At 38.3% G+C, this 72089-nt stretch overlaps 1 protein-coding gene across 1 annotated transcript; it reads left to right on the top strand.

Moving 5' to 3' along the window:
• The first annotated feature begins 32422 nt into the window (after nt 1-32422).
• LOC140835757 (uncharacterized) lies at nt 32423-51996 on the top strand. The gene is made up of 2 exons (XM_073201164.1): nt 32423-32870; nt 51848-51996. Exons 1-2 carry the CDS (start codon nt 32423-32425, stop codon nt 51994-51996), a joined length of 597 nt encoding a protein of 198 aa, XP_073057265.1.
• The last annotated feature ends 20093 nt before the right edge of the window (nt 51997-72089 follow it).

The following is a 72089-nucleotide window of genomic DNA, read 5'->3' as shown; positions in this document are numbered from 1 at the left end:
GGGTGCACTGGGCGAGCTTGAGCACTCGGGCGAGTTGGCGGAGGGCGAGGCGAGATTGGCGAGGGTGGCGGGGCGAGCATGCGCTGTCATGGGCGAGGGTGTGCGATGGGTGAGATTGTGTCGATGGGCGAGCGGCTGTGCCAGGGGCCGTGCGAGCTTGTGTCGATAGTCGAGCGTTTCGGCAGAGGCCGGCGAGCTTGTGTCGGTGGGCGAGATTGTGTCGATGGGCGAGTGTGTCGGCAGGGGCCCGGTGAGCGTGTCGGCAGTGACCGGGCGAGCGGCTGTGCGAGCACTCGGAAGAGCTTGCGGCATGGGCGAGGCGAGCTTGGGCGAGCTTGCGGCAGGGGCGCTGGGCGAGCATGGCTCAGGTGTTGGGCGAGTGTGGCGGAGGCGCACGGGCGTTGGGCGAGGACGAGATAAAGGTGTGGTGCGGGTACGAGAGGGCTAGGTGATTGGGCGAGGGCGTGAGGGCTAGGTGGTTGGGCGAGGGTGATGTGAGTGTATGTCGGAGCGTGCGGTTACCAAGCGATGGAGAGCTGGTGAATGAATTGCAATAGAAATTTTGTATGGGAGAATTGAGAATGAAATTAGGAAGACCACAGCAGGGAGGAAGCCCAGATCAAATTTTTCCCCGCACAGCAGGATATTGATTTGATTTGTTTCCAAAGTTTTGGAGACTGACGAGCGGCAAGAAGAAAATGCACAACTCACAACTCACGCCCCGTAAACCTGCGATTCAGTCGACTCGGGAGAGGGAGACTGGTGATACCCCATGGATGGGCCCATTAACCCTGGCCCATCCCCAGCCCGAATGGAAGACCGGCCCATCAAAGGTTCAGATATTCTCCTATAAATATCAAGTTTAAGTGTTCAGATGTTTCATTCAATATATTGTTTTCAGCAGTACCCTTAGCTGCACCCCTCATATATCCTCAGTCACTGACTTGAGCGTCGGTGGGGCTACGACAGGACACCCTCCTGGCCCCCTTCTAACGGTCTTCTTCGTGATTTCAGGCCGAGGACAATTTCAAAACCCTGCGTCTGTACTAGTGACACTTACCGGAATCGGACCCTAAATTTCCCGTGAGTATCAGACTGGTGATACCCCATTGATGGCCCCGTTACCCCTGGCCCATCCCCAGCCCGAATGGAAGACCGGCCCATCAAAGGGTCAGGTATTCTCCTATAAATATCAGGTTTAAGTGTTCAGTTGATTCATTCAATATATTGTTTTCAGCAGTACCCTAAACTGCTCCTCCCATATATCCTCAGTCACTGACTTGAGCGTCGGAGGGGCTACGGCAGGACACCCTCCTGGCCCCTTCTAACGGTCTTCTTCGTGATTTCAGGCTCAGGACAATTTCAAAACCCTGCATCTGTACTAGTGACACTTACCGGAATCGGACCCTAAATTTACTGTGAGTATCACCTATATAATAGAGACATAAGAACGAGTCCATAAAAGTTGAAAAAAGTCGAGCATATTTCCTTCCTTTTAATGTCGCACGAGGGTGGTTGAATGGCAGTGGCTTCACTATCCGCGGTCTTAAATTTTCATCTAAGCGCTCTGGGGTGGTAAAATATTACCACCCTAGCACGAGCTCTTATGTTCTGGCGCTGAATTTTCCTCTTTGTGCTTGCCACCCTATCTTGTCCTGCACTATTTTTCTTTTTCAATTTTCATACATTCATGTTAAGGGGTCGAACATGACCTCCCTAGCATGACTTCTTCTGTCACACTTCATCAAATCTCATCAATTTCGATCTTTTTCACCTGCAATTCAACAACACACATGATAAGTTTTCGTAGGCATAACTTAACAACGAAATGAAGAAAACGTGAACTGACACACAAACTCATGCCAAAATTAGGCTAAATCAACACAATAAAAGGTGTAAATATCCCCCGTGCCCTACCTACTACCTGAACTTTTTGCGCAGCAGCCGCGAGCTACCCAACCTCGGCTGGGCTGTGCACTGTCCTTTCCGAGAATAATTTTATTATTTAAAATCTACAAGTCAATATTGCTCACTACCCGCTACTCGTTGTCCGAAACTATTTCGGGCAACACCGATTTTTTTTCTCTGTTTTATGAAAAATTCTTTGGTGCTGCAATTTCTAGAAAATTTTTGCGTCGTTAGAAACGAAGATCTCAACATGATTTAAATAATAGGCAATATGAATCATACGAATAAGAACTTAGGCTCTTATACCACCGTTGGTGTATCGTTTATTCGCACCCAAGGAGTGAAAGTTTAATTTTTTTGTAATTTGACAATCAAATCACGTTTGGGCATTGTATTTGTTCTAAATCCACAAATAGGGTGTTTATTGAAAACCCACCTTTACCATTTAATGCTTGGATCCAACAATTTTGGATTTTAAGTGGAGACAACACTTGTTGTCATCTTCATGAATAATCAATTGGATCACTCTATTCTTAAACCGTCCTACTAAGTCCACAATTTAAATTTATGTTCCTCATTTAGATTGCACTAGAAATTTAAACGAGATTTGCATTGAGATCAAATTCCGCAAGACGACGAAGTTCCGACGTTCCTACGACAACAACGGTGATGACTTGATAAGTCAACGGTGGTGCATGGTTTTAGAGTAGAGGTCACGGCCGAATCTTGTTTCTCAATATTAGTGGCTGATTTTTGGTATGAGTAAGGATAGAGAAAGAGTCTAGGTTTTGTCAAATCTTGATTTTGATGTGTTATGTGTAATCAACTTTTATTACATATATTTAACTCATCTCCCATGTGTACAAGGATACTTATAGAACTAGGATATTTTCCCTTGTCAAAACTCTCATGCAATCTTACAACTTTTTGACAAGATTTGATGGGATGAGATAAACATTAGTTATCCATGAGTTTCTAGACCCTTGTTTCTAGACCCTTATAGAATTCTAATTGGTTGATTTGACTAATTAGAAAATCTACTAATTAATGTTCGACTATGAAACTTTAAATTTATCAATAAAACAATCCATTATTGTTGTTTCATCGTAATCCCGTAGAAGACCAGACATTGTTGACGTGACCAACTTTCCACTTATTCAATTTTTGAGCTACCAATTTAGGCAGTTGCACTCTCCTCAGAAATTTAACAGTCACGCTAGATCGCAAAACTTTCAAATATGGAATCAACTTATAAACACTTTTGTAAGCAATATGTTTGATCTCCATCAAACTATAATCATCAAATTCAACTCCTTGAATTTGATAATCTCAACTGAAACACATAAAACATATTATATCATCCTCAATAGTTAAGGGATACAACTAGATGTGGGTTCACAAATCATGTGATTCGAGATAGCATTTGTATTTTATATGAGCTTACCCTTATTAGCTACATTTTTTGCATCAACTCCGTTTGTGCATCAAATCCTTGATCACAAAAATGTCATAACTCAGTTCTAGTTGCCCCCATAGAAACATGATAAGATCGTCTAGTAGCATTGTCCCATGATTATCTAAATATCATGGATAGTGTCTGCAATAATCCGTAGGTTATGGTTAACATACAATACAGTCCCTTCAACTCATATATCATGATCGAATCTGCAACCATTGGTATATCAAGAGTTACATATGAATTCGATAATGATGTGATGTATCTTAATCACAGTGGCGTCATGTATCCAACTAAGGAAACACTTTTCTACAAAGCACAACTTATACTCTATTCAGAGATTCCTTGCATCTAACGTCCAAAATCCAACCTACGTAAACCACATGCATGCAAATAATTTAAATTTCATATTTAATTTACTTAATTGATTCTAAATTCTTGCATGATGCATATTATATGATCAAAGATATGATTGCATTTTTATAAGAACTGTAGATTTAGTCCGAATATTTGATAATAAGTTGGGGAAAGGATACCGGGGACGAACAAGACAAAATAAATATTTCAAGGCTTCTAAATATGATTAAAAATGATTAATTTTTTCTAAAATTGATAGAGTTCTGATAGGATCGGTTGAAAGGTTGAAATGTGTTTAGAAGTGGGGGTTGAATAAACACACACGATTTTTATAATCTTTTTGAATGAAGTGTCAGTTCTGTGACAAACTGATACTAATAATCTCGTCAGTCGATAACAATCAGTTTAACTGAATACAGTTGCGGAAATAAGCTGACTGAAACATAAAATAAATGGCTGGAGTAATAACACGAAGATTTATGAATGTTCAGAGATTAAATAACTCCTACGTCACCCCTTCTATCACAAGGATATGATATGCACTAAAAGACTTTGATCGATACAAAACTTGTACATGCCCACTTCAGTTTGGACTCAACACTGCCAAGACTGAAACTCTTATTTTACTTAAATATAACTCAGTTCTTCGACTGAACTTAGCACAACTGATCTAGTTAAGATAAAAAATAAACTATACAATGATTTGTGCTTCTAAGCTCGGAAAGTACCATCAAATGCTACGAATGATTCCAATAAGTGTGAGCTTTTTGATTCTCAAAAGAAAGTAATAACTTCAGCAGGGTAACGAGAATCTTGAGAGGATAGATAGATCGTGTTGATTCAAGAGTTGTTTCTCAACTGCTCTTCTCACCTATTTATAGGCTTCTCTTCAACGGTAACATTAAATAATATTTGAATCTTTATATCTGTTGATTGCCATGACGTTATTCTTTTGACATTCGTACACTGTAAACTCTGAAATGCGGTGTTCCACTACGAGTTGTAGTCTGCTTTGTACTGTTGTCGGTTGAATGTCCTTTTCAACTGATAATGTGTACGGCTGAGAGATCAGCTGATAAAAGATGCTGGTAAGCTCTCAACTGAATATATCAACTGATTAGTCATTTGACTTTGTAAATTCAGTTCGGCTGGTTTCAGTTGCCTTTAATAACCTGCACTTTAATCTTCAGTTAGGCTACTGTCAATTTGTGATTAGTTAGTCCAATAAATTTAATCTCTTAGTTTGTTAAACCACCGAAATTAAGTTTCCAACAATTTCCCCCTTTTTGGTGTTTAAAAAACTTGTAAAGTATGAACTGGTCAACTGAACTAAAATAATTTTCGATTTCATTGCAGATAAAATAATTCTTCTAATGTACATATTTGTACAGAGAATAAAGAATCAGGAACTAATCTAAGTACAGATTCGCAAAGAATAAAGAATAAAGAATCTTCAAATCTTCAACCATTAACTGAAGTTAGTCGATCTTCATACATTCTTCTTCTTTCCTTTGTCTTCTTCTGTCTCTATACTAATTTCTCCCTTTTTGTCAATCACATCCACTTTCCTTGTTAATATACGGACATCTGTTGCAATACCTGATACGACATTCATCACAATGTTCTGCAGCATATCAATCCTTTTAGTGACTGTTTCTTCCAGAAAGTCAAATCGTCTGTCGACTAAAGCTTGAGTTTGTAAATGAGATGCAGTCGAAAATTTATCTTTCTTGATTTCTTCCGTCTGGAGATAGAGAGCAGTCACACTCTTATTGAGTTGATTCAGTCTGTCCGTTGTAAACTCATAGTTCAAGTTGAGCTTCAAGGTGTATACAAGCTGAGTAGATTGTATTGCAGAAATAACACTCATCATATTGGCAAGGTTGGACTGGACGGTTTGAAGTTCTTCCAATAGGGCATCAGTATCTGAAATTCCAGGAGACATGGCTCCGGAAGTTTATGGAATCTGTTCCCTTTCATGTTGAGTAAATACAACCATCGCACCGTCAGTTGGTTCTGTTTCATGCACTACTATTTTTGAAATACCTAGTTATAGGTTCCTGGGTAAGAGACGAGACAGTTGGAAGAACGGAAGTAGAAGGTGGTTCTTCAGTTGGTTCAACAACTGGTTCTTCAGTTGGTTGGAGAACTGGCTCTTCATATGGTTGAGAAACTGCCTGTACAGTTTGTTCTAAAAATGACTATTCGCCACAACTTCTAACTGAACTGGATCTTCAGTTTGATAAAAAATAGGCTCCTCTGCCTGTTCTTCCAAATTGACAGCTTGAACAGCTGGTTCTTCAGTCATGACCACATCTTCGACTGATCTTGAATTGTCCAGCTGAATATCGGAGGTTACTGATTTGATGACCTCATTGAGATTTGTCAGTGAAAATTCAGCTTCAGTGTATGGCATTGGATCAGCAGTTGAAGATTGAGGTGCTGAAGATGAAGATGGTTGAACAACAGATGAGGGAGGTTCAGTTGCTTTTTGAGTAACTTCAGCAACTGTTTCCTTTGATGACTCTTGAACTGACTGTTCAGCTAGCTCTTCTTCAGATGATGAGTCTCAGGGAGCCGCTGGAATGATCAGTTCTTGATCCATTTCCCAGTTCTTGATTTCCATATGCAATGCAAGAAGATCCGAGTCCAGCTGGTTGTGCACGGCTGTATCATTGAATGCAGTTGGACTTGTTGGATCAAAATTCATTCGCAATTAAACAACTATCTTTTGAAGCTTCTTGGCTCTCAGCTGATTGAAGAAATAATTCTTGCGCTCTAGAGCCTGAACAACTGTTGAAGCCTTGACTACCCTCATAACAACAGCCTCCAGATCAACAAATTTCTTCAGTTTAGATTTCTTTTGAAGATGTTTGACGAAGACTTCAGTTCTGAACTTCACCCATTTATTGTACGCCTTGATCTTATTTGCTGCAAATTCATGGATCTGTTGTCAGATGAGATCGATGTGCATTTGGATCGCATTAGTTGGCCTGGGATCTTCTTGCATATTTCCTTTGCCCTTAGGATCACTTAGGACATGAGGAATGCCTAGCCCCGAGGTAGTTGCATCAATAATCTCTCTGATCACTATTCCCTTATGCCTGGCAGTAGGTAGGGAAGTGTATCCAGAAATACTGATCAGTGGAGCCTTAACTCCAGCAAGCTTCTTTTTGTCACCAGATTCAGTGACCTTCTTTTTGGGTAGAATGACAGATAAGTGGCAACTGATCCTCAGTTGAGGGTTCAGTTGGAATAGCCTTCAGTGGGATAGCCTTGATAGGCTGTTCATGTAACACCCTAGATTTGACGATTGTCCTCACGGTACCAAGACGGGTCTTTCCAGCGTGCTTATGTCCTTACTCACACGAACCTTGAGAAACTTCCCAGGAGGTCACCCATCCCAAAATTGCCCCAAGTCAAGCACACTTAACTTTAGAGTTCTTATGTGATGAGCTACTGAAAAGAAGATACACCTTCATGATATGAGTAGTACCAATCAAATTTTTTAAGCCCTCTTCAACTGTACAGTCCATTACATTGAATAGTCTCGAAATCCCCGTCCTTCCGGTGTAAGAACGGTTCATTCATGTTCCCTCCACCTAGAAGCCTGCCAGGAGCCGCTCATTGTCCGTGCCATCTCATGGCACCGGCGATCACCCCCCGCCCTCTTCGGCCCAGGGCCTCACATGCCCATCAGCTTCCGCTTGGTTCGTCCCCAAACCACACCGTACTCGGAGAGGTCGGCTCTGATACCACTTGTAATGCCCCAGATTCGATGACTGTCCTCACGGTACAAAGACGGGTGTTTCCAGCGTGCTTATGTCCTCACCCACACGCACCCTGAGAAACTTCCAGGAGGTCACCCATCCCAAAATTGCCCCAAGTCAAGCACACTTAACTTTAGAGTTCTTATGTGATAAGCTATCGAAAAGAAGATGCACCTTCGTGATATGAGTAGTACCAATCAAATCTTTTAAGCCCTCTACAACTGTACAGTCCATTACATTGAACAGTCTCAGAATCCCTCTCCTTCCGGTGTAAGAACGATTCATTCATGTTCCCTCCACCTAGAAGCCTGCCATGAATCTCTCATTGTCCGTGCCACCTCATGGCACCGGCGATCACCCCCGCCCTGTTCGGCCCCGGGCCTCACAGTTGATCTCCTGACTGCATCAGTCGATCAATTGGGATGGTTCCAACTGCAGCAGCATGCTTAGTCTTCAAAGTTCGTGGCTTCTTCACAACTTTGGGAGAAGGAGTCCTCTCATAATCATTTTAACTGACAATCAGTTTGCTCTTGATTGTATTCTTTTGAGTCTTCTTCAGTGCTTTCTTGACTGATTTGGGAGCTCCTTCAATCCCAATTTCCTTCTTCACTTGAATGAATTGCTCAGGTGACATGTCCAGTTTCTGATTAGGTGGCTGGACAGTCTTGGTATTGAAAATCTTCATCATTGATGACTTTTCCGAATCATCAGTCACCATTCCTTTTACTTTCAGCACGTGGCTGAGCTGCACTACAAAGCTCTTTGACTGCTTGGAAGACTGAAACATATTCCTTAGAATATTGAAGATAATATTTCTCCAGTTCATCTTCTTTTCAGCCATGATTGCAGTCATAGCTTGAACTTCAAAAGAGTGAGGGCAGCAAATGAATCTGCCTTAGCCAAGAGGCCTTGGCTACAATATCAACCAGCAGTTGTACTTTTGGCTTCAATTCCTTCTTAGGATCAGAAACTTTGATCTTCTGACCCGCAGCAGAGAGGGTAATTTGCATCTCCTCAACATCGGATTCCTTCACTTCAGAAAGGTTAGCTAGCCCATCAACAGGTAGTTGGAAAAGATTGCAGAAGAATTCCTCCTCAATGATCAGCAACTGACCATTTACAGTCAACGCTATACCGCCTTCTTGGGTGACATAGCCGGTGGCGTAGAGTTCTTGAACTTCTTTGACAAAGATTTCTTGGGAGGATAATCCCAGAAATTGCTTCAAGCTGGCTTGTTCCAGTTTCAAAAAGACATTCTTGACTCCATCGTCCTTTACAGTCAAAATTGGGTCGAAGTTGATTGCCATAGCATTCATGATGTGAGTTGGGATCTGATTTGCCATTTGATTAAGGAAAATCTGCGAAAAAGAGTATGATTTGGGTAGAATTTTGCTCTAAATGCTTGAATATGCGAGTAAGAAAAATTGAATTGGAATGGTATAGTACTGATGTAGGTGACTCTTCAAATTTTTGGACACTTGTCAGTCGAGGAAAATTTGAATTATAAACGTGTGTACGTATGGTAAAAACATGTGTAAAATATTAATAGATTACGTGGGTCCACGTTCCAAAATACTTTCAATGAAAGACAGCATTTAATGCTTTGACAAACAGTCACATCATTGAATATAGAATATTAATCGAATTATCAATTAACATATTTGAAACGATCAGTTAGATTAGCAGCTGAATGACCAGTTGAGAACTCAGTCAGTTCAGTTGAAGACTAATTGACTATTGTCTTCTCAGTTAACTTTTCAAATTGACATTCCCCCTTAATAAATTCATATAATATAGAGAAAGGGTAATAAAAACTCAGTCTGCGTGAGCCAAAAGGCGGTTCAGTCGACTTGAGTCTCTTCATCTTCTTCAATATTAAATTAGACATGTCTATAAGTAAAATGAAAACTATGTTAGATAACAACAGTTCAATATTTCAAGTGTGTCTGGTTTGTCTAGTGAGTCTTGTTCGATCATTTCATATGCCTGCAGCAGCAATCATCACATATTGACACAACGAGCACGAGAACTGGAAGACATGAAGAAAGACATCGAAGAATTCTTCTGGGTGAAGGTGATGTCTTCTTGGATTAAAGTCCAAGAACTTCAGTCTATACGGAGACATGGCTCAGTTCCCACTACTCAACAAAGACCTGTAGCAAGAAAGTATTTCAGGCGTTTTAACGTCCGTCACATTTCACAGCTTGTCACTGATGAAGTTCTGTGGCATGTGATGCTGTGGAAAGAATGGCATCAACTTGAGAAGTTCTCTAATTTTGAATTTGTCAGAGAACTGCATAGCCAAGAACTTGTAAATTGGTTAAATGATTGGCAAGAAGCTGTAGGAAGAGAACTGAATAATGTTGTATGGTTTCGATTCTATGCTTAATGAAATCCTGTTTTGCATCATTGTTGTCTCTTTACTTTCTGCAAAAACTTCACTCTCATCAATTGATAAATAATTAACTAGCTGAATATAATAACTGATAAATTAATAACTGACATCAGTTGACAGACAGTAAACAAACTGAATATCATAACTGATAAATGACTAACTGACGTCAGTTGACAAACAGTTAATGGACTGAACATATAATTGATGAATAACTAACTGACATTAGTTGAGAAACATTTAAATAATAACTGATAAACCGAACAAACAACAACTGACAAAGCAGCAATAGAACTGATTAATATAAATCAATTAAGCCAAGTATATTAGGAAAGTGAGAAAACTTAGTCTCTGCCAATGGCTTGGTAAAGATGTCAGCAGCTTGTTGTTCAGTTGACACATATTCCAGTCTAATAGCTTTCTTCAGAGCATGATCTTTGATGAAGTGATGTCTGACATCAATGTGCTTGGTCCTTCAGTGAAGAACTAGATTATAAGTTATTGCAATCGTGCTCGTATTGTCACAAAAAATGGGATATTCTTTAGCATCAACTCAATAATCTTTCAGTTGTTGCTGAATCCAGAGCTGTTGGGCACAACAACTTCCAGCAGCAAGGTATTCTGCTTCAATTGTGGAAGTAGCTATGGATGTTTGATTCTTGCTGAACCAAGAGATCAGTCTGTCTCCTAGAAACTGACATGATCCACTGGTGCTTTTACGATCTAGCTTACATCCTGCATAATCTGCATTTAAATATCCAACTAAATTGAAAGAAGAGTCTTTAGCGTACCATAATCCCACATTTTGGGTGCCTTTTAAATATTTTAAAATTCTTTTGGCAACAGTAAAATGCGATTGCTTAGGATTTGCTTAAAATCTAGCACACATGCAAACAACAAACACAATATCAGGACAACTAGCAGTTAGGTACAATAATGAACCTATTAAACCTCTGTATAGTTACATCTCAACTGATATTCCCCCTTGATCATTGTGCAGTTTAACTGATGAATTCATGAGAGTGCTTGCAGCTGAACATGTTTCCATGCCAAATTTCTTGAGCAATTCCTTCGTGTATTTGGTCTGACTGATAAAAACACCAGCTTCAAGTTGTTTCACTTGCAGACCGAGGAAAAATGCCAGTTCACCCATCATGCTCATCTCGAATTTGTCCTGCATTAACTTGGCAAATTTCTCACATAATTTGGGGTTAGTTGACCCAAATATATTATCATCAACATAAATTTGCACAAGTAATTTGAACAAAGTCCTGTCAACTGATCCAACAGTAAAATCATGATCAGTTAAGAATTTTGAAAGTGTCTCATACCAAGCTCTTGGAGCTTGTTTAAGACCATATAAAGCTTTGTTCAAATAATAGACATGATCAGGAAAAGAGTGATTGATAAAACCTGGAGGTTGTTCAACATAAACTTCTTCTTGCAACTGACCATTCAAAAATGAACTTTTTACATCCATTTGGTAGACCTTAATGTTCTTGAATGATCCATAGGCAATGAACATTCTGATAGCTTCCATTCTTGCCATTGGTGCATACATTTTATCATAGTCAATTCCTCTTCTTGCCTATATCTTTGTGCTTCCAATCTTGCTTTGTTGCGTGCAACTGAACCATCTTCGTTCAGTTTTTTCTGAATACCCATTTTGTACCTATAATTTTTTTACAAACTGGTCTTGGAACTAAGTCCAAAAAATTGTTATGGATAAACTGATTTAGCTCATCTTGCATTGCATTTATCCAGTTAGGATCAGCAAGGGCCTTATCAGTTTTCTTTGGTTCCAGTTGTGAGACAAAATCAGAATGAATGAACAAATTAAGCATTGATTTATTGTTCTTACTGGGTCAGATGGATTACCTATCACCAATTCTAGAGGATGTGATTTCTTCCATCTGAGTTCAGTGTTTGCTGTTTCCATATCAGCAACTGCTTCTATTGGCAACTAAATGTTTTCAGTTTCAGTTGGAGCTGTATAAGTTGGTAACTGAATATCATTTGTTTACTCCACCAACTGATTTTCAGGAGTTGGTTCATGTTCAACTGTTTGATCTAGTATCTCTAGTTCAGGTGTTTGAAGGATATTTTTGCTGATATGATTTTCTTCTTCATTATCATCCTCCAAACTGATCTCTGTAAATCGATCAACTAACTCAACTGGATCAGTTGGCTTATCAGTTAGTACAGTTTCATAAAAAAAACATGTATAGATTCTTCAACATTTAAAGAATTTTTATTGAAAACTCTATATGCTTTGCTAACTGAAGAATATCCAAGAAATATTCCCTCTGCAGATTTAGCATCAAAGGCTTTTAAATTATTTTTACCATTGTCAAGAATAAAACATTTGTAGCCAAATATCTTGAAATAAGAAAACACACTTTTTCTTCCATGTCAGATATCATATGGTGTTTTCACATGATTCTTATAAATCATTGATCTGTTCTGAGTGTAACATGCAGTGTTTACTGCTTTCTGCCCAAAACCTTTGAGAAATACGAGAATCAGCAAGCATTGTTCTAGCAGGTTCTTTAGGGGTCCGATTTCTTCTCTCAGCTACACCATTTTGCTGAGGTGTTCTAGCTGTTGAGAGCTCATGCTTGATTCCAACATTTTCTAAAAAAAGTTGAAAGATTTTGATTGATGAATTCAGGTCCCTCTGTCAGACCTAATTCGATCAATCCTAACTGATTTTTCACTTAAAAGTCTTTTAAGAGCTTGATCAGTTGTGCAACAGTTTGGTATTTTCATTTGAGAAAAATGACCCAAGTAAATTTTGAAAAATCATCCACCCACTAAGGTGTATTTCATTCCCCCTAAACTCATGACTGGTATTGGACCAAAGAGATCCATATGCAGCAGTTCTAAGCATCGAGAAGATGATTTACAACCTCTGTTCTTGAATGAAGATCTTACTTGTTTTCCAAACTGACATGCTGAACAAATTTTTCCGTTTGAAAAATCTATTTTGGGAAAACCAGTTATAAGATTATGGTTACTCAGATAGGCAATAGATTTAAAGTTTTAGTGGTTCAATCTCTTATGCCACAACCAGTTTTTAGAAGATTTGGAAGCAATAAAACAAACTGGTGCATAAGGTTGTTTAGTTCAACTGACTTTGTAAGTATTACCACAACGATTTCAAGTTAGGATGACCTAATCAGTTGAGTATCTAAACTGAACACGTGTGTCTGTCAAACTGAACTGAGAGATTATTGTTGCATAACTAACTGATGCTTATCAAGTTATACTTCAAATTCTCCAATAGCAAAACATCTTTAATTGTAAAATTAACATGGATAAGCTTACCCTTACCCACAGTTTTACCTTTGGAGTTGTTTCCAAAACTGATGTATATTTGATCAGTTGAGATAGCAAATTTGTATCTCCTGTCATATGTCGCGAATATCCACTGTCTAGATACGAAGTTGATTCCTTGCTTGTTCCTGTTACCCTCAATCACAAACATTATATAATTTTAGTACCCATATTTATTTGGGTCCTAAACTAATTAGTCCTTTAGGAACCCGGACTTGAATCAGTCTAACTGATTTCTCATTTATTGTTTTCCAAATGATTTTTCTAGAATTTTTGGCAAAATGTGTGTGATGTGAAGATGAAACAATATGATTTGTATCCTTTTTCAACTTGCTATTCTTTTGATATTGTTTCTGAACTGGCTTACAGTTGTAGTAATTGTAATAGCCATTCCTTGAGTACTGATTTTTGTGACTGGACCGTTTAGGTGACAAGTTTATGGATCAGTTGAATCTCAGAGCTATATCCAATACCATACCATTTGCCTTTGTTTTTACTTTCAATCATTTGAACAGTTGGTTTTCTAGGTTCTAAAAACTCATTTACCATGGTTGATTTTACAAAGGTAGTGTACTTTCCTTTGTTTTCATACAACCTTGGCTTTGTATCACTTGCAGAATTTTCATCAAGACTGTTTAAACCTAAACTAGTTTTATCATCAACTAATTTTTAAGAATTCTGCATTTCAGTCAATGCAACTGAAGACTTGTTCCAAGCTTGAATCAGTTCAGTATGTTTTGAAATCTCTGTTTTTAACTGACATATCAAAGCCTGATTTTCGATCATTTCAGTTTTTTGTTGTGCAATCTCCTTTTTAGACTCAACAGTTCAACTGACTCATCAGTTTCTGTTTTGTTGTCATTGGGATCTGTTTGCTCAGTTCTGACCTTCTGAAATGATCGAGCAAGTTTGTGATACTCATTTACCATGTCATGCAAGGTGGTAATGAGTTCCTCACGAGTGAAATCAGTGGAGCTGAAGTCAAATACCTGTTCACATGCTGACTCCAGTTCAGCATCATCTGCCATTAAGCACTTGACTTCCTCTACATCATCACTTGAACTGATTGGGCTTTCTGGTTCTGACTCATCATTGTCAGTTTCAGCCCACTTAGATTTTCTACCTTCAGCCAAGAGCACTTCATGCTTCTTTTTGAATGATTTCTTGTCATCCTTGGTCCTTCTTTTGTGCTCATAGGGCTTCTTTCTCTTAACAGTTGATACTCGACTGTCCTTCTTTGGCTTAGAACAGTCTGCTATGAAATGACCAGATTTGCCACAATTGTAGCAAACATATGATTCTTCTTTGGATTGGTTCTTCTGATATTGCTTCTGGAAGTTTCATTGATTCCTCATCATGAACCATCCGAATTTCTTGACAAAAAATGACATAGCATCATTGCTCAGTTGATCAGCAGATTTGTCAACTAAACCAGTTGGTTCTAGTCTGACAGCAGTTAAAGCAGTTGTGGCAGTTGGTGCAGAAAGATATCCTTCTCTGGTTTGTAGTTGAAACTCGTAAGCCTTTAGATCAGCAAACAAGTCGTGAAGTTCGACCTTGTTAAGGTCCTTTGACTCTCTCATTGCCATGGTCTTGGCATCCCATTCTTTGGGAAGACCTCTTACCATCTTTAGTGCCACTTCTTTGTTGGAATATACTTTGCCAAGTGCATTCAGCTCATTGACAATACCACTGATCCTTTCATCATAATCATGCATGGATTCACCAGCTTTCATCTTGATGTTATCAAACTTTTGAACAACAACTGATAGCTTATTCTCTTTTGTTTGTTTGTTTCCTTCACATAACTGGATCAGTTTTTCCGAAATTTCTTTTCCAGTTTTGCACATCTTGATTTGGCTGAAAGTGAATTTATCCAGCGTTTTGTATAAGATATCCTTAGCCACATTGTCTAGGTTGGCTTTCCTTTTGTCCTCAGTTGTCCATTCTTCTCTGGGCTTTTCTATGCGATGAGGTGCCCCGTCAGTAATGGGAACTGCAGTGTTTGCTTTTAGAATCTTCATGGGACCCTCATTGATGGCATACCACATGTCGTCATCTTGTGCAGCTAAATAAGCATGCATTATGATTTTCCAGTCGCCAAAATATTCTCTGGAAAACATCGGTATTTTGTTGAATGAAGATATGTTGATCAGTTTGTAAATAAAAATATTCAGAGACAAGATTCAACTGCTCTGATACCACTTGATAGGATCGGTTGAAAGGATGAAATGTGTTTAGAAGTAGGGTTGAATAAACACACATGATTTTTATAATATTTTCAAATGAAGTGTCAGTTCTGTGACAAACTGATACTAGGAATCTTGTCTGTTGATAACAATCAGTTTAACTGAATACAATTGCAGAAATAAAATAACTGAAAGATAGAATAAATGACTTAAGTAATAACACGAAGATATATGGATGTTCGGAGATTGAATAAATCCTACGTCACCCATTCTATCACATGGATAGGATATGCACTAAAAGACTTTGATCGATACAAAACTTGTACAGACCCACTTCAGTTTGGACTTAACACTGCCAAGACTGAAACTCGTAGTTTACTTAAATATCACTCAGTTCTTCGACTAAACTTAGCACAACTGATCTAGTTAAGATCAAAATGAACAATACAATGATTTGTGCTTTTAAGCTCGAAAAGTAGACTCAAATGCTACAAATGATTCTGATAAGTGTGAGCTTTTTGATTCTCAAAAGAAAGTTATAATTTCAGCAGGGTAACGACAAGCTTGAGAGGATAGATAGATCGTGTTGATTCAAGAGTTGTTTCTCAACTGCTCTTCTCACCAATTTATAGGCTTCTCTTCAACGGTAACATTAAATAATATTTGAATCTTTATATCCGTTGATTGCCACGTCGTTATTCTTCTGACATTCGTACATTGTAAACTCTGAAATGCAACGTTCCACTACGAGTTGCAGTCTGCTTTGTACTGTTGTCGGTTGAATGTCCTTTTCAACTGATGACGTGTACAGCTGAGAGATCAGCTGATATGAAGACGATGGTAAGCTCTCAACTGAATATATCTACTGATCCATTTCCAACTGATTAGTCAATTGACTCTGTAAATTCAGTTCGGCTAGTTTTTAGTTGCCTTTAGTAACCTACAAATTAATCTTCAGTTAGGCAACTATCAGTTCGTGATCAGTTAGTCCAATAAATTAAATCTCTTAGTTTATTAAACCACCAAAATTAAGTTTCCAACAAGTTCAAATTATTTTACGAGACGAGCACGATTTTATTTGAGAAGTCGGTTTTTGGCAAAAGAGGGAATTTAAAATATCATATGCAATATTTTTTAAAACTAATTTTTATAAACTTTTACTTTTCAATTAAATAGGTGTTATTGGGCCTAATTTACCTAGGATGAGTAGGCCCAATTGCCCCTAAACTTAAAAGTCCAAAACCCAAGCCTATTATCATGCAAATTAAAATCTATAAAACAGAAAACCTAGGTCTTTTTGTACACCTAGCAGCCGAAAAAAACACAATCAAATTCAAAAATTTCAAGGGAAGAAAACAAGGAGTCTTCGTCGCCCGTTGGTTGTTCCTCGGGGCCCACGTGATCGCATATTTGAGCGTTTTAAAACGCAAAGGCATGTATCTAAATCCCTTTGACGCATCATTCAAACAATATTATGCATGTTTGAATTATTTTGCATGAAAAATATTTACGTTCGATGGGTTTAACGATATAACGATTATTTTCAAAGTTCTAATGTTTTTACACTTGTTTCTTTAACGCTATGATTCCTCAGGACACGCAGCCAATAGGAAGTGTTTAAGGGACGGGAAAAGAGTCATTAAGGGATAAAAATACATGCTGGAGTCGAGCTTGGCTAAGGTTGGATAAGAACCTAGGGTTTCTTACGTGTACTAGGTGATCAAGGCCTCGGCTTGGTGCTTGGCTGCATGCTGCTCGGACAGGGTTGGTCTAGCGCTCGGTGATGGACCTGAATAAGAGTTAGGAAGAGTCCTATCATGGCTAGGACTATAGGTTATTGTAGGGAAAGGGTCCACAACCGCATGGACTCTTCCCCATGCACGATTAGGAATATTGCGGCTAGGGTAGCTCGCGTCTCGGTCAGGGCAGTTCAGGGTTGGTCTAGTAGGGCCTAGGGAGGATGGCTAGGGGTCGGGTCTGGGCTTGGTGCAGCCGTGGTCGATTGTGGCTCGGTATGTTGAGGGCCGCGACGTAGGAAAAAAACGAGATGTGCACAACTTGGATTTAGGGATAGGGGTTAGTGCATTGGGCTAGACTAGGTCTGGAAGTGTCCAAGAGGGTCTGGTCACAGGTTGGCTCTAGGTGGCTCAGGTGTGGTTCGAGGAAAACGTGAGATGGCTCTAGAGGAACAAGCTAGGGTTCGAATTACGGAGTGTAACGGGTAAGGGTTCGAACCATGGTCCACAGGGGTCAGTTCATGGTTCACAAGGGTCTTTTAAGTATAAAAAGTTTATTTTTAAAATTTGGGAAGAAAATATTAAAGTTTGAATTAATTCAGGAATTAAATTCAGGAATTAATAAATAGGAAATTAAATCGAAACACTATAATTTTCTAGTATTAAAAACATTAAAAATTAAATTTAAGCTTAAATAATTATTTGAGGTTGTCAAAAGTAAATGAAAGTAAGAAAAAGTCAAAAATAAGAAATTTTACGGCCAGGAACAAAACAATCATTTTACACCTGGGTAGTAATGAAAAAGGTTGGCAGCGTCCCTAAGGGTCATAACGCATGTTAAATGATATATTATGATGATTTTGATGAAAATATGATATTTATGATTTATGGTAAAGCTATGAAAATTCTACTGTTAAAATGCTATTTTTGGAAAATCATGATTTCTTATGATTTAAACAGGGAAAAGGAAAAATATTTTGAAGGATGTGAATTGATTGTGACAAAGAGGATATGATATATGATTTTTGGAAATATCATGAGGGAGAAGGCATTAGAGGGAGCCCATTTATGGGACAAGGCCCCAGAGGGAGCCCAATGATCGTATTTTCATTTTACGTCGGTGCCTAGTGCCCGTCTCCATGCACAATGGTGAGATAAGACTGATCAGTGGACCAGAAGATAAAAGGTTAGTCACTTTCAAGTATCAAACATCACCCAGAATGATAAATGATTGAAAGTTTTATGATTTTTCGATCTTACGATTTGATGATTTACGATTTATTTATGCTTCAAATTTATTTTAAATAAAAGTATGATTTTCAATGCATGTGCTTGTATATGTATTACTTGATATTCATATTTAAAATGTGCTGAGTGATAGACTCACTATGTTTTTGAATGCTGCAGGTGATGATGTTATTGAGGGAGGAGCTGACATTTGAGTGGATCGAGTCCGGCAGTACACTCCCGAGAGCCTTTATTTTTCCGCATTAGCATGATAGTTAAAAGATTTAAAGATTTTTTTAATGATTTATTAGAGAATTTTATGCTTTATTTTGATGTTATTCGATCTTTTGTTAAAAGTCGACGTAGGAATTTTGGTATTTGACTATTTAGGGATTTCATGCACTTGAGATTTTAAATGTCATATTATTTTGATTTATGAAAATGTTAAGTGATTATTAATTTTTGAAATAATATTTTTTTTTAAAAAATTAATAGGAATTTAAAGATAAAAAGTAGAGGATGTTTCAGTTGGTATAAGAGCCATGTTCTCAAAAGGTTGTGTTACTACAACTTCGAAAAGCTCAGGAAGTCACGCCTCGAGTATGTGAGTTTTTATTGCTTTATATTTTATATGCTAAAATTATTTAAATGCTTTTACGATACATGATATAGAGGTTAGTTTCATGTTTCATTTAAAATGTTAAATGCATGTTGGTTACATAGTTGGGATGACTTGTACAGAGTTGCCTCCTAGACGAGTTATTCGTAGTGGTATTGATGCTGGACGTGAGGAGGAGATTCCACCGCCTCTTCCTAATCACGATGCCAGTGCTCGTGTACTAGCGGGCATGGTGAAGTTACTAAAGCAGCATGTTGTAAATGTTGTGAGGGTTCGACCGGAGGCAATCTATGAGCGTTTTAGGAGGATGAACCCCGAGGATTTCTCTGGCACTACGGATCCATTCGTTGGTGAGTGATGGATTCGATTTTGGAGGTTATTTTTCGTTCATTGACTTGGGAGGACTTCAAGATGGTATTCTACGATAAATATTTCACTTCTGATGTCTGTTCTAGGCTTAAGAGGATGAATCTCCGCCAGGGGGATTTATTTGTTGCTGAGTTTGTACAGAAGTTTGATAGGAGCTGTCATTTTATGCCCTTGATTGCGAATGATGCGACGAAGAAATTAAGACACTTCCTTGATGGATTGAGGCCCACGATCCGTCGCGATGTGATGCTCACTAATCCTCTCGATTACACTACTGTTTTTGCCAAAGCTTTTTGACCTGAGCAGTCACTGAAGGATATTGATTGGGAGATGCAGCATAAGAGGAATCATGCCCAACAAGCTAGTCAGCATAAAAATAAGCCTTATGCGGGACCACCAAAGCAGCCAGGACAGCCGAAAGCATAAGGACAACCACCTAAAGAGAATGTCTTGAAGACTACTGAGAAGCCACTGTGCAAGGAGTGTGATCACCACAATTATGGAAAGTGCATGTGGGGCGGGGCACTTACAAGTGATTCAAGTACGGAGCAATGGGGCATAAGGCTGGTGATTGCCCAAATCTCAAGCAACCCACGACTGGAAGGTCTTACGTGATGCAAGCGGAGCCGGACACGACACTTATAGCAGGTACTCCAACTATTCAAGCATTATAATAAGCATGAATGCTAGAATTGAATGGTGATGCATGGAACTTGATGACTTAGAATTGCATGTTCAAATTCTAAGGTTTAAGGAATTGCATTATTGCGAATACTAAATTATATGGATCAAATCTTAGAACATTGAAAATTAAAGGGGCTAATTAGCAATTTAGAAAAACTAAGGAGCTAGATTGCAATTTTTGAAAAATATTGAGGAAAGATTCGGAGTACTTAGAAATTCATATGGATTAATCGCAAAATTCAAAAATCTAAGGGGTCATTTAGCAATTTATGAAAGCTTAAAGGATTAATTGGCAATTTCAAAATTCCCATAACTAAATTGCATTTTTTGAATTTTAAGAGGGCCAATTCGTAATTTTCGAAATTTAAGGGGCTGAAATGCTAATGTAGGAAATTAGAGGGGCCTAGATGATATGAAAATCCTAATTTGTATGGCCTTAATCGAGAACAATACAAATATTACCAGGACGAATATTGCTAGAGAGAATAGCTAGTTACGCTTTACTAGACTCTGGATCTACGCACTCATTCATATATGATCTTTCGTAAAGAAATTGGGAATCTTACCAGTAGGCGTGGAGTCGGTATTCAAAGTTATAATGCTTTCTTGCAAACATATGGTCAATACAAGTATGATTAAGGGCATGGAGCTCAAATTACAAAAGAATATCATGCGAACCTCATTTTTTATCAATGCCCGAGTTGGACATTATTTTTGGCATGGATTGGATTACACTAAATGGGGCCACTATTGATTTTCGGCAGAGGTCAGTATCTATTAGACCACTGGATGGGAAAGCATTTGTCTTCGAGGCGGCGCAAAACAATCAAATGCTTTCATGCGTACGTAAGAAGAAGCTTATTCAAAAGGGTTGTCAAAGTTTCCTTGTTAGTATTGTATCTACACCCTACACTGACAGTTGATCTATCGAGGATGTGGAGGTTGTCAAGGAGTTTTCGGACGTGTTCCCTGACGACTTTTTTGGTATCCCACCCTAGCGAGAGGTGGAATTCTCTATTGAGTTGATGCTCGGTACATTGTTGATCTCTAAGGCACCATATCGATTAGCACCTGTTGAAATGAAGGAATTAAAAGATCAAATTCAATAGCTATTAGACAAAAGATTTATTCGCCCTAGTTTTTCACTATGGGGCGCGCCATTGTTATTTGTAAAAATGAAGGATGGAACTATGAGGTTGTGCATCCACTATAGGGATCTAAATCGAGTGACAATGAAGAATAAGTATCCACTGCCTCGAATCGAGGAATTATTTGGTCAATTGCAAGGACATTCGGTATTCTCAAAGATAGATCTTAGGTTTGGATATCACTTATTGAGGGTCAAGGAGTCGGATGTACACGAGACGACGTTTAGAACACGATATGGGCATTATGAGTTTCTAGTGATGCCTTTCGGATTGACTAATGCTCCAACGATCTTCATGGATCTCATGAATTGTGTATTTCAGTCGTGTCTCAATCAGTTCATAATTGTTTTCATCGATGATATCTTGATCGATTTCAAGAACCGTGAGGAGAATGATCAGCACTTGAGGACGACCTTGCAAGTTTTACGAGACTGGAAATTATATGCACAGTTCAGCAAGTGCGAGTTCCGGTTAAACCACATCATGTCAAAATATGGAGTAGAGGTCGACGCATCTAAGGTTGAGTCAGTAAAGTAGTGGCCTACACCTAAAATTGTGAAGAAAATACGCAGTTTCTTGGGTTTAGTCGGCTACTACCGCAAGTTCATCGAGGGTTTTTCAACCATTGCAATACCCTTGACGTCATTGACGAAGAAAAATATGAAATTTGTATGGGGACTGGAGTGTCAAAATAGCTTTTATCCGTTGACGCAAGCACTCACTACATCACCAGTATTAGCTATGCCGACAGAGCAAGGGGAATGTGTGGTATTTACTAATGCCTCAAAACTTGGATTGAGCGTCGTCCTCATGCAAAATGACCGAGTTATAGCATATGCATCTAGACAACTGAAAATACATGAAAAGAATTATCAGACTCATGATCTAGAGCTTGCAGTAGTCGTATTTGCGTTGAAAATTTGGAGGCACTACTTGTATGCTGAGAAATGAAAGATCTTTACGGATAATAAAACTCTAAATATTTCTTCTCCCAAAAGGACTTGAATATGAGGCAAAGACGGTGGCTAGAGCTTGTTAAGGATTGCGACTGTGACATTTGCTACCATCCCGGCAAAGCTAATGTAGTTGCTTATGCTTTGAGTAGAAAGGGACAGTCTTGGCACATTTGTCAATACAGAAGCCTCTACAAGTGGAAATTCAGAGCTTCGATCTTGATGTTTATGCTAGGGGAGAGGCACCTAATCTCGCTACATTGACAGTACTTTACACTTTACAAGATAGAATTCAATTCGGGCAGTCAGATGATGAGCAATTGCAGAAATAGAGACAGCGAGATCATGTTATATTCACTCGAGAATGGCATGGTTAAGTATCGTGGTCGACTATGGGTTCCTAGTGGTGATTCACTTAGAGTTTACATAATGACTGAAGCTCGGTGTACTCCTTATTCTGTTTATCCCGGAAGTACCAGGATGAAGAAGGACTTGCAACTTTTATATTGGTAGCCGGGAATGAAATGAGACATTTTGCGCTTTGTATCTGAATGCTTGACATGTCAACAAGTGAAGGCAGAACATCAAAGACTGGCGGGAATTCTTTGACAACTCCCCATTCTCGAGTGAAAGTGGGAGAACCTTACTTTGGATTTCGTGTAGGTTTACCAAAGATGGTGAAAGGACTTAATGCCATTTGGATGATAGTTGACTGTGTTACTAAATCAACACACTTTGTACTAGTGAAGACGATTTTTCCATGACGCAGTATGTAGAGCTATACATTCTAGATAGTTAGATTGCATGGTATTTATAACGGCCCGAAAATTCGTGTTTGCAAATTTACGGAAAAATTTAAAATTTTCTTTTTAAAATAATCAAAATTGCCTCATTCACAAAATCAACTGATAAATCAAGTTTAAATGTTCAAAATAGCAGCGGAAGAAATTATTACTCACCAAAATAATAAGTTAAAGTATCCAACAACTGATAAAATGTTTGAGCATAAAAAAAAATAAAAAAGGGCAAGTGCTGTAAATGAGGTTCCCGGGTTCCACTACTGCCAACCCAAGCTAGCTCACTGGCCCCCGCCCTCGGCCCCGACATCATCAGTACCTACAACAATCAAGTCTAGTGAGTCTAAAGACTCAACATGCATATATCGTAAATAACAAGTAAATAAATAGTAAAATTGCATGCAAGTGAAAATATCATGTCATGAGGCATATCGTAAAAATGTCGTGTCATGATTAATTATAATACATGCATCACTGAACTGGGAAATCATAAATGAAAATGGTTGCTCCTTGGAGCCCTGTCATGAAATAACTTGTAATAATTTTCTGGTGAGATTATGGTCTACGCAAGTGGTCCATGCACTGTACTGAACTGACCGGTAACTGGCGACCGGACCGGTAACTGGCGACCGGATTTAATAATGTACGTCTGATCAGACTACTGCCACAGTATACTGGGTGAAACAACTGAACTGACCGGTAACTGGCGACCAGACCGGTAACTGGCGACCGGATTTAATAATGCTCCCATAACCAGTAACTGGCGACCGGGTTTAATCATGATAGTAAAGTGACCACAAGAAAGATCGCATAAATCTCAAAAAAATGAATATTTTTGCACGTAATATAATTAATTCACATAATTAAATATCCTGTAATAATTTTACTGATTGGATTGGATCGCTTCCAGGCTCGGTGCAACCTAAATATGCCATGAAAAAAATGCAATACTTTTACTTGACCAAACTATGCAATTAAATCCGAAAAACTGAGACAATTGCGCCTAACGACTTCGTATTTAATCATGACTCCGTGCCACCCAAACCAACACCGAACCATCAAGTATTCATGATTAAAATACGCCTAAAATGATGAAATAATGCTCCTCAAATAGTGAGGGACGAAATCTAGGTGAATGGAGGCCAAAACATAAAACGCTCTTTCGAGAGTCAATTTGGCACATCGCACCATAAATTCTCGTATGACTCAAAAATGATCCGAATCACGAACGGCCAAAAACATGGCCTTCCTAACTTGATGAGGCACCGTCCAGTCCAAGGCCATAGGCTAAAAGCCTACCAAAAACTCAAACGAGCTACTGAACCGTCACCGCAAGTTGTTGTCCAGAAATACAGCAGCTGTGCTTTGGTTTCTTGCGTCGATTGCGAGGCCAATGGCCATTGAGGCTTAAACCACCGACCAAAACCCCTTAGCAACATCCCAAGGAATGATTTGAACCATGGCTAAGGGCCCTAGGCCAACCAAAATCCGTACCACACCAGAAACAATTCAAAAACTCCTACCCGGGAACACCTTGCATGCGTGTGTGGTGTTGTGATTTGTTTTCTGTCTCGTGTCGTTCCAGTGGCCATTTTATTGACCATGGAATGATCTAGACATCTAAGGGTATGGTATGAACCGTGGATAAGGGCCATAGGCCAACCAATATCCACACCATTCCACCATTTTCGAAACACCCATGCTATCAAAAGGAGAGTGCCGAAGGGTGCAGAGGTTGTTCTTGTTGTTTTATTTAAAAACCGATTCATCATGGACCAAGCCTCCAAAAGGGCGACTTAGTCACGTCTTAGACATGCTAGGGAAGTATTCTAACCATGGCTATAGGCCTTTTGGGCAGCCATGATCAGACACTTTTCCCTTTGACAGCAAACAGAATTTTTCGAAACACAAATGGACACAAATGGGAAGTTACTGTCATCTTCTCGACTTCCAGCGTACATGGGGTTAAATGAATGGACCATCATGGTCCTAATGCATCCTAGTACATGTCTAGATGTCGCCTTGGGAGCCTGGAATCGAACCAATACCTGAAACCATGAAAACAAAAGAAACCGTGAAGCTTGTCATGGAACCGAAAAATCTGCATGTTTTATTTTCTGAAAATTGTTGGTGTGTTTCGGTTTTTGCATGAAAATGATGATCATGAAATGTAAAAATAATGATAATAGGACTTGATTGAAGATTCAAGGAAGAATATATGCATGTCTGGTTTCGTTTGAAAGAAAAACGAAAGAGTGAGACGATCCGGCACGGAGGAGGTGGAGTTCTTTTGCTACCTTGTTTGCTACTGATTTTCTCTCTTGTTTTAAGCTATGAAACCCACGGTTCTTACACTCCAAATTGGCTATGAATTCGGTGGTGAGGGATGGAGAATGATGGTTAGGAGAGTGAGGGGAAGATCCACTAATAAAGGGATTCAAATGGCAAGACTAAGTCTACTTCTCATTTGAATTTTGAAATTGTTGATCAAGTCTTCTTGGGGAGGAAAGCATGACCGATTTCTACGTGTTATACAAGGCTTGGATATGATCTAATATTCATTAAATGGTGCTCCAAAAATAAAAGGATTATCCTACTTATTAAATAACAAAGGAAGGGTCAAAGGTGTTGAGTTAGCAAGGAATAATCTAGCAACTAAGGGGGCTGAAAATACACAATAAAATTGAAGGGGAAATGTTGTCTAGTTGATAAATTTTAATACCTTAAGGGTGTGTTTGGTTGAGTGGATTAAATAAGGATAGATTAATAATCAAATATTTATCGTTAAAATTTTAAGTTGTTTTAATAATCATTTTGACCCGGATTAAGATACAATTTTATGGATAACTATTTGATGAATAAAATTGGATCTTAAATCGGGTCAAAATTATTATTAAAACATCTTAAAATTTTAACGATAAATATTTGACTATTAATCTATCCTTATTTAATCCACTCAACCAAACACACCCTAAGAGCCTTACCTATCCCTTAATTAATTTAGTGAATTAATCCTTTAATTAAGGAACCTAAATGAACTTATTTCCTACTCACCTCAAGTAACTTAAATAATTCCTTAAACCTCCTTTTTAACTTAAATAAACTTATTAGCTAGCTAAAATAAACTCTGGGAATGATTTCTTAATCTTACATCCTTTCTCAAAACTCCAACTCCAGTCCGGCCTCACTGAATTAACTAAAAAGATAAAAATTTAAACTGCTGCATAAAGTAATTAACTTTAAAGAAAAGCATTTAAATACTCATGCAATAAAATCATTATAATTTAAAATACTAGAATTATGCATGGCTTATACGTAGTCTAATTTACGGGTTCTACAATCCTCCCCCCTTAAAAGAAATTTCGTCCTCGAAATTCTCGTATCCTTGATAAACAAAAAGTTTAGACTCTTAATTCTAGAATCCTAATAATCCACGCTTCCGATGCGCTACTCTGATAAGATAAATATTAATTTGTCCTTACGTCTACTCAATCCTAAATAAATTTGTCTACCAAAGTCCTCGTTTGTGAATCGCAACTTAAAACAACTTATGGTGACTTAGTTCTATTCAACTATAGCCCCGAATTTTTTTTGACTTATCCCGCAATTCTTCATACTAGAGATGGATGTCCAAATTTAACGTGTCTTACTTTCCTTATAATATACCAAAGATGTTCGTTGACCTATTATATTCCAATATTAAATTCTTAACAGCATCCCTTCTTGAACTCAAGATATGTTAAAGCTTCAAGTCCACGTATTGGAATTCATGCAGTTCGACTTAGGAGATCTTAGTAAAGCACTAAAGTTACCTTATCTCACCCCATAATAATATTAGGATAAGATCCTTGAATCGAATCTTTATCTTACGACACAAAACTTACGTAACTTATTATTTACAAGTGCATCCCGGATGTGAAATTGTGGTAAATCTTAAACCTCGAATAACGTTAATCCATAAAAACTCAATTATACAACATCGACATTCTACCTTAATAATAACACGTCTCGCATCAATTACCTGCTCAAACTATCCTCTCCCCAATTACAATCTAGTGGAGGCCTAGGACTCTAAACTTCCTCATTGTAACAAGTGTCGCATTCTTATGTATCCTTAATTCTTACATAATTCTAGCATATAAACTTAATAAGTTAGCCCATGGTAGCATTAGACCAACTTTAATAAATAAATTTCACTTATAACCTATAGAATTTTAGAATCCCCATATCAAGCTTTTAGATTTCTTACTTGGTAAAAATCTTAATATTCATAAATTGATAACTTATATTGAACACAACTAATTCCTTTTTTGTTTTTATTTCACCCAAAATTCCGTATGAACAAATATCCCATAAATTTGAAATTCAAACTTACCTAATCCAAATAGCTTTGAATAAAATAATTCCAATACGCATATCCGTTTAGTCCCAAGTTTGATAATGACTTCCAAAATTTCTCAAGACAAGTTGTCTACCTCATCTCTTACGTGCGTCTACCAATTAAACTAACCATCATCGTACCCAAATTTCCTAAAAATTTTAAATTCTCACAAGGTATAATCTTAACTGTTAAGATCATGACTAAAACTTGTGACACATCAAACTTATATTCCCAAAAATTTACTAACTCCATGTTTATCCTTATAACTTAACTAGCCGATCAAATTTACCTAAAATCGTCATCACTTTAAATCCTTAATTTGCCACAACATGATTTCACTAACGCTTAAATTTCACGCCTAAGATTGATTCATCCTACAATGTCCTTGGTTACCATTCATTATAACATTATAACCCAAATATCTAAATATTCTATATTTCCTTCGAGCCTAAATAACCGAAAATTCATATCATTTAAACCGTTCAATTCTCACCTACTACTAAATAAGTTCTCAAATTTCTTAAAATTGTAAAATTAATTCTTACTTTCCTCGAATATCATCCAATTTTTCCCTAAATCTCGAAATTCCACAATTACCCATTAGTTCTCAGTATTCCCAATTTCATTTTATAGATTTCCCGCATCATAATGTTCAATAGCCTTAAGTTTATTAAACCCAAAATTAATTCCCATAACACGTCTTACATTTCTATAAATACTTAATATCCCAAGTGTTCCTCAAAAGTTCGCATTTAATCCTTAAAATTTTGAAAATTGCAATCTGAACCTTACAGTACTCCAAATTTACATTTTGGCCCTACAACTCTTCGAAATTTGCATCATTGTCCCCATAAAATTTTCCATCTTTACCTCATTCAAAACTTTTAGATTCTCGAACTCGAAATTTAATCCCAAAATTTGGTAAATTCAAAAATAGTCCCATAGAATTTTTGTTTTGCACTTAGGTCCTAAAATTATTAGTTATTATCATTAGGTCCCTAAAATTCTCAATTCATGCAATCCCATCCTTAAATCTAACTATGTAGAGCATGCATCCTAAATAAATTCTCATAATTAATTTTACATTTCCATAGATACTTAAAATCCTCAAATTGTACATTTATAATCCTAAAGATTGTCGTAGTCTTCGAATCGCTATTGCTTATATGAAATCCTCAAAAATTTACTCGACTAGCAACCAAGAACTATCAGTAATTTCTTAGAAATTCTACAAGTCTCAAAAGCTTTCATAATTTTCAAGATTAACTTATAACCCATAAGGAGGACATCAACACTACTGACCTAAAAATTAATATAGTCAAATCATTTTCAACCTCTCCTAAAGCCCAATATTCGAATTCTTAGACATGTCCAATTCCAAACGTACCCAACATGCATAATTCCATAATTTATTTTTAAATTTAAATAAACACTGAACAATTAAAATCTGAACGTAAAATATTTCATGGAAACATGTTGTTCGAACAATTCATGCTGTAAATAAAATGCGTAAATGTAAAACTTACAGACCGAAGGCTTGACTTCATGAGCTTCTCGTGGTCAGTAGTAGTACAACCCTATACAGAACCATTACTCTGATACCAGCTATAACGGCCCGAAAATTCGTGTTTGCAAATTTGCGGAAAAATTTAAAATTTTCTTTTTAAGATAATCAAAATTGCCTCATTCACAAAATCAACTGATAAATCAAGTTTAAATGTTCAAAATAGCAGCGGAAGAAATTATTACTCGCCAAAATAATAAGTTAAAGTATCCAACAACTGATAAAATGTTTGAGCATAAAAAAAAATAAAAAATGGCAAGTGCTGTAAATGAGGTCCTCGGGTTCCACAACTGCCGACCCCAGTTAGCTCACTGGTCCCCGTCCTCGGCCCCGACATCATCAATACCTACAACAATCAAGTCTAGTGAGTCTAAAGACTCAACATGCATATATCGTAAATAACAAGTAAATAAATAGTAAAATTGCATGCAAGTGAAAATATCATGTCATGAGGCATATCGTAAAAATATCGTGTCATGATTAATTATAATACGTGCATCACTGAACTGGGAAATCATAAATGAAAATGGTTGCTCCTTGGAGTCCTGTAATGAAATAACTTGTACTAATTTTTTGGTGCGATTATGGTCTACGCAAGTGGTCCCTGCACTGTACTGAACTGACCGGTAGCTGGCGAACAGGACCGATAACTGGCGATCGGATTTAATAATGTATATCTGATCAGACTACAGCCACAGTATACTGGGTGAAACAACTGAACTGACCAGTAACTGGCGACCGAACCGATAACTGGCGATTTAATAATGCTCCCATAACCGGTAACTGGCGACCGGGTTTAATCATGATAGTAAAGTGACCACAAGCAATATCGCATAAATCTAAAAAAAATGAATATTTTTGCACGTAATATAATTAATTCACATAATTAAATATCCTGTAATAATTTTACTGATTGGATTGGATCGCTCCCAGGCTCTCTGCAACCTAAATATGCCATGAAAAAGATGCAATAACTTTTACTTGACAAAACTATGCAATTAAATCAGAAAACTGAGACAATTGCGCCTAACGACTTCGTATTTAATCATGACTCCATGCCACCCGAACCAACACCGAACCATCAAGCAGTCATGATTAAAATAAGCCAAAAATGATGAAATAATGCTCCTAAAATAGTGAGGGCCGAAATCTAGGTGAATGGAGGCCAAAACAAGAAACGCTCTTTCGAGAGTCAATTTGGCACATCGCACCGTAAATTCTCGTATGACCTCAAAAATGATCCGAATCACTAACGGCCAAAAAAATGACCTTCATAACTCAATGAGGCACCGTACAGTACAAGGCCATAGGCTAAAAGCCAACCAAGTACTCAAACGAGCCACTGAACCGTCACCACAAGTTGATGTCCAGAAATACAGCAGTTGTGCTTTGGTTTCTTGCGTCGATTGCGAGGCTAATGGCCATTGAGGCTTAAACCACCGACCAAAACCCCTTACCAACATCCCAAGGAATGATTTGAACCATGGCTAAGGGCCGTAGGCCAGCCACAATCCGCATCACACCAGCAACAATTCAAAAACTCCTACCCAGGAACACCTTGCATGCGTGTGTGGTGTTGTGCTTCGTTTGTTGTCTCATGTCGTTCCAGTGGCCATTTGATTGACCATGGCACGATATAGACATCTAGGGGTTTGGTATGAACCATGGCTAAGAGCCATAGGCCAAACAAGATCCACACCATTCCACCATTTTCGAAACACCCATGCTGTCAAAAGGAGAGGGCCGTAGGGTGCAGGGGTTGTTCTTGTTGTTTTATTTAAAAACCGATTCACCATGGACCTAGCCTCCAAAAGGGTGACTTAGTCACGTCTTAGACATGCTAGGGAAGTGTTCTAACCATGGCTATAGGCCTTTTGGGCAGCCATGATCAGAAACTTTTTCCTTTGACAGCAAACAGAATTTTTTGAAACACAAATGGACACAAATGGGAAGCTGCTGTCATATTCTCGACTTCCAGCGTACATGGGGTTAAATGAATGGACCATCATGGTCCTAATGCATCCTAGTACATGTCTAGATGTCGTCTTGAGAGCCTGGAATCGAACCAATACCTGAAACCATGAAAACAAAAGAAACCGTGAAGCTTGTCATGGAACCGAAAAATCTGCATGTTTTATTTTCTGAAAATTGTTGGTGTGTTTCGGTTTTTGCTTGAAAATGATGATCATGAAATGTAAAAATAATGATAATAGGATTTGATTGAAGAGTCAAGGAAGAATATATGCATGCCTGGTTTCGTTTGAAAGAAAAACGAAAGAATGAGACGATCCGGTGCGGAGGAGGTGGAGTTCTTTTGCTACCTTGTTTGCTACTGATTTTCTCTCTTGTTTTAAGCTATGAAACCCACGGTTCTTACACTCCGAATTGGCTATGAATTCGGTGGTGAGGGATGGAGAATGATGGTTAGGAGAGTGAGGGGAAGATCCACTAATAAAGGGATTCAAATGGCAAGACTAAGTCTACTTCTCATTTGAATTTTGAAATTGTTGATCAAGTCTTCTTGGGGGGAAAGCATGACCTATTTCTACATGTTATACAAGGCTTGGATACGATATAATATTAATTAAATGGTGCTTCAAAAATAAAAGGATTATCCTACTTATTAAATAACAAAGAAAGGGTCAAAGGTGTTGAGTTGGCAAGGAATAATCTAGCAACTAAGGGGGCCGAAAATACACAATAAAAATGAAGGGTAAATGTTGTGTAGTTGATAAATTTTAATACCTTAAGAGCCTTACCTATCCCTTAATTAATTTAGTGAATTAATCCCTTACTTAAGGAACCTAAATGAACTTATTTCCTACTCACCTCAAGTAACTTAAATAATTCCTTAAACCTCCTTTTTAACTTAAATCAACTTATTAGCTAGCTAAAATAAACTCTGGGAATGATTTCTTAATCTTACATCCTTCTCAAAACTCCAACTCCAGTCCGGCCTCACTGAATTAACTGAAAAGATAAAATTTAAACTGGTGCATAAACTAATTAACTTTAAAAAAAAGCATTTAAATACTCATTCAATAAAATCATTATAATTTAAAATACTAAATTATGCTTGGATTATACGTAGTCTAATTTACGGGTTCTACAGTATTTCAGTGTCTATATTGTCTGACCGAGACACACGTTTCACCTCATCATTATGGAAAAGTCTACATGCAGCATTGGGGAATAAGCTACTATTCATTACCGCATTTCATCCTCAGACCGACAGTCAGTCTTAAAGAGTCATACAAATTTATGAGGATCCACTCTGAGCGTGTGTGATTGATTTCCAAGGGATTTGGGAATCGAAACAACCTCTGGTGGAATTAACTTACAATAATTGTAATCATCCATCCATAGGAATGGGTCCATACGAGGCACTCTACGGAAAGAAAATGTATATCGTCTATCCATTGGGACGAGGTAGGAGAGATAGCTACGTTGGGACACAAGATAGTTCAGCACACCACTGAAATGGTTGCCAAAATCCGAGATAGAATGAAAAATGCTCAAAGTCGACAAGGAGCTACATGGACCAAAGAAGACGAGATCTCGAGTTAGCAGTAGGTGATCACGTGTTTATAAAGATAGAACCTATGAAGGGTGTTATGAGATTTGGCAAGAAAGGAAAACTTAGTCCAAGATTCATTAGGCCATTTGAGATACTCGAAAGATTGGAAGCATTAGCATATCGAGTGGCGTTGCCACCTAAACTCGCAGGAGTCCACAATGTCTTCCACATATCGATGCTCCGCAAGCACATGTCAAACCCTTCACACTTTCTGAACTTTGAGCCACTGCAATTTTCACCAAACCTGTCATATGAGGAGAGGCCTACTCAAATCTTAGGTAGACAAGAGAGAAATTTGCGTAACAAGGTGATAAAGATGGTCAAAGTTAAGTGGTTGAATCACTCGGAGGAAGAAGCCACTGGAGAGATCGAGTCAGAGATGAAGAGTCGCTATCCCGAATTATTTGGTAAGTCTTAATTTCGAGGAAGAATTTTATTTAAGGGGGGAGGATTTATAATGTCCAAAAAGCCAACCTACGTAAGCCACATGCATGCAAATGATTTAAGTTTCATATTTAACTTCCTTAAATGATTCTAAATGCTTGCATGATGCATATTATATGATTAAATATATGATTGCATGATTAAATGATTATATGACATAGTTTCATGAGAATTGTAGATTTAGTCTGAATATTCGATAATAGTCTGGGGAACGGAGACCGGGGACGACCAAGACAAATTGAATATTTTTCAATAAATATTTTCAAGGCTTCTAAATATGATTTAAAATGATTAATTTTTCCTAAAAATGATAGGGTTCAAATTATTTTACGAGACGAGCACGATTTTATCCGGGAAGCCGGTTTTGGACAGACGAGGGACTTTTAAAATATCAAATGCATTATTTTTGTAAACTAATTTTTAAAAATTTTTATTTTTCAATTAAATAGGTGTTATTGGGCCTAATTTATCTAGGATAAGTAGGCCCAATTGTCCCTAAACTTGAAAGCCCAAAACTTAAGCCCATTATCATGGAAATCAAAATCTATAAAATAGAAAACCTAGGTCTTTTTGTGCACCTAATAGCCGAACACAACACACACTCAAATTCAAAAATTTCAAGGGAAGAAAACAAAGAGTCTTCGTTGCCCGTTCGTTCTTCCTCGCACCCCACGCCGACGATCGCGTATTCGAGCATCTTAAAACACAAAGGCACATATCTAAATCCCTTTGACACATCATTCAAACAATATTCTGCATGTTTGAACTATTTTGCATGAAAATATTTACATTCGATGGGTTTAACGATATAAAGATTAGTTTCAAAGTTTTACTGTTTTTACTCTTGTTCCTTTAAGAGATAAAAATTCATGCTGGATTCGAGCTTGGCTAAGGTTAGATAAGAACCTAGGGTTTCTTACGTGTACTAGGTGATCAAGGGCTCGGCTCGGTGCTTGGCTTCGTGCGGCTCAACCTCGGTTGGTCTAGGGCTCGGTGAGGGACATGACTAAGGGCTAGGAAGAGTTCTAGCCATGCTAGTACTAGAAGACTGTCGTAGGGGAAGAGTCCACAACTGCATGGACTCTTCCCCATGTGCGAATAAGGAGGTTGCAGCTAGGGTGGCTCGCGGCTCAGTCAATGCGGTTCAGGGTTGTCCAGTTGGGCCTAAGGAGGATGGCTAGGGGTCGGGTCTAAGGAGGATGGCTAGGGGTCGGGTCAGGACCTGGTGCAGCCGTTGTCGATGGTGGCTCAGTATGTTGAGTGCCGCGACGTAGGAAAGAAAAGTAGAGGTGCGCGGCTTGGCTTTAGGGCTAGGGGCTGCTGCATTCGAGGAAAACGTGAGATGGCTCGAGAAGAACAAGCTAGGGTTCTAATTATGGAGTGTAATGGGTAAGGGTTCGAACCATGGCCACAGCAGTCGGTTCATGGTTCACGAGGGTCTTTTAAGTATAAAAAGTTTATTTATAAAATTTTGGAACAAAATATTAAAGTTTGAATTAATTCGAGAATTAAACGCTTCACGAATTAGTAAATAGGAAATTAAATTGAAACCCTAAAATTTACGTGAAATAAAAATATTAAAAATTAAATTTATTCTTAAATAATAATTTGAGATGGTCTAGAGTCAATTAAAGTAAGAAAAAAAAAATCAAAATCGAGGAATTTTACGTCCAGGGGCAAACCATTTTACACGTGGGTAGTACGAAAAAGGTTGGAAGCATCTCGAAAGGGTCATAATGCATGTTAAATGATATATTATAATGATTTTGATGAAAATATGATATTTTATGATTTATAGTAAAGCAGTCAAAATTCTACTGTTAATGCTATTTTTGGAAAGTCGTGATATCTTCTGATTTAAAAAGAGAGAAGGAAAAACATTTTGAAGGATGTGAATTCATTGTGACAAAGAGGATATGATATAAGATTTTTGGAAATATCGTGAGGGAAAAGGCTCTAGAGGGATCCCTGTTACGGAAAAAGACCCTAGTGGGAGCCAAACGATCGTATTTCTATTTTACGTCGATGCCTAGTACCCGTCCCCATGAAAAATGGTGAGATAACACTGATAAGTCAATCAGATGATAAAATGATAGTCACTTTCAAGGATCAAATATCAGCCAAAATGATAAATGATTGAAAGTTTTACAATTTTACGATCTTATGATTTGACGATTTATTTATGCTTACAAATTTATTTTAAATAAAATTATGATTTTCAATGTATGTGCTTGTATATGTATTATTTTCTACTTATATTTAGAATGTGATGAGCCATTAGACTCACTAGGTTTGAATGTTACAGGTGATGATGTTGTTGAGGGAGGCGCTGATGCTTGAATGGATCGAGCCCGTCAGTACACTCCCGATGACCTTTATTTTTCCGCATTAGCTTGATAGTTAAAAGATTTAAAGATTTTTATTAATGATTTATTAGAGATTTTCATGTTTTATTTTGACGATAGTTGATCTTGTTAATGGTCGACGTAGGAATTTTGGTAATAGACGATTTATGGATTTTATGCATTTGATATTTTAAATGTTAAATTGTTTTGATTTATGAAAATGTTAAGTGATTATTAATTTTCGAAATAATATTTTAAAAAAAAATAGTAGGATTTTAAAGTTAAAAAGTAGATGACGTTTCATTCAATTATTAACTAACCAGACCAAATAGGATGTCTACACAGCATAAGCTCCTATACATGTCTAAACTACATCCAATCTCGCCACTCGATGACTCTCACGGAGTTGGCAAATGAGTCATATTGTAGCACTAGTATGTAGAGCTTCTATGTTGTCATGGGTGAAAGGACTAATTGTTTACAACCATAACTGCGTGCTAATATACTCGATAAGTGAAAACCACTTACAAAGTCTCAGGGAGGGTTGTTCACTCATCATATGATCACACATCTGCATGATTGGAAATCTTAATGCCCTTCCAATGAAACGTTATGTTTAACATCACAGGTACCATTTTAAGCTTGAACGACTTTTATCTTTATTTTAGGTGGTTAAATTGACTTAGAACTAATTAGAAAATAAGGTAAGTTTAATATTTGTTTCATGATCGACGTGACATGTAAGACTTCATTGTACCATAGTATATTAAGACTTTTATCTACGGAGCTTGTATGTGTATATAAATAACTAACCTAAATTTTAAATCAAATTAATCAGTATGTATTTGCATTAATCTTTCGACAAGAAAACCAAGCACAACATTGAATAAAGGTTGGGCTATTGTAGCTCGGGCATCAAACCCCACTCATTAAATTCTACAGCTGATATGTGGATCAAATATATTAGGGCAAACACCCATGAATTTATCTCATATCCCCAAACCCCGAGTTGGGTTGGGTTTCATTATCTGTGTCAGCTCATTTGATTTCTCAGTTCCTAACCCATCTCATCTAATTTATGAGTTTGAGCTCCTTAACAGTACCATTGTACCCATTTACCTTCCAAATCATCACGTGATTGAGCTCCCTTCATCTTTTTTCTTTTTATGTACTTCTCCAATAGAAAATGTTCGAAATCTTTGTCTGAAATCAAAAGCCTTGGAAGCGAAATTAGTGAAAATAGAAGCCATTGAAAGCTTTGTCTGTGAGAATCGAAACCATCTTGGAAGAAAAATTATCAAAAATCAAATCCCTTGGAAGATTTATCAGGGAAAATTGAATCCATTGGAAGCCTATTGTGGAGACCCGGACGCTAATTCATTTTCTTAAATCATCATTGGGATTAAATGGATCAATTAAATAAGGTAGGTCGATTTTTTTTTTAAGTTGAACACCTCATAAATAAGTGTACAAAATATTACAAAATGTTATGCTCCATCTTATTTAATTTACAAGATCTAGTTTAATATCTACAATATGATCCAAGATACAAAATTTGTTCAAAATAAAATCATAACTAATGTTTATCAACCACATATCAGGTGTTGAAAACCAGTTCTACATCTAAGCCCGGATCACCACTCTAATCTCGATCTTTCATCCTCTCTCGACCCTGATCCTGCCCACCTATTGTCATGCAACATACAAACAGAACAACAGCCGGATAACTCCGGTGAGAAATATATTTTCCAGTATAAACAATGTATACATGCATTTAGTATAAGCATATACAAAGGCATAAAACATTTATCAAATAGCATGTATCATAATCTAGAAAAACATAACTCGATACAAAACTTTAAATCAAACTATAACTCTTACTCTTTGACTCGACTCTTATCTATGGATCTCGGTTTGAATAAGAACGTAACAAGTCTCCCACCTACTCTCCCCTTCTAGGTGGTTGTACGTTCTTATTCTTGTACCTCGGCACACTGTATCGAGTATCTACAATAGGAGTCGATCTTCTCCTAAGGGCATCGATATAAAACAAACGTCCAGTGACTTGGCACTTCTACCAAAGACTCTTTCACGATATCTATATTTTATTCTATGCTTTTCTATAACTCAATAGAACAAGCACATAAATTCAAGGAGTTCGAATATATCAAAACAATAACTTTCATCTACTCGCGCATATGGGCGCCTCATCTCCGCGCATATGCGTGAGGTCTTCTGGAATAACTTTCACCTGCTCGCGCATATGCATGCCTCGTCTCGTGCATACGCGCGAGGTCTTCTGCCTCTACGTTTAGTTGCTCACGCATATGCATGCATAGTCTCCGCACATATGCGCGAGGTCTTCTGGCCTCACACATATTCCATGTCTTCCTCATGCCTTCCATAATCATTTAAATTCGTCAATTAATTAATCTCGGGTTATAATGATAAACTCTCAGGCCTTACAATTCTCCCCCTCTGAGACATGATTTCGTCCTCGAAATCATAGGCAATCATATCACATAAAATAAGCATATATATCAGAAGCTGGATAAGAAACTCATATCCGTGAAACAACTCTAGAAATTTCTGTCTCATGTCTGATTCAGTCTCCCATGTAGCTTCTTCAGTACCATGACGACTCCACTGAACCTTCACAAGCGGAATAGTCTTTGTTTTGAGCTGCTTTTCTTTGCAATCGAGAATCTGAAGTGGCTTTTCAAAATAACTCAGAGTTTCATCGAGTTCGGCCTCATCAGGCTGAAGAACATGAGAAGCATCAGGAAGATATTTCCGTAGAATAGACACATAAAAGACGTCATGTATTCCAGATAGAGACTGAGGAATAGCAAATCGATAGGCACGATCACCTATCTTCTCAAGAATCTCACATGGATCGATATAACGTGGAGACAACTTCCCTCTCTTGCCAAATCTGACAAAGCCTCTAAAAGGAGAATTCTTCATAAATACTCCGCCTCTTGACTCAAATACTAAAGGTCGACATCGAATATTTGCATATTTAGCCTGTATATCCTGAGATGTCTTCATTCTCTGCTAAATCAGCTTTACTTTCTCAGTCATATCTCGAATCATATCAGGTCCAAGTTCCGGTACCTCGGAGATATCATCCCAGTAAAGAGGAGATATGCACTTCTTGCCGTAAAAAGCTTCAAATGGAGCCATCTCCATACTCGTTTGATAGATATTATTGTACGAGAATTCACAAAGTGGTAAAGAATCTTGCCAACTAGTGCCAAAATCTAGCACTACAGCTCTAAGCATATCCTCTAATGTCTGGATAGCTCTTTCTGATTGTCCATCTGTCTGAGGATGATATGCAGTACTCAGATGTAATTTCGTACCTAGAGCTTGTTGTAAACTGTGGCAAAAGTGTGAAGTGAATCGAGGATCACGATGTAATACAATGGACTTTGGCACTCTATGCAATCTAACCACTTATCTGACATAAATCTTTGTCATCTGGTCGTGTCTATACGTCATTTGGCAGGAATAAAACACGCTGATTTGGTCAATCTGTCAACAACTACCCAAATCGCATCACAACCTCGGGAGGATCGTGGTAGCTTCGTAACAAAATCCATGGAAATATGATCCCATTTCCATTCTGGAATAGATAACCTATGTAGTATACCTCCTGGTTTCTTCCTTTCTGCTTTCACATGTTGGAAATTCAAGCATTTGGACACAAAATCTGTAATATCTGATTTCATCTGTTTCCACCAAAACTGTTTCTTCATATCATTGTACATCTTTCTGCCACCATGATGAATACTAAAACGACTACCATGTGCTTCTGTCAAAATCTCTTGTTTCTAGTCTGAAACATCTGGTACAACAAGAATTCTTATTCACATATAACACATTATCACGAACCTGATATTCTGATTGATGCCCTGATCTGAACATCGCAATCAAATTCTGAATATTCTGATCAACTTTATGTGCTTTTTTATTCTTAAAATCAGCTCTGGTTCAACTTGAATAGTATAAAGTTTCAGAGGTTTACAATCTGTCTCAAATACTAATCCAGAAAGACAACAATCTTCAATCAAATTCGAGACACCAATCGTCGATAAGGATAAAGAAAATACCTTTCAACTCAATGCATCAACTGCGACATTTGATTTCCCTGGGTAATATTTGATTTCACAATCAAAATATTTCAGAAAATCAAGAAATCTATGTTGCCTCATATTCAGTTTTGACTGTGAAAATAGATATTTCAAACTCTTATGATCAGAATAAATTTCAAACTTCTCACCATATAGATAATTTCGCCAGATTTTCAATGCAAATACGATGGAAGCCAATTCAAGATCATGAATCGAGTAGCGAGTCTCATGTGGTTTTAATTGTCTCGAGGAATAAGCAATAACATTTCCTCGCTGCATCAGAACACAAACTAGTCCCCTATGAGAAGCATCACAATAAACAAAAAAATCACCAGTACTTGACGGAATAGTTAACACTGGAGCACTGGTTAATCCTTGTTTCAACTCTAGAAAACTGGATTCAAATGCCTCTGACCATACAAAAGGGGCATTCTTCTAAGTCAGCTGAGTAATCGGCTTAGCAATATTAGAGAAATCTTTGATGAATCGACGATAATAGCCCGCTAAACCCATACAACTACGTATCTCTGGCACAGATGTCATTCTAGGTCAATTAATCACGGCCTCAACTTTACTAGGATCAACCGAAATACCATCGCCAGATATGATGTGCCCCAAAAATACAACCTGTCTCAGCCAAAATTCACATTTCCATAATTTTGCATACAGTTTCTCAGCCCTCAGAGTTTTCATTACAATTCTCAGATGCTCAGCATGATCAATCATATTCTTCGAATAAATCAGAATATCATCAATAAAGATAATCACAAAGTCATCAAGATATTTCTGAAATATACGGTTCATCAAACCCATAAATACAGCTAGAGCATTCGTTAAACCAAACGGAATGACTATAAACTCATAGTGACCATACTTGTTTCTGAAAGCTGTCTTCAATATATCAGAATCTCTGAGTCGCAACTGTTGCGTGTTTTCTTTAATGCTCGCAAGTGCACGACGTCAAGTTATAGTAAAATGTAATTTCGAGTACAAGTGTCGATCCCACGAGGAATGTATTTCTAAATTTATATTAATGCTTGTAATTAAAATAGTCTCGATTTTATTTAGTATATTCACTTAACAGAGTTGATTATACCAATGACTATAATTGAAAATAAATTTAATTGTAGCAACAAACAAATTTGAACAATGGAATAAAAGATCTAGAGGTCCGACTTCACGCAACTATCCACCATGTACTATTTTGTGTAGCTATATTAAAATTGTCCTTCTTATTCATTAACCAAGAATTCTATAATTATCTACTCCCTCTCCCGAGTGCTAAATAGATACTAATTATCTAACAAAAGATTGTAACATCCCTGTCCACAATCTAGAATTAAATAACACAATAAGCACTAAATTCTTTTTATAGCTTCAATAGCAAGATATGTCCTCCCGAACTATATAAATACTACCGATGTATTTTTCCCTTTCTTGATTATAAATTTCCTTTTCCAAGTGATAATTTATAACATACAAATCATTCAAGATATGGCCAATAAAATGAAAGCATTAAGATTGGAAAAACACAAATGAACAATAAAGACAACTTATATAGCATAAATCATGAATCTCAACACATGGTTTCTAGTTTTGTTCTATCATCCCTCTAGAATTAAAATTTAGTTCATAATAATAAAAATAACACAACAATACATGAATCTTAAACAAGACATATCAACTAAAAGTAAAAATAAAGAAAGAAAGAACTTAGAACAAGAGTTTTTGAGTGTATGAAGTTTTTGTCCAAAGATGTGCAAGAACTTGTTGAAGATGATGATTTTGATCTTCAACTCTTTTCTTTGTAGCGTCCACCCTTTTCCTAGCTTCTCTCCTCTCCCCTAGATGATGAAAAAGATACCCTTTTATAGTCTAGACAAGATATCCCACGTAGCACACCATTTTCCCCTTCTTTTCTTCAAAGTCCACAAAGTTTCACAATTTCCGGAATGGTATTTGTGCATGACCGCGGGTGCGGTGGTATAAGGACCGCGGGTGCGGTGCCATTTCGACTAAAACTCCTCCTGCTCTTCTGGTGAGACCGCGGGTGCGGTGCTAGCATGACCGCCTCGGAGAACAGCGCGGGTGCGCTCTTGTGAACACCGCGGGTGTGGTGTTGCTTCGTGTATCGTTGTCCTTTGCACCTTCTAATTCATCACTATATCACTCCAAACTCTCATTTCTACTCTTCCAAACTACAATAACAAAAACAACAACATATCAAATAAAACCTGCTCAAGAATCACAAAATTCCAAGTTAAAAACAAGTAATAAAAGTACAATAAATTGCACTTATCAAACTCCCCCAAAGTTAAGATTTTGCTAGTCCCGAGCAAAACAAAACAACAAAAACAAACAAACAAACAAACAAGTCATGAAATATTTTAAAGAACTTGGCCTCAATATAAATTCAAAATCCATCATGCATTTACAATTCAAATCAATTAAACTACTTGTTCATCCGGATAAAATCATGTGATGGGTTCATTCTCTAACTTCAAATATCTTCAACCATGTTTCAAATCATTATCAATTGATTTCAAATTTTTACAAACACATATCACAAGGTCTTTTTCGGTAAAAATTGGGTTCAAAGCAATATTCACTCAAGAAATGGATACCCAATAAATATTTGATGCAATGAGGTGTGTGTAAAATTGATCAAGATTCTTATTCAATGACAGTGTTTATCGATTGTCCATAGGCTAGATCCTCCCAATCACTCTCCACTAGTATATTGGACAACTATGACTAGGTTAATAGGATTTTAAATGGTTGTAATGTTAGGCCTTGGTTCATGGCTACAAATAAAGATTAGGAGTTCAAATAAGGGAGTAAATTGAATTTCATCTCTTTTTCTAACTCCACTATTTATTTTGATCTCCAAATTTTTTATTTTTTTTTTATTCATTTCATCTCATTTTTTTTTCTCCCCTTTTTCTCCAACTTCAACAATGTACTTTTGTAGGAGAAAATAACTTTCTTTAATCTTTCGAATTCTTACTCCCTTGAGAAGGTAGGAATTAATTGTATAAGATATTCAAAAGGTTGGTAATTGTGGGATACTTGAAAAAAAAAATTTAAAATTTGAATGGGGGTCTTTTACACATATTTACGTGTGCCATTCAAATTCATATAAGCTCAAAGAGGTGACAAATGATAAATTAATTTATTTGGTAGCTTGAAAGGCTCAATCGATCCAAAAATCACCTAAATCATTCCTAAATCATAATTTGTCCGTATTTCGCCTCAAGTGATGTTTGGATAGTTCTAGACAAAATCTCAATTTACCATCAAAGAGTAGAATCTAATCATCGTGAAAATGGTGGCTCAATGCATCAACCAAATATATATATATTCAAAAAGAAATGTGCTTGGCTTCCAAGGAATTTCAAAAACACAACTCTTTCTTTGTATAGGCTCAAAAGGGCATCAAATGAATGTTTATGAACAAAATAAATGGCCCAAATAAAATCAAAGATTGCCTCAATCATCTATGTGTTTGCAAAAATTTTATTTCAATATCCAATAAAAATCACAAAGTTTTATAGAAATTGTAAGTCTCAAACTCACCAAATCTCATGACTATTCTCTAAATTTTTCAAAGTGATCAATTAACATGAATTTGATGCATGACCTTTCTTTTCCATACTAAAAATATTTTCATCATTGGCCAATTCATTAAAAATTTCATGACAAAAATACTACAAACACACAAAATAAACCAAAAAATTAAACACACAAAAATACACTAAATAAATAAACACACAAAATCAACTAAACAAATAAACACTCCAATTAAATTAAAACAAAGCACACAAAGTAACACTCCAATTAAATTAGCTATATCTGCAAACCACGGATATGTAACACTTACCTTGAAAATTTGCTCATCTGGGAACGACTCGTTGATAGCTCCACCTTCAGTTCTTTCTTCCAACTCTAGTCGTGACAGGTGATCAGCCACCTGGTTTTCACAACCTTTCTTGTCTTTGACCTCAAAGTCCAATTCTTGAAGTAAGAGTATCCATCGTATCAACCTGGGCTTTGCATCCTTTTTGGCAAACAGGTAACGAAGAGCGGCATGGTCAGTAAAAACGGTTACCTTGGTGCCAATGAGATATGTTCTGAATTTGTCGAATGCAAACACCACTGCTAGCATCTCTTTTTCAGTAGTTGTGTAATTTTGTTGGGCTGCATTGAGTGTACGACTTGCATAGTAGATGGCTTTAAACATCTTGTCTCGCCTTTGTCCCAATGCTGCTCCCACAGCATAGTCGCTAGCATCGCACATGAGCTCAAAGGGCTCCTTCCAATCAGGTACTATCATGATGGGTGCTGAAATCAGTGCTGCCTTGATTTTGTTAAATGCCTGCAAACAGTCATCGTCAAAAATAAATGTAGAATCTTTATCTAATAAATTACATAAAGGTCTAGTAATTTTAGAGAAATCTTTAATATAACGACGATAAAACCCGGCATGTCCCAAGAAGCTTCTTATTCCTTTCACATTCTTCGGCGGTGGAAGATTTTCAATTGCCACAACTTTGGCCCTGTCAACTTCTATTCCTTTAGCTGAAATTTTGTGGCCAAGCACAATACCTTCTGGAACCATGAAGTGACATTTTTCCCAATTCAGAACTAGATTCTTAGCCTGACATCTCTGCAAAACAAGCATTAAATTTTGCAAACAATGATCAAAAGATGTACCAAATACAGAAATGTCATCCATAAAAACCTCCATTATTTCCTCAACCATGTCAGAAAATATGGCCATCATACACATCTGAAAAGTAGCAGGTGCATTGCATAGTCCAAATGGCATTCTCCTGAAAGCAAATGTACCGTAAGGGCAAGTGAAGGTAGTCTTCTCCTGATCCTACGGTGCTATGACAATCTGATTGTAACCTGAATAGCCATCTAGAAAGCAATAATAATGATAACCACCAACTCTATCAAGCATCTGGTCAATAAATGGAAGTGGGAAGTGATCTTTCCTAGTAGCATCATTCAATTTCCTGTAGTCTATGCATACTCGCCAACCAGTCACTGGACGAGTTGAAATCAATTCATTGTTCTCATTTTTCACTACAGTTATTCCTCCCTTCTTAGGCACTACTTGTACTGGTGAAACCCATGAGCTATCAGATATAACATAAATAACACCAGCATTTAACAATTTTAATACCTCAGCCCTCACAACCTCTTTCATTGCAGGATTAAGCCTTCTCTGATGATCAACATAAGGTGAATATGACTCCTGCATCAAAATTTTATGCATACAAACAGTAGGGCTAATTCCCCTTATAACAGCAATTGTCCATCCCAGAGCAGATTTAAATTCTCTCAACACCCTCAACAATTTTTCTTTTTCAGTACAAGTAAGAAAAGAAGAGATGATTACTGGATATGTTGAATTTTCACCTAAAAATGCATAACAGAGGTGACTTGGAAGTTCCTTCAATTCAGGGGATACTTTTGGTACCTCTATACTTGCATCTTCAAGTAGTTCTACATTATGCACATCAATCTTTTCTTTAGGCAATGTATCGAGAACAAGTAACTCCTCTTGCACGTCCCAATCATCTTTATCCAGTATAGACGCGGATTCCAACAAGCATCTCTCCAAGGAATCTTTCGTCAATCTACCTGCACCAACATGAGGTACACATGAATCAATTACATCAATACTATTACAAGTACTTACCTCATTTGGTTCTTTGATTGTGTTGTAGATGTTGAACATGACTTCTTCTCCACATACTCTCAATGTAAGCTCACCCTTGTGCAAATCAATCAAAAGCTTTTCCGGTGGCCAAGAATGGCCTTCCAAAGATAAGTGGAGTGTCCTGATCTTCTTCCATATCTAGAATGACAAAATCAGCAGGAAATATAAATTTGTCTACCTTTACCAGAACATCTTCCACTATACCCCGTGGATATGTAAGTGATCTGTTCGCCAGCTGCAAGGTAATAGTGCTAGGCTTCACCTCGCCAGACATCACATCTTTGATGAACTTTGCATAGTTTGGCATTTGCTCTAAAGCATCGGCAAATGGGATGTTGATATGAATCTTCTTGAAGATCTCCAAAAATTTGGCAAATTGCTCATCCAATTTCTTCTTTTTAAACCTCTGTGGATATGGAAGTATTGGCTGAAATACCGGAGGTTTTTCAACTTCAACTTTGGATCCCTCAATTTCAACTTCTTCAACAGTCACCTCTTTTTCATCCTTTTCATTGGAATTTTTACCCTCAAGTTCTTTTCCACTTCTCAAAGTCACAGCTTTGCATTGCTCCTTTGGATTCACTTCAGTGTTACTTGGGAACTGACCTTTATTTTGATCTTTCAATGCATTAGCCAATTGACCAATCTGTGTCTCCAATGACTTCATTGTGGCTCCCATATTTCCCATGTGAGTTTCCATGCCATCAAGATGAGATTCAGTCCTAGCCATTCTTTTACTCGATTCTACAACAAATGTCCCAACTAAATCCTCAAGTGAAGGTTTTCCTTCCCCCTTTGATGCATTGAACCCCGGTGGAGGATTCACCACATTCTTATTATTAGCATATGAAAAATTCTCGTGATTTCTCAAACCCGGATGATAAGTGTTAGGTGGAGGGTTACTTCGATATCCTCCATAACCACCAAAATTCCTATTGTTGATATAATGTGCCTCATCTGGAATATGTGGTTCTTCAGTAACAACAGATGCATTTTCAACCTCTGATGTACTAGCCTTGTTCATTGCTGCAATTTGAGTTGTTAAAGCTGAAATTTGAGCTGTGAGTGATGTAATAGGATCTATGGCATAAATCCCAGCTTGCTTCTTCACTCCTGATCTTTCAGTCGGCCACTGATAACTGTTAATGGTCATCTGTTCAAGCAAATCATATGCTTGATCGGGTGATTTGGCAAATATTGTGCCACCAGCTGCTGCATCAACAGTGCCTCTTGTTTGTCCATTCAAACCATTGTAAAATAATTCAATCTGTACCCAATCTTCAAAACCATGGTTTGGACACCTTCTCAGCAACTCCTTATACCGTTCCCATGCCTCATATAGTTGCTCAAAATCAGTCTGCCTAAAAGTACTTATCTCGATTTTCAACTGTGCAGACTTTGCAGGTGGGAAATATTTTGCAAGAAACTTAGTTGCTAAATCCTGCCAGGTAGTGATACTCCCCAAAAGAAGCGATTGGAGCCATCCTCTTGCTTGGTCCCTAAGAGAAAAAGGAAACAGACGCAATCGAATTATATCATCAGAAACACCATTTATTTTTACCGTGTCAGTAATTTCAAGGAATGTTCTGAGATGTAAATGAGGATCTGCAGTAGCGGCTCCCCCAAACTGATTCTGTTGAACCATGTTTATCAATGCAGGCTTGAGCTCAAAGTTGTTTGCATTAATTGTTCCTCGTGCTATGCCCGAATAATGAGCATTCAGTACCGGCCTAAAATGATCTAGGATGGGTATTGCAGGGGGTGGATTTTCATTGTCTCTGTTTTCAGCCATTGCTAGAATCTCTTCTCTTCTTGCCTTTCTTAACCTTCTTGCGGCCCTTTCGATCTCAGGATCAAAGATAAGCAAGTCAAGATTTTGCGATCTTCGCATGCACTGTCAAACAAAGACAATAAACAAATCAGTGTTTAATGTAGTATAATAAAAATAGCTCTAAATTAAAATCTAGACTAATTGGTAACAATACTAATATAAATTCAAATTTTACACTCCCCGGCAACGGCGCCAAAAACTTGTTGCGTGTTTTTTTTAATGCTCGCAAGTGCACGACGTCAAGTTATAGTAAAATGTAATTTCGAGTACAAGTGTCGATCCCACGAGGAATGTATTTCTAAATTTATATTAATGCTTGTAATTAAAATAGTCTCGATTTTATTTAGTATATTCACTTAACAGAGTTGATTATACCAATGACTATAATTGAAAATAAATTTAATTGTAGCAACAAACAAATTTGAACAATGGAATAAAAGATCTAGAGGTCCGACTTCACGCAACTATCCACCATGTACTATTTTGTGTAGCTATATTATAATTGTCCTTCTTATTCATTAACCAAGAATTCTATAATTATCTAATCCCTCTCCCGAGTGCTAAATAGATACTAATTATCTAACAAAAGATTGTAACATCCCTGTCAACAATCTAGAATTAAATAACACAATAAGCACTAAATTCTTTTTATAGCTTCAATAGCAAGATATGTCCTCCCGAACTATATAAATACTACCGATGTATTTTTCCCTTTCTTGATTATAAATTTCCTTTTCCAAGTGATAATTTATAACATACAAATCATTCAAGATATGGCCAATAAAATGAAAGCATTAAGATTGGAAAAACACAAATGAACAATAAAGACAACTTATATAGCATAAATCATGAATCTCAACACATGGTTTCTAGTTTTGTTCCATCATCCCTCTAGAATTAAAATTTAGTTCATAATAATAAAAATAACACAACAATACATGAATCTTAAACAAGACATATCAACTAAAAGTAAAAATAAAGAAAGAAAGAACTTAGAACAAGAGTTTTTGAGTGTATGAAGTTTTTGTCCAAAGATGTGCAAGAACTTGTTGAAGATGATGATTTTGATCTTCAACTCTTTTCTTTGTAGCCTCCACCCTTTTCCTAGCTTCTCTCCTCTCCCCTAGATGATGAAAAAGAGACCCTTTTATAGTCTAGACAAGATATCCCACGTAGCACACCATTTTCCCCTGCTTTTCTTCAAAGTCCACAAAGTTTCACAATTTCCGGAATGGTGTTTGTGCATGACCGCGGGTGCGGTGGTATAAGGACCGCGGGTGCGGTGCCATTTCGACTAAAACTCCTCCTGCTCTTCTGGTGAGACCGCGGGTGCGGTGCTAGCATGACCGCGGGGGCGGTCATGCCTCGGAGAACAGCGCGGGTGCGCTCTTGTGAACACCGCGGGTGCGGTGTTGCTTCGTGTATCGTTGTCCTTTGCACCTTCTAATTCATCACTATATCACTCCAAACTCTCATTTCTACTCTTCCAAACTACAATAACAAAAACAACAACATATCAAATAAAACCTGCTCAAGAATCACAAAATTCCAAGTTAAAAACAAGTAATAAAAGTACAATAAATTGCACTTATCAGCAACTGATGATATCTAGATCTCAGATCGATCTTGGAATAAACAGAAGAACCCTGCAACTGATCAAATAGATCATCAACACGAGGCAAAGGATATTTATTCTTTATCTTAGCTTTATTCAATTGCCGATAGTCAATGCAGAGTTTCATTGAACCATCTTTCTTTCTGACAAACAGTACTGGAGCGCCCCAAGGAAAAACACTCGGTCTGATGTAACCCTTGGCTAGCAAATCCTCTAGCTGATATTTCAAATCTTTCAGTTCAATCGGTGCCATTCTGTATGACGTTTTTGAAATAGATAATGTACCTGGTATCAGCTCAATGCTGAAGTCTATTTCTCGGACTAAAGCCAAACCCGGAATCTCATCTGGAAAGACGTCGGAAAACTCACATACCACTGGCAAATCTGGGACTGAAGGGCTCGACTTCAGTACATCTACTGAATACACAAGGAATACCTTTGCTCCTTTCTGTAATAATCGAGTCATAGACAAAGAAGACACTAAAGGAATTCGAGCTCTGGAACCCTTACCGTAAAATTTCCATTCATCAGCCATATCAGGTATGAACCTTACAATTTTCTGGAAACAATCTACGGTAGCTCTGTACTTGGTAATCATATCAATACCAATAATGCAGTCAAAATCAGACAAACCGAGTACAATACAATCTAACTCTATCTCATTACCATCATACTGCAACATACAATGTCTAATAGAATTTACTGATATAAGACCTCTCCCCAAAGGTGAAGAGACAAATACTACAGCAGATAAAGACTCAACAGGCAAAGCATGCATCAATGCAAATCTCTCAGAGATAAAAGTATGGGATGCACCCGTATCTATCAATACATAAGCAGGATAACCACAAAGAGAACATTTACCTGCAACCAAATCATCAGGTGCTTCCTGGGCCTGTTCCTCGGTCAATGCAAACACTCTGGCCTGGTGTCTCGGAGGCTGGCTAACCTTCTGACTTTCTCCTGGCCTCGGATGTGACTGGGTAGATGATGGCTAGAACAAGTGAACAGCAGATGATCGTCTATCAGTCTGAGCCACTGATCCATATGATTCTGCTCCCTGGGATCGTTGATGTTGGAAACTAAATTTCAGTGATTTGGCAAACTAAGCTTCGAAATGTATTTGAATAATTGATCAAAGGCAACGAGCCTCAAATAATTACAACTGATAGTTGTCTCTAGCTGAAGATTAATGCGTACCAGCTAAATATTATACACGTCATCAGTTGAAGCAGAAATCTAACTGACTGATCAGTTGGGAACTGATCAGTTATGAGTTTTCCAGCAAACAGAACTGGAATTAACCAGCGAACATGTTGATTTCAGTTCAACTGATTACACACGAGAAGAACTTATTTCTACACTGCAAGACATGTTCAATGAGTAACACAAACTTGCTCTTTCATTCAAAAAGGATAAAGCTGAGCAAACTGAACCCAAAGAAAACAAAACTGAAACTGATGAGTCAGTTGAATTGATGAGTCTAAGAAGGTAGATTGTAAAGCAGAAAAATGCAATGATTGAGAACTAATCATTCATTTAGCAGTTGAAAAATTAAATTTCAAAACAAACTGATCTGATTAAATCATGGAACAAGTAATCAGTCACGCTGACTGAAATGCATGGTTTACAAAAATCAGTTACTGACAAAAGTGGTTTTGGCTTCAATAGCAGTGATGAAACCTCTGCAAGTGAAACAATGCCGAAGTTGAATGAGCACAAATGGAAGTATATTAACTTTTTAAAATCAACTGTGGTAAATGAATTCTCAGAACCAAGTAAACATATTGTTCGAATGTTGGAAAACAAGAAAAAGGCTAAACGGTATGGAATTGGATATAGTCCCAAGAGTTCAACTGAATCGCAAAGCGGGTCACCTAAACAATACAGCTATTTTGCTTTTGAATTTCATTTCATGGTTTAGTACATCGATTGAATGAGGTCAAGTCCCGAGTATTTTAGAATGTCTTAAGCTATATACTTGATTCGGGGGAGTACGAATACCTACGTCTAAGTTATGCAAGTTAAGTGTTGATTTCATGTTAGTATGTCGTAGCAGCGGCCCCAAGCGAGATCAGACGAATCCCTCAATGTAAGTATGTTCGACGTGCAAAGAAAATATTTCAAGTTTTTGAGTTATGCTAAATGTCTTGTGACCAAATTATGTATGGGATTGGAAAGCGGTAAAGCATGATCAGGGACCAATCCACCCCGTTAAATCATGAACGGGTTTAGATCAGGATTGGAAAGCGTTAAAGCATGAACGGGGACCAATCCACCCGTTAAAGCATAAAAGGGGATCTCATGTATGTGGCAATGGATTCTTCCATGTCAGCCTAGTACTGTGATTTAGTCTGATCAGGCGTTCTATGTTATGGGTCACTTGCTTTGAAAATGCCTCTACGCAAAATTACGAAGTTAATGTATGTTCAAGTATGTACAAGTATGCAAGCATGCTAAGAAAAGTTTTCACGTTATGGCACGTCTATGTTATGTATGTATGTTCAAGTTTAGTGCAAGTTCAAGTTTCAAGTATGTATGCTCTATTTTAAAGTCGCATGTGGTTTTATTGCGTATTATTCGCTACTACCAGTTTGTACGTGTTGAGTCTTTAGACTCACTAGACTTGATCGATGCAGGTGAAGATATTTTCAAGGATACAAGGGATGGGGACCAATGAGCAGGCTTGGACTGAGTAAAAGGCTAAACCCGAGGACTGCCAAGTTTAAGCTTTTATGAAAATGTTCAAATACTTTTGTCAAACTTAATTTTTAGTCTTTTGTTGCAACAACTTTTGAGACGTACAGTTTATTGTATCAAATTTGAAGGTTCACGAATTGTTTAAGAAAATTTTAAATTTTTCCGCAAATTTCAAGTAGTAAAAAGTTCGGTACGTTACAGCACGGGTGAAGGGAACTTGATGCATGGCTTGGCCTTGGCTAGACCAGGGCTAGGCTAGGGTCAAGTATGGGTCAAGGGAAGGGTCCTAGCCATGCTAGGATTCGAGACAAGAGGCTGGCGAGGAGTCCTAGCAAGCTAGAACTCCAACCGAGAGCAAGCCAAGGAAGGGGCGCAGGTGTTCAGCTCGCGCATATGGTTAAGGGGCTCGGCCAGAGGGCTTTGGATGGGCTGGGTCAAGTGTTTAGGGTCCTAGGAAGGTACTTGAGGGGCTGATTCAAGGGCTGGCTCGTGGGGTAGGTGGCTAAGCTAGAAAACATGAGTCCTTGGCAAGTGGGTCTTCTCAGGTGTGCTTCTGCAGCTTATGTGTGGCTTCGGTTTTAGGTGCTGGGGTCGAGTCCTTAGGTTCTAAGGGTCCAGGAGGGTTCCTAAAAGGGTCTGGGCATGGGCTGGTGCAGCTTGGTTGGCTGTTGGCTCGAGAGAAGATGGAAATCGTGAGAGAGCAAGGGAGAAGCGCAGCTTCTGGTTCCTGAACTAGTGGCTCGCTACGTGGGTTCTAGGGCTTGGGCTGGCCTGGGCTTGATCTGGGTGTGGTCTAAGGATGGTTAGGGTCATTAGGGGTAAATTGGTTAAGGGCTAAAAGAGTCCTAGACTAGGTAGGAGTCCTATTATACTCAAGTGAAACTCACGCACACACACATGCAGTACATGGTCTCGGTTCCAGGCAATTTTGAGCGAGCTAGGGCTAGGTTACTTGGGCTTGGCTTGGTCAAAAGGGTGCCTAGGTGGGTTGGCTCGGGTTTGGCTCGAGGTGGCTCGACCATAGCTCGAGTATTTTGGGAAATGGCTCGGGTGGTTCGGTAATGGGCCAAAAACGAGATTTTAAAGATTAAAATTGGAACCATGGGTCCACGGGTTTGGTTCATGGCTCACAAGAGTAGTTTAGGTAATAAAAATGTTATTTTTAAAATTTTGGGATCAAAATAATGAGTTTTGGATTTATTCGGGATTTAATCGCCTCACGAAATATTAATTAAAGAATTAATTGAAACGCCTAGATTTAAACTTAAACAAAAATATGAGAAAATTTATGTATGCTTAAATAATTATTTGGGACATGTTAGAGTCAATGGAATTAAGAAAAAGTCAAAAACATGAAATTTTACGTATAGTGGTAAAATGATAATTTTACACCTGAAAATTAGTAAACGTCATGTCAATGTCCTGAATGTTGTTTTACATGCTAATATGATTATTTTAAATGTTTATATGATTTAATATGTTAAAATGTTTATTTTAAAATGTTTATGAATTTTAATATGTCAAAATGTTATTTTAAATGTTTATGATTTATTATGTCAAAATGTTATTTTAAATGTTAATGATTTAGTATGTTAAAATGTTTATTTTAAATTTTTATGGATTTTTATATGTTAAAGGGTTTATTTTAAAATATTTATGGATTTTTACGAGGAAACGATAATGTTAAAAGATATGTTGCATGCTTGTTTTTAAAAGAAAATTATATTAAATGCAATGCTTATATTAAGTGATAAAAGTGTGAAACATTGGAGGAGATGAAGTAATTGTGACTATTATGATGATATGATTGGGGATATCGGGAGAGAAAAAGCCCCGGAGGGAGCCCATTTACGGGAGGAGGCCCCAAAGGGAGCCCATTTATGAAGAAAGGCCCCAGAAGGAGCCCGACGATCGTATTTTCATATGATGAGGATAGGCCAAGGCTCAGTTGACAGGTGAGAGTGCCGCTGATGTCCCCGTCGCCCAGTACTGTGGTTACATCATATGTGGATCCATCGACCTTATGATGATACGAAAGTCAGATTAATGATCCAAATTCAATAAAAAGAAAAGTATATGTTTATGCTGAAAAAGGAAAATGTTTATGATAAAATGATGAAAGGATATATTATATGAAATGATAAAAAGGAAAATGTTGATGTTAAAGCTATGCATATTCATATGAATATGTTTATGATATGAAAATGTTTATAAAAATGTTTATGTTTAAAGTTTATGCATCATGAAAATGTTTACGAAAATGTTCATGTTTAAAGTTTATGCGTTTTCATGAAAACAATATTTTAGGTACAAGTATTTTTCACAGTTGTCTGTTATATGTATACATATTATGTTGTTATCAAGATTATGGTGGATTGAGTCTTTAGACTCACAAGGTGTGATTGATGGAGGTGATTATTATAATAAAGTTAATGGAGGTTTTGATGGTTGACTTTTCTGGATTGAAAGTACACATAACCTGAGGACCGACGCTAATTTTCCGCACTAGTTTATGATTATGATTTTTGGTAAATATATTTTTACGACAATTTATTTATGTTTGATAGAGGTTTTTGAGATGTGATAGCATGTACTATACTTTTCAAATTATCGCTTTTTAGGTTTGATAAAACATTTGATGATTTTAGTCTTTGAGATACTTTCTTTGATTTTCAAATATTAGTTGGTTTTTTTTTTTAAAAAGTGGTGTCAAAATATTTTATATATTTGTACGAGTGTTTGGCCAATGTAATAGTTAGGTTTTAAAAAAAATTCTAATATTTTTTAAGCAAAACGATTAGTGGATATTTCAGTAATGACTATATAATTAGGTTGATTATATCTCAATTTAAATTACTATTAAATCATCACTAGTTAAATTACTAATTGGGCCTTTCAATTTTAAATTAAGAGTCCTACAATTTTAAAATTTTACCGATAATTAAAAACTACCTAGTTAGATTAATTATGTAATAAAAATAATTACTAAAATATTTTATTTCGAGTGAACGTATTTAAATTTCTTATTTTAGAATTTTGTTAAATAAATGTTTAACATCTCTTTTCACCCGAAAATTTAATTTCAGCCTTTAAGTGATAAAATTTACAAATATTTTAAAATAATAAATTTATTGACTTAAAATAAAATATAACTTAATTTTTTTTAACATCTTATTCGTCTCATGTCTCTTTCCCGGTTCGATATCGAACATTAGTCTGAAAATTAAAACTCATCAAAACATTTTAAATTACAAAATAAAATAAATATACATACATTAAAAACAATTTAACACATAACATACATTACTTAAAATATTAAATAAATAATTATTTTTTTTTTTTTGTACTACAACATAAATAAGTAAACCAAAAAAGAATGTACCATCATCATCACATTTTCATCAACAACCGTAAAATAATTTCTATTTTCGGTACTTTGACATTCAAATTCTCATAGCAAGAAAGCATTCTAATTCTTATATCAACATAAATATTCATTTCAATATCGCAGGCACTTCACATACTCATCCAATTACAAAAAATAAATAAAAGCATTTCGAATTCTCATATCAACATAAATAACCTACAAATTGAGGATAATCGAGTGAAAATAGATAACTACAGCCTAATTTCTGAACTTCATCGACAAGAAGAAATAATCATTTCAATATCACAAAAATCTGTAAAAAGCATATTACGAGATCAACAAGAACAAAACCCTAGAATTTGGGGATTTCAGGGTTAGCATATGAAATAACACGCAAAAATAACAAATAAGAATTGAAAAAATTCCTCAAATGGGTACAAATTCACAAGAACATTATCATGTGAAGCATTTTCGATTTCGGATCTTGAGGAGCTTCTCTCAAATTCTTCTGGTTATCAACTCTAGGATTTTTCTACGCATTTTTGGGTTGAGGAGACTTCTTCATCGTTTGAGCTTCTAATACGAGAGAGGAGAGGTTAGAGACTTAAAATGGAGTGTATGGGGAAATTTAAGGAAAATGGAGTCCTTTCAGATTTATTTAAAAAAAAGATCCACATGTCAATTTACATAAATATCCTTATATTTTTAAGTATTAATACGTTTAAAATTGATTAACCCTTCCCTTCACTTGATTCATTTCCCCTAAACCTAATTCCCCGACACAGAGATCTCATTTTCCTCTTGACTCAATCGACGCAACACTTCTTCAATCTAACCAAACTCAATCGAAAAAATGACTGACACAAATCTGATAATATTTACATTTATTTTGATTTATTGTTTTTGTTTCTTCGACTCGCTTGAAGAATAAAAGGTCGACCAAGCGCTTGGGTCGACCAAATTAGCGCTTGCAAATTTTTGTGTTATTTTTGAAATTGACACTAGTAATATGGATGTATGAATTGCTTCAGATACGTATAAATAACTGAAAATTAGGGTCTACGGTACAATATGAATTTTGGTCTACACAACATTTTGCTTGCGTCGACCAAACTTTGGTCTTGGTCGACCCAACAAAGTTTGGTCGACGCAAGAAAAATGTTAGGTCGACCAAAGCGAACCAACAAAATTTGGTCGACCCAAGCAAAATTTTGCTTCGGTCGACCAAATTTTGCTTTGGTTTGGTTTACCCAACACATTGGGTAGACCATTGCTTGGTCTACCCAACACAATGGTCTACCCAATGTGTTGGGTAGACCAAAGTTTGGTCGATCCAATTTGGGTCGACCAAACTTTGGTCTATCCAATTTTGGGTAGACCAAAGCTTGGTCGACTTTACTTGGGTGGACCAAAGTTTTTACTTAGTCGATCCAAATAAAATGTTGGGTAGACTCGACCGAGCTTAGGTCGACATAGTGCTTGTTTTTGTATCTGAATTCAGATATATTGTAGCTTATAATATGTTTGATAATCATTGATCTTTTAATTATTGGACATTGATCTTTTTAATTTCAATTTAAGTATTTATGATGTAATTTTGTTTCTGGTCAGTTTTTGGGTCGGCCATGGTGATTTTTAGGTCGACCATGTTGCTTCTGGGTCGACCTTGTGGATCAATGTTGATCTTTGGGTCGGCCCTGTTGATCTCTGGCTCGACCAAGTTTGCTTTTGGGTCGACCTTTTTTATAACATTTGAACCCATAGATTTGATAAATATAACCGATAATTACTTAATTTTCACATATAATTACACAATTTTGACCAATGTTGCATGTTTTTAACATATGAATCACATAATTATGTTCTATAATGTTACATGATTATGTTACATGTTATGACATATGAGTCACAATTTCACAACTATATTACATGTGTTTTGACAAATGAGCCACAATTTCACAATTATGTTATATGCTTTAACATATGAATCACAATTTTCACAATTATGTTATATGGTTTAACATATGAATCATAATTCACAAAGTTCACAATTATGTTATATGTTTTAACATATGAATCATAATTTCACAACTATGTTACATGTGTTTTGACATATAAGGCACAATTTCACAATTATGTTATATGTTTTAACATATGAATCATAATTTCACAATTATGTTATATGTTTTAACATATGAATCACAATTATATTATATGTTTTAACATAGGAATCATAATTTTACAAATTTCACAATTATGTTATATGTTTTAATATATGAATCACAATTTCATAACTATGTTGCATGTTTTAACATATGAATCACAGTTTCACAACTATGTTACATGTATGAATCACAATTTCACAACCAACTATGCTACATATTGTTTTAATATATGAATCACAATTTCTCAACTATGTTACATATTTTAATATATGAATCACAATTTCACAAGTATGTTATATAATATTACATATTTTAACGCATGAATCACATATTTAGGTGGCTCGACACAAAGTAGACATTGTTGTTTTTGAGTCGACCCTTGTTGCTTTACTTTTGGATTGACCTAAAGGTTGGGTCGACCAAAATTTTGGTCTTGGCATTTGGTCGACCCAAACACCAAGCAATTTGGGTCTCTACCCAAATTGCTTGGTCTACCCTGCTTTGGTCTACTTTGGTAGACCAATGTCTGTCGACTGATAAGAAAGAGAAGAATTAATTAAGTTAAAAAGTTTAATTACAGTTAATATAATAATCAAAAGTCAACTCCTTGTTTCTTAAAAAAAAAGTCATAGTCCTTGTTTTTTAAATACTTTATGTCTCACTCCTATTTTTTTAATTGGCCCGAGTGTATGTCGAAGGAATCAGATAGAGGGGGAAACGAGGAAAATGGGAACGATGGAAATGTGTAGTGACCCGTTCCAGAATCACCTACTAATCAAAAACTAAGCATGCAATTAACCTAATTAATAACAATCAGAGAAAACAGCGGAAATAGTCAACACAATAATGGTTATACAACCCAATCGAAGTCTAGAATAACTCAAAATAAAAATACCCAATACAACCATACAGATAAACTAAACCAACCAGATACTCACGTCCTCCTCCTGCTCCTCCTGAGCTGTCCAACCTGAGGCCTGCCCCGTGGAAATGGGGTGTCCAAGAATAAACAAAACCGAGGACGTGAGCGATAAGAACGCCCAGTACAAAAGTATGAGTATACAGACCTATATGAAATGCACATGCTATGATCATGATACCGGGGTAGTCAAGAAACAGGAGTCACAAAAGGATCTCAACAATGCTCAGTCTAGAGGCGCCAAGTGGATAGTGCCGCGCGGTCCAACCTCTGGGTCACTGCATCCACTACAAGACAGACGTGGACCTAAAATGTCCCGGACCACCGAAGCCCTCCCGACCCGTCGGCCACTGTGTACTCTCGGTGTCCATGCGTCCACAAGACAGGGCTGAGCGGCCCCAAGATATAGCTTATCTCGAAAGAGATACAGCTCAACAGTAAAGGCTATCTCGAAGGAGAATACGGCTCAACATGAAATGCAACGTGCAGTAATAAACGTGACATAATAGCATGCATCAAATGACATATATCAATGCACCACATAATCATGCAACACATATATGAATGTATACTCAACCAGGATATCTCGGATAGTACTTTCGTACCTCTATCACAGCAAGCCTAGCCTTACGCAACACCGCTAATCAGGTCTAGAACAAGCCTACGCATCAAAAGCATACCCAATGAACAATACTACCATGCTCGGCTAGCAAAACCAGTACTCCCTAGTACTACCAAAGGTTTAGGGTTTACCTTCGTCCGTCGACAGCCCTTTGATGTCGATTGCCTCGAAACTCCGGCGCTGCTATGCTACCAATCCCGGCAGCTCTTGGCTATCGCTCGAACAACAACTAGCCCTAGAATCCTTCCAAAACTCTCAAAGAGGAGACTTAACTCAAGGAATGGCAAGTCACAAATGAGAAATCCGAGCACTATTTATAGGCCATGTTCGGATCCTCCGAACACCACTTCGGAACGTCCGAACGCTACGTGTCCATTGGCTCTTGACAGCTCATGATCGGATCCTCCGATCATACACTTCGGACCGTCCGAACATGCACGTGTCCAGCTCCTCTTGACACCTCATGATCGGATCCACCGAACCTACACTTCGGAACGTCCGAACTCCCACGTGTCGATCAACTCTTGACACCTAATGATCGGATCCACCGAACTCACTTCGGACCTTCCGAACTCTTCGGTGCTTCTGAACCATCTTCGGTCCGTCCGATCATGACTCGGTCAAAATTACACATTAAACCTTCTTAATCACCATTAATCCGTTAATTACCCAATTTGGAATTCGGGCTACTACATTCTCCCCCCCTTAAAAAGATTTTGTAATCGAAATCAAGGCAAGAGAATGAACAAAACGAAAATAACAACATCATTACCCTCCAAATCTAAGGGACAACCCATCACTAGACGCTTGGCTAAAACCGAATGACCCATCGGAGTAGAAACGGAAAGAATGACATCTAGAGAAACATGCGGTAACTTATGACGCTTAACAATTCGTCCTGGTCACCCCAACGACCTACACTTCCCTGACTACTCTCATCACCAAAGTGGTCAGCCATTGCTACAACATAGAATGGGGAACTAGTAAACGGAAATCCCAAAACAGAATCTATATCCCAAAATCGTATGCATGCTCTGATACCATAAATGTAGTGACCCGTTCCAGAATCACCTACTAATCAAAAACTAAGCATGCAATTAACCTAATTAATAACAATCAGAGAAAACAGCGGAAATAGTCAACACAATAATGGTTATACAACCCAATCGAAGTCTAGAATAACTCAAAATAAAAATACCCAATACAACCATACAGATAAACTAAACCAACCAGATACTCACGTCCTCCTCCTGCTCCTCCTGAGCTGTCCAACCTGAGGCCTGCCCCGTGGAAATGGGGTGTCCAAGAATAAACAAAACCGAGGACGTGAGCGATAAGAACGCCCAGTACAAAAGTATGAGTATACAGACCTATATGAAATGCACATGCTATGATCATGATACCGGGGTAGTCAAGAAACAGGAGTCACAAAAGGATCTCAACAATGCTCAGTCTAGAGGCGCCAAGTGGATAGTGCCGCGCGGTCCAACCTCTGGGTCACTGCATCCACTACAAGACAGACGTGGACCTAAAATGTCCCGGACCACCGAAGCCCTCCCGACCCGTCGGCCACTGTGTACTCTCGGTGTCCATGCGTCCACAAGACAGGGCTGAGCGGCCCCAAGATATAGCTTATCTCGAAAGAGATACAGCTCAACAGTAAAGGCTATCTCGAAGGAGAATACGGCTCAACATGAAATGCAACGTGCAGTAATAAACGTGACATAATAGCATGCATCAAATGACATATATCAATGCACCACATAATCATGCAACACATATATGAATGTATACTCAACCAGGATATCTCGGATAGTACTTTCGTACCTCTATCACAGCAAGCCTAGCCTTACGCAACACCGCTAATCAGGTCTAGAACAAGCCTACGCATCAAAAGCATACCCAATGAACAATACTACCATGCTCGGCTAGCAAAACCAGTACTCCCTAGTACTACCAAAGGTTTAGGGTTTACCTTCGTCCGTCGACAGCCCTTTGATGTCGATTGCCTCGAAACTCCGGCGCTGCTATGCTACCAATCCCGGCAGCTCTTGGCTATCGCTCGAACAACAACTAGCCCTAGAATCCTTCCAAAACTCTCAAAGAGGAGACTTAACTCAAGGAATGGCAAGTCACAAATGAGAAATCCGAGCACTATTTATAGGCCATGTTCGGATCCTCCGAACACCACTTCGGAATGTCCGAACGCTACGTGTCCATTGGCTCTTGACAGCTCATGATCGGATCCTCCGATCATACACTTCGGACCGTCCGAACATGCACGTGTCCAGCTGCTCTTGACACCTCATGATCGGATCCACCGAACCTACACTTCGGAACGTCCGAACTCCCACGTGTCGATCAACTCTTGACACCTAATGATCGGATCCACCGAACTCACTTCGGACCTTCCGAACTCTTCGGTGCTTCTGAACCATCTTCGGTCCGTCCGATCATGACTCGGTCAAAATTACACATTAAACCTTCTTAATCACCATTAATCCGTTAATTACCCAATTTGGAATTCGGGCTACTACAAAATGTTTATTAAATATAAGGGATTGAAAGTAATTTACTTTTTTATCTTTCTTTTAAAAATTGTTTAAAACTAATTTTTTTTATTAGTGCATTTAATTATTTATTTTTATTTATAATTTAATTAAAAATAAAACTCACGCGACCCAACTCAACCCAATCCACTTTTCACTACATTTGTTCCCAATCTTCACACAAAACATCTTCTTTCTCAAACCTCTTCACCTCCATTGTTTTGATTTTTGGCTAACAATGAGTCTACAAGATATTCTTCTCCAACAAATCCTACGAGAGAATCACGTATTGGTAAGTAATCAATTTTTTTTTATTTTGAATTTTATTGGGTCAAGAGATTAGATCTAGGTGTGAAGAACTCGGATCACGTTATTCCCGACCCAAGCCTGGGTCGAGCTAGCTCGGATCGAACTCCTGGGTCGAGCTCTTAGAGCTCGTGGTGAAGAGCTCGGAGCTCGACACACTGTGGTGCGATAAGAGCTCGTGTGAAGAGCTCGGAGCTCGACCCATTGTGGTGCGAAGAGCTCGTGGGTCGAGCTCTTCCCGCTGGGTCGAGGGGGTCGAGTCTCGACCCCCTCGACCCACCTCGACCCAAAAAACAAATAGTTCGACCCAGACTCGACCCAATTTTTTTAAATGATCAGACACTATTTAACATTTGTGTTTTTTGTTTTTTTTTTTTTGGAGATTTACTTCCCCACTAAACTTGAAAGGAATCAATTTTTTGAATGTGAGTTAACTTTATGATCAAAATACGTAGAAATCTGTAAGAAGATTGTATCATTTTTGAATAATAAAGAAATAGAATATTTGGTCCAGTATACTCAATTCGGTAATTTAATTATATGTGATAAAGATCATAACAATTCCAATCAATCGTTATGGTTTTTTATGACTAGACAAACTTACGATATTGAATGTAACGAATTTTGGATGATATATCATAAATGACCTTTAAGGTTTTCATTATTAGAGTATTTTTTGTTAACGAAACTAAATTGTTCAAAAGTTTATCCTTTGATACCTGATGAAGATGAAATTAGTTGGAGGCATTTTGGTGGAAGAGACTATATATGTTTGGGGGATTTTATAGATAGAATGGATGAGTACGAGAATGAATCAGGAGAAGAGATAGACATTGAAAAGTTGAAATTGGCTTGTCTTTTGTTTGTTGTTGGTGTATTAGGTAGACAAAAATAAAAATAAAAATGATACAATCGATTAAGAATGGATTAGATTAGTTAATAATGTTGATAATTTTATTAACTATCTCTGGGGTAGAATAGCTTTTGAAGAAGTTCCTTATGAACTTACAAAAGATCTTGAAAATAAGTTTAGAAGCTATGAAAAATTGGTAGCATGCCGTGGGGATGATCCATATTTCAGTGGATGTGGTAGCTTCCATATAAGTGGATTTATTCATCCTTTACAGATAAGTAAATATTGTTCATTATATGAAATATACTTGTTATTTTATATCATATTAATAAATGTGTTTATTTTTTGCTAGATTTTGGCTTATGAATATTTTCCAAAAATTGCTGGAGTGTTCGTTAGACGTCGGGAAGGTCCCAATGTACCGATACCTCGGATGTGTCATTGGTTGACTAGAAATGGAGCAAGAACCATTTCCCTTCCATGGATGACGTGAACAAAGAATTTAAAAATGTACATATCAAGGTAAATACAAAAAAAAAATTCATTTTATTTACTTTTTGTATTATCTAATACATTTTTTTGTAAATGTTAAATGATTTTCATGTTTAATGTTAATGATTAATATATGATATTTTTGGGATCCTCATTCCAACCACGGAGGAACTGATGTATGCATATTATATGACTGGCGATTTTGTTGATTCTAATAATGTGATAAGCAATCGCATTACGAAGTTGATTAGCCAAGGTATTAAAGTAGTGTGCAGTCAAGATCCATTGGGCGACGCAGAGGAAGAAGTGGGTGTATAGACCGAGGATCTTCAGTTTCCCCGACCATTCACGTATACATACTCCAGATCATCTCGAGATAAAGTCTGAAAATCTTCTCGGCCATCTGAGGGTCCTTCACACATGAATCAACCGTCTCCGCCATTGACTGACATGAGACATACATCTGTGCATACAGATCATACATCTGGTGCAGATATGTATGACCTTCGTTTGACAAGTTTGGAGGACAAAGTTGGGAAAGTCAATCTATTGAAAAATATGCAAATGGATATCTCGATTTTGATGGATATGTTTGGGAGATTGCCTACAATGAGTGCCAAATTTGGTAAGTTTTATAGTTATTTATATGATTTTTAACTTATCGATATTTATATATTTTTATTCGTTAGTATGAAAAATGACAAAATTGTATGTATTGTTCTCTCAGATCAATGCGAGACATCAAGGAAAAGATATGAAGATATTCCATTTATGACAATAGATGAGGTGGATCCAAATACAAAACTTGTGAGTGATCCGTCTTTGACTTGTGCTTTTGAAAAAACTTCAGAACATAAGTTAAGATTGTTCACAGTAGAGGAAGAGCCTATGACAGACGAAGAACTGTGTCATCTTCTTATGAATGATATGATATCTATGACTTTTGAGAAAAGAGATAGAATGGTCGCCAATAGATCGTGGCCACGAGTAAGTGCTGAGATTAATTCTTCTATGGAAAATACGAGGATATCATGGGCAAGTTGTTTGTCTTTCAAGGCTTTGTAATAGGTAATGTCAACCCCCTTATTCCGCATCATTGTCATAATATACTTTGGTTGATGTGTTTTCTGTTGTCCTTGAAAGCTCTATACCAACATATCACAAATGACAAATGAGCTAGCTTGTCGATGCCTTTTACGCATTCCAGTCAAGTCACATATGTGTGTGTTGCTGTAAAGGCCCTAAAACTTCTTACTTTAAAATTTGCGGAAAATTAAAAATTTTTTTTTTAAAAGAACTTAAATGGCCTCATTCATAAAATCAACTGGTGAATCAAGTTCAATGTTTCAAAAAGGTTGCAGCGGAAGAAAATAATTGTTTTCCAACAACCACAATTTAAAAATGTTTGATGACTGATAAAAATTAGTTTGCGGAATAAAATAGCAACTGCTGCACTGAGGTCCTCGGGTGCCACTACTGCCGACCCAAGCTAGCTCACTGGTCCCCGCCCTCGGCCCTGACCTCATCAGTACCTACAACAATCAAGTCTAGTGAGTCTAAAGACTCAGCATGCATATATCGCAGGTAACGAGTAAAAATCTGGAGTAAAATATGCATGAGATAAAATATCATGCCATGTGACATGCTGAAAATAATCTGTACTGAGCAATTATAATACGTGCATGCTGAACTGATAATCACAGTGAAAATAATTGCTCCTTGGAGCCTGCACTGAAATAACTGATAAAATTTTCTGTTGAGATTATGTTTTACGCCTGTGGCCACTGCACTAAGCTGAACTGATCGGTAACTGACTACCGGGGAGCCTGGAACTGAGCTGGCGGTCACTGAAGACCCGATGGTACCAACCTGAACTGAGCGGTCACTGAAGACCCGATGGTACCAACCTGAACTGAGCGGTCACTGGCGACCGTATAAATAATAATAATGCTCCCACATAGTGAATGAACCACAAGCCATATCGCATAAATCTAAAAAATAATCATTTTTCTGTTTTCATGCACGTAAAATAATTAACTGACGATAATGAAAATATCCTGAAATTTTACCAACTGGAATGGATCGTCCCCAGGCTCGCTGCAACCTAAAAATGCCATGAAAATATGCAATGGATTTTTCTTAGGCAAATTTATGCAATTAAATTTCTAAAATGCGACAACTACGTCTAACGACCTCGTATTTAATCATGACTTTAAACCAACCCGAACCAACATTGAACCAACGTGACGTCATGATTAAAATACGTTTAAAATTATGAATTTATGCTCCTAAAATTATGAGGGTCGAAATCTAGGTGAAATGGAGGCCAAAACATGAAACGCTCTTTCGAGAGTCAATTTGGCACATCGCACCGTAAATTCTCGAACGACCTCAAAAATGATCTGAATCACGAACGGTCAAAAACATGACCTTCCTAACTCAATGGGGCACTGTCCAATCCAAGGCCATAGGCTAAAAGCCAACCAAGAACTCAAACAAGCCTCCTAATCGACACAGCAAGTTGCTGTAATTTCCAGCAGCTGTGCAAGTGTAGTGTCTTGCTTTGATCGATGTCTTGCGTCGTTCCAGTGCCCATTTGGTTGACCATGGCACGATCTAGACATGTAGGGGCATGGTATGAACCGTGGCTATGGGCCATAGGCCAACCAAGATTCACACCAAGCAACCAAAACCGAAATGCATGTGTTGTACAATGAAGGGCCGAGAAGGGGAGTGTGGGCTGTTCTTGTTTCGTGGGTTATCTTGCGTCGTTCCAGTGGCCATTAATTTACCGTGGCACGACCTAGACATCTTGGGGTGTGGTATGGACCGTGGCTAAGGGCACAAGGCCGAACCAGATTCACACCAAGCCACAAAAACGAAATGCAAACCTGCTGTCAAAACTCAAGAGCCGAGAAAGGGGAGGGGCTGTTGTGACGTTTTATTTACAAACCGCGGAGCCATGGACCAAGCCACCAAAAGGGCGAATTAGTCACGTCTTAGACGTGCTAGGGAAGTGATCTAACCATGGCTATAAGCCCCTGGGGCAGCCAAGATCAGATCTCTTCCCATGACAGCAAAACTGAAATTTTCGAAACTCATAAGATGCAAGGGGGAGGGTTGCTGTCATTTCTGAATTCTGACATGTATGGGGCTGGTTTTAATGGACCATCACGGTCTTGACACACCCTAGTATGTGTCTAGATGTAGCCTGGTGAGCCTGGAGTCGAGCCAACCACCTGAATGCACAAAAACAAGCCAAACCGTGAAGAGCACAAGGAATAAAACTGTGCAGAATTTTTTTTAAGTGATGTTGCTGTCAAAAATCGGTTTCCTGCTGAAAAATCGAGACCATTTGATGCTATAAAATAATATAGGACTTGATTGAGGTTTAGAAAAGAATATAGACATGCTTGGAATTCGTTTCGAAAGAAAACGAACGAAACGACGACGACGCGGCACGAAGGAGTGGAGTGCTTCTTTTCTATCTTTCTTGCGCTCGATTTTTTTTTTCTCTCCTATCTCCTACTGGATTCTCACGGTTATCAGCTCTGAAAACACTCTGAATTTTCGAAAATGAGAGGGGGGAGAAATGGTTAGGAAGGTGAGGAGAGGGTGCAAGATATAAGGCCACAACATGACTAAGTCCACTCTCATTTAAATTTTGAATTTTGAATCAAATGAGTTGTTGGTGTTTGCTAGGTGGTGGTGGCTGATTCTACTACTAGAATAGGGTTGGATAATGCTCTACATTAATTAATTAAGGTGGAACAAAATAATTAAAAAGCTTAATATCTTAAACAAATCAAGAAGGGGTCAAAGGATGAGTTGGCAATTGAATTATTGCATCTCCAAGGGGTGGCCGATATTAACTACTAAAATGGAAGGATAATATTGACATCTAGTTGATAATTACTAACCCTTAGGAACCTCATTATCCCCTTAAATAATTTAGTGAACTAACCACTTAAATAAACAACTTAAATGAGTTCATTTCTTAATCACCTCAAATTATTAAAATAAATCCTCCAACCTTCTTTTTAACTTAAATTGAACTTAGTTGCTAGCTAAATTAAATCATGGAAATATTTTCTGAAATCTTAAATTTATCTCTAAACTCCAACTCCGGTCCGGCCTCACTGAATTTACTGAAAAGCTGAAAATCAAGCTACTGAACTGAAATAATAAAATAATTAACTTCAAAGAAATGCATTAAAATAAACATGCAATGAAGTCAATTAAATTTTAAAATAATAGAATTATGCATGGCTTATACGTAGACTGATTTACGGGTTCTACAATCCTTCCCCCCTTAAAAGAAATTTCGTCCTCGAAATTAGAATTCACCGAATAACTCGGGGTAACGCTCCCTCATCTCTGACTCAGACTCCCACGTAGCTTCCTCCTCTGAATGGTTGAGCCATTGGACTTTGACTCGCTTAACAAGCTTGTTCCGAAGCTTCTTCTCCTGTCTGTCTAGGATCTGCACGGGTCTCTCCTCATAAGATAAGTTCGGAGTAAGCTGCAACGGCTCAAAATTCAGCACATGCGAAGGGTTCGCCATGTGCTTTCTCAGAATCGAGACGTGAAAGACATTGTGTACTCCGGCCAGATTCGGCGGAAGAGCCACACGATACGCTAGCGTCCCAACTCTGTCGAGGATCTCAAACGGTCCAATGAATCTCGGACTGAGCTTCCCTTTCTTCCCAAATCTCATTACACCCTTCATAGGTGCCACTTTCACGAAGACATGATCGCCCACTGCAAACTGTAAGTCTCTCCTCCGCTGATCGGCATAACTCTTCTGCCGGCTCTGAGCAGTCCTCATCCTATCACGGATCTTGGCTACTACCTCTGCTGCCTGCTGAACAATCTCTAGACCCAACTCTGCTCTCTCTCCTACTTCATCTCAATGAACAGGAGATCGACACTTACGGCCATACAAAGCTTCATACGGTGCCATACCAATGGAAGACTGGAAGCTGTTGTTATAGGTGAACTCTACCAATGGTAAGTTCAACTCCCAACTCCCAGAGAAATCAATGACGCAAGCGCGAAGAAGATCCTCCAAAATCTGAATAACTCGCTCCGACTGCCCATCTGTCTGCGGATGGAAAGCTGTGCTAAACAGCAACTTCGTACCCAAAGTCGAATGCAAACTCTTCCAAAATGAGGAAGTGAATCTGGGATCTCTGTCGGATACGATAGAAACTAGAATGCCATGGAGTCGGACTATCTCCCGGTTATACAACTCTGCATACTGAACCATGGTGAAAGTCGTCTTAATAGGCAAGAAGTGCGCTGATTTGGTAAGACGATCTACAATCACCCAAATGGCATTCGATCCTCTGGCTGACCTCGGCAATCCGGTCAAAAAGTCCATGGTAATGTTCTCCCACTTCCACTCGGGAAAAGGAAGAGGCTTGAGCAAACTTGCTGGTCTCTGATGCTCGGCCTTCACTAACTGGCAAGTCAGGCACTCGGATACAAAACGCCTGATGTCCTTCTTTATCCCTGGCCACCAATACAATAGCTGCAGATCTTTGTACATCTTCGTACTCCCAGGGTGAATGGAGTACGGGGACATATGGGCCTCTGATAAGATGTCTGCTCGGATAGAATCACTGTTAGGAACCCATATCCTATCTCGGTATCTCACAATACCGTCGCTGACTGTATACAAGACACTGCCCTTGGATTCATCTCTCTTCTTCCACTGTGCCAACTGCTCATCTGCGGCCTGACCACTGCGAATACGGTCCAAAAGAGAAGACTGAATGGTCAAGGTAGATAGACGAGGAACTCTACCTCGAGGATAAGTCTCAAGACCGAGCCTCTGCATCTCAATCTGAAGAGGTTTCTGCATAGTCAAATGAGCCATCACTGTGACTTTTCTGCTCAAAGCATCCGCAACTACATTAGCTTTACCCGGGTGGTAGCTAATGTCACAATCGTAGTCTTTCACAAGCTCCAACCAACGCCTCTGACGAATGTTCAGCTCCTTCTGCGTAAAGAAATACTTGAGGCTCTTGTGGTCGGTAAAGATCTGGCATTTCTCTCCATACAGATAGTGCCTCCAAATCTTCAAAGCAAAGACTACGGCCGCTAACTCCAGATCATGGGTGGGGTAGTTCTTCTCGTGGATTTTCAGCTGTCGAGAAGCATATACTATCACTCTCCCATGCTGCATCAATACTGCGCCAAGACCGAGCTTCGAAGCATCGGTATAAAGAACGAACTCGCCGGGTCCTGACGGTGTGGCCAAAACTGGTGCTGAAATAAGAGCTTGCTTCAAAGTATCGAAGCTCTTCTGGCACTCATCGCTCCACACAAACTTCACATTCTTCTTTGTCAGTGCTGTGACTGGAACGGCAATGGATGAGAATCCCTGAATGAACTTCCTGTAATATCCTGCCAGCCCAAGAAAACTGCGGATCTCGGATGCATTCTGAGGCACAACCCAATCTCTGACTGCTGCAACTTTTGCGGGGTCTACCTCGATGCCACTGTTGGAGACGATGTGGCCTAGGAACGCCACCTTTTCTAACCAGAATTCGCATTTACTGAACTTCGCGAATAGTTTGTGCTTCTGCAATGTCTGCAACACTGTGATCAGATGCCTGCTGTGCTCCTCCCGACTCTTGGAGTAGACGAGTATGTCATCTATGAACACTATCACAAACTGGTCGAGGTATGGCTGAAATACGCGATTCATGAGATCCATGAAGATCGCTGGCGCATTCGTCAGACCGAACGGCATCACAAGGAACTCGTAGTGACCATAACGAGTCCTGAAAGCTGTCTTCGAGACATCAGCATCTCTCACTCTCAACTGATGATAACCAGAACGCAGATCAATCTTGGAGAAAATCGAAGCTCCCTGCAACTGGTCAAACAGATCCTCAATCCTCGGTAGTGGGTACTTGTTCTTAACTGTAACCCTGTTCAACTCCCGATAGTCGATGCAAAGCCTCATCGAGCCATCCTTCTTCTTAACAAACAAGACCGGCGCGCCCCATGGTGAAAAGCTCGGGCGAATGAACTCCTTGTCGAGAAGTTCCTGAATCTGCTTCTTAAGCTCTGCCATCTCTGTCGGTGCTAAACGGTACGGCGCTTTGGAGATCAGAGCCGTACCTGGCATAAGCTCGATGGAAAACTCCACCTCTCTCTCGGGTGGCAAACTAGAGACGTCTTCGGGAAAAACGTCTAAGAAATCTCTGACAATCGGAACATCAGAGGCTGACTGGCTGGGTTCCTCGGGGACAGCTAAAAAGGTCGCTAGAAATGCTCGACACCCTCTATGCATGAGTTTCCTAGCCTGAACATATGGAATAATGCGCGGTAACGAAAAGTACCTGTCCGGCTCAAATAAGAACTGCTCCATTCCAGGCGGTCGGACAAGAACAGATCTCCGCTGGAAGTCTGTCAACACTCTGTTCTTCAGTAGCCAATCCATCCCTAGGATGATGTCGAATTCCGGCATCGGTAGCAAAATCAGATCCGCATATACAAGCTTACCGTGCAGCTCAAGGTCTATATCTCGGATAACATTGGTGGCTGCCATCTCCTCGCCTGACGGCAACACTACTCAAAAGGCTATGTCTAGCCCAATGGTCTTGATCTTCAGAAAGTTTGCAAAGACCTCCGATATAAACGAGTGAGTGGCCCCTGAATCTATCAAGGCCTTGGTAGCTTTGCCGGCTATGAAAATTCTCCCTGTCAATAGCATGGTCTCAGGGTTGGTTTCCGCGGCATGGAGAGCGAAAACTCGGCCCTGAGTAGGCAGATTCCTCTGCGGTCAATGTGGCAACATGTGGTCTGGACTGCCACACTTAAAACACTTTCCTGAGCCAGCCATACATGCTCCAGGATGGCGGCGAGAGCACCTCGGACAGACTGGGTACTCCTGAGTCCTCGGGGCTGGGCGTTCCCGCTGCTGTTGCTGCTGCTGCAGGTGGTGACCTCTGTTTCTAGGCGGCCCATGGAATGGCCTCTTATGTTGCTGCTGATGCTGATGAGGAGGAAGGCGGTGTGGTGTCTGGACTGGGCGCTTGCCCTGTCGGTCCCTCTCAATATCCCGCTGATCCTGTTCTGCGGCTAAGGCCTTGGAGACGGCAATCTCATAAGTGGCAGGGTCAGATACCCTATCATCCCGGCGCAAGATCGGCCGGAGTCCCACCAGAAAGTGCATCAACTTCGCTCTGGTATCATTCGCGATCAGGGGCACAAAGTGACAGCCCCTCTCGAACTTACGGATAAACTCCGTAACTGACATATCCCCTTGCCTCAGACTCATGAACTCTGTGGTCAGTCTGGTGCGAACCTCCTCACCAAAATACTTGGAGTAGAAAACCTCCGTGAATCGGGTCCAAGAAAGTGTAGCCAAAGTCAAGGCTACTGACGCTCCTTCCCACCATAAGCGGGCGTCTCCAGTAAATAAATAGGTCGCACATCGAACTCGGTCGGCGTCTCCCAGCTCCATGAAATCAAAGATAACCTCGAGGGACTTGATCCATCCCTCGGCAACCATGGGGTCAGATGTCCCGGAGAATTCCTTTGGGCGCATCTTCATAAATCGCTCATAGACGGCCTCGGGCCCTGTCGGCCTAGTCACCACAGCATTGTTCCCCGCAAACTGTGCGAAGAACTGAGTCATCCCAGCTAACATCTGGGCATTCATGTCCGGTGGGGGCGGTGGAGGAGGTGGAGGAGGAGGAGGAGGTGTCTGCCTCTCTTGTCTCTGATCATCGTCCTCGCGACGGTGCTCGCCACCACCTCTCGGGCGTCCAACTTGGCGTCTAGGGGGCATACTGTTCCATACATAACCCGTACGTAACTAACATGCATAATTCCATAATTTATTATAACTGAATACTGAAATACTGAATGTCTGGAAGCATGCTGACAAAATAAATTCATGCTTTAAATAATTGCTGAACAAAATGCTGAACTGAAAACTTACAGACCGAAGACGTGGCTTCGTGAGCTTCTCGCAGTCAGTAGTAGTGAAACCCTATACAGAACCACCGCTCTGATACCAATTGTAAAGGCCCTAAAACTTCTTGCTTTAAAATTTGCGGAAAATTAAAAATTTTTCTTTTTAAAAGAACTTAAATGGCCTCATTCATAAAATCAACTGGTGAATCAAGTTCAATGTTTCAAAAAGGTTGCAGCGGAAGAAAATAATTGTTTTCCAACAACCACAATTTAATAATGTTTGATGACTGATAAAAATTAGTTTGCGGAATAAAATAGCAACTGCTGCACTGAGGTCCTCGGGTGCCACTACTGCCGACCCAAGCTAGCTCACTGGTCCCCGCCCTCGGCCCTGACCTCATCAGTACCTACAACAATCAAGTCTAGTGAGTCTAAAGACTCAGAATGCATATATCGCAGGTAACGAGTAAAAATCTGGAGTAAAATATGCATGGGATAAAATATCATGCCATGTGACATGCTGAAAATAATCTGTACTGAGCAATTATAATACGTGTATGCTGAACTGATAATCACAGTGAAAATAATTGCTCCTTGGAGCCTGCACTGAAATA

The sequence above is a fragment of the Primulina eburnea genome, chromosome 7, assembly GCF_022965805.1.
Source record: "Primulina eburnea isolate SZY01 chromosome 7, ASM2296580v1, whole genome shotgun sequence".
In the NCBI taxonomy this organism is placed as follows: Eukaryota; Viridiplantae; Streptophyta; class Magnoliopsida; order Lamiales; family Gesneriaceae; genus Primulina; species Primulina eburnea.
Note: the sequence above shows the minus strand (reverse complement) of the source record. Positions and strands in the feature narration are given on the sequence as shown.

What these genes read in the sequence shown, in the direction of transcription:
- LOC140835757 (XM_073201164.1), top strand. Translation starts at nt 32,423, where the DNA reads ATGGACCAAAGAAGACGAGATCTCGAGTTAGCAGTAGGTGATCACGTG. An exon ending in TCGCTATCCCGAATTATTTG is followed by an intron (nt 32,871 to 51,847) that starts GTAAGTCTTAAT and finishes CTTCGGTTTTAG; the next exon opens with GTGCTGGGGTCGAGTCCTTA.